The sequence below is a fragment of the Pinus tabuliformis genome, chromosome 2_1 (genome assembly GCF_031772625.1).
Source record: "Pinus tabuliformis cultivar Carrire ecotype Pingquan chromosome 2_1, CPIR1, whole genome shotgun sequence".
NCBI classification, from domain to species: Eukaryota; Viridiplantae; Streptophyta; class Pinopsida; order Pinales; family Pinaceae; genus Pinus; species Pinus tabuliformis.
In genome coordinates, this window is record NC_142299.1 from 667,319,604 (window position 1) to 667,391,692 (window position 72,089).

The following is a 72,089-nucleotide window of genomic DNA, read 5'->3' on the forward strand; positions in this document are numbered from 1 at the left end:
ACACAAAACTATGTGGAAATATTTCCTCCAAATTGTTTGTTGGAATCTCTATTCAAAATCTTTACGAGTATAGTGGATTTGCTCACAAATTGTTTGACATAAATCCCCAGCCAGACTGGATCCGTATATATAGTCTGAAGATTGTGAGTTTCTTATATGAGATAGATCTTTTGTCTCTAGTTGTGGCTACATCATGTTGTAAATATTCAGACTATTGGAATTATTTTGATAAAGAACTAGCCAAAAGTTCAATAAGAGGATTCAATCTTGGTCTTGGTCATGTTTGCAAATTGTTTGATGAAAGCCTCCTGCAAACGAACCTGTTTAGGGGTGTTGTGGTTTAGGATATTAAAGTTAACTCCATTTTAGTTACGTCTTTATCAAGTGATTATTTTTTTTTTAAAGTGAATGAGGAGGATCTAGTGGTTTTAGTAGCTACCTGCATCCATCAAATTACAAGTATTCATGTGGGAGCGTTCAAGCTCCTTTATGAAGGGAGGTTATTGAAGATGGAAAATGATATCAAAACTTTAGGAATTAAAAAGGATGATTATATATCATTTGTTTCAATTCTGTGAGGATTTGGTAGGGGTGGTGGGACTTCTTCTTCCTTAAGGCCCATGTCCTTCAAACAAGTCCTAAACCTAGGTCTCAATCCTCATATTCCAAAGGAGCTCTCAAGTCATACTTTCATGTTGGAACATTCATGAGATATCCCAACCAACATTAGAGGTAAAAAAGAACATTAATAACAAAAGAATAGTATATTTTGAAATTTGGGTGATTATATGTCACTTTAATGGCTTATGTCCTTTGGCATATACCCTCTAGGAATGGGTCTACTAGAACTAGTCCCATAGCCTAGATTTTCTCATTTGCTTGAAGGGTTACTTCATCATTTTCTTTAAATATTTGGAAGGCTAGAAGAAGGTTTTCAATCAAGGGCCCTATTTTTTGGGTTGGGTTGGTCATTCAATTCATCCATGGTTCCCAAAATTTAATCCTCTCACCATGACATCCCTACCTATTCAAATTTGGGTTAGGCTCCCAAAATTGCCTCTTCATTATCTTGCATAATAAATCTTAGAGGATATTGGTGACTCTATAGGAAGCTTTATCAAAATAGATAGTGAAAATTTGTGAAAACTTTTTGTAAGTTACGTCAACTTATGCATGGTTTAGTGGACCTCAGCAAGGCTTACTAGAAAAAATTGTCCTTATGCAGGAGGGAAAGGAGTATACCTATCCATTGGAGTATGAAACACTACCTTCGGGTTTATAACTTAATAAAAACCTAGAAACCTCAAAAATGTGTGTCCCTCCTCAAAAGGGGATTTCTACAATCAGGAAGCGAAGAGATGCTACCATGGTTGGAGTTATCCAAAGGCAGCAGTAGAGTCCAATAATCTTATTGGGAAAAGGTAGAGAAATTCTCCAAATTAGAAGTCATCTCCCAACTCCTCAACCTCTCAGGATTTCAGGCAGCCTCCAACTGTATCGACACAACCCCCAATAGTGGAAAATATTTTGGTAAAGGACAATGAAAGATATTTAGCCATATCTACACCATTAATTAATGGGTATAAGTTCCACCATGAGTTTGATCGCTCTAATACTGAGAAATACCTGCTAAATCTGATCAGTTCAGTTGATTTAGTTCTTTATCAAAAAAATGAAGTAACATTATCCTTAGTTGTGTCAGATGGCTCAGGTGAGTTTGTTATGAAACCAACTCACAAAAAGATGGAAAAGATAGATCAAAGCCTTAGAATTCAGCCTCTTCGAGGGGGCAACCTCTTTACGTTACACAAATGAATGATTCTTTTATGATTCACATGACAAAACCTCCTTTCTATATATAGGAGTCTAAGGAGTCACAATATAACCCAGCCGACCTAACAATAATAATATAAAGGCACAAAAATAACAATAGAGGGATTCTATGGGGCACAATAATAACAATATGGGGATAATAGGGGCACAAAAATATTAATAAGGGATACAACTACAATAGTAATGGGGTAATCACTAGTATTATAGGGACCTAACACGCCCCTCTCCTTCAAAAAAGTGTTGTCCTCAATCCTTGAGTAGTTCTGGATGCTTCTGTATAAAATTCTCATCCTCCCATGTGGGATCTTTAGTGGATAATTTCTTCCACTTGAAGAGATACTCCGAAATTGATCGATTTCGTAGCTATCGAGTTCTTGTTTCTGTGACTACTTCCACTTCCAATATAATTTTTCCTTCCTCATCAAGTTCTGGCAATATTGTTTGAACTAGGAGCTTGTCACCTATAACCTTCTTTAAACATGAAACATGGAAAACTGGGTGCACTTGAGAAGCTGGAGGAAGCTCCAATTTGTATGCCATAGTACCAATCTTTTGCAACACCTTGTATGGACCATAATACTTTGGTGATAATTTATTATCCTTCTTAGCTTTCTTGAGGGACATTTGTTTATATGGTTGTAGCCGTAGGAATACCCAATCACCTACATCAAAACTTCTTTCGTTGCGATGTTGATATGCCTTTTGTTTCATTCTATTTTGCGCCAACACGAGGTTATCCTTTAAGAGTTGGAGGACTTGTTGTTGATGCTCGATGTGATGTTCCACTGCTTGAACCTTAGAAGTTTCTCTTAAATATGATGTGATGGATGGTGGTTGATATCCATAAAGTGCCATAAATGGGGTCATTTTTGTTGCTATATGGAAGGAACTGTTATACCACCATTCAACCAAAGGCAACCATTTGACCCATTATGTCTGTTTATCAGATACAAAGCAACGAAGATATCCTTTCAAACATTTGTTTACTATCTCAGTTTGCCCATCAGATTGAGGATGATAAGATGAGCTATGAGCTAACTGAGTACCAAGACAAGAAAATAATTCTGTCCAAAAAATTTCCAGTGAAATGGGATCTCTGTCACTTACAATAATCTTGGGTTTCCATGTAGCTTTTGAATTATTTCCATAAATGCAGTAGAAACTGTACTGGCTTTAAATGGATGTGATAATGCACAAAAGTGTGCATACTTGGTAAGTCTGTCAACTACCACCATGATGACACTCTTTCCCTCAGACTTGGGTAAACCTGTGATAAAATCCATTGAAACCTCCTCCCAACGTTGGCTTGGAATGGATAAAGGTTGTAATAGACTCAGGGTCTTAATTGTTTCAACTTTATTTTGTTGGCAAACCAAACATTCCGCCACAAACTTTTGAATATCCGATTTAAGGCCATCCCAAAAAAAATCCTTCTTAACCCTGTCGTAAGTTTTTAAAAATCCTGAGTGCCCTCCTAAGGGAGAAGTGTGAAATTCCATAAGAATCTTTTTTTGAGTTGGGAATTCTTACAGAGGTATAAGTGATCTTTATACCATAATGAATCATTTTGCCAACTAAATGTATCAGAAGTACTGGAATCTTGTTGTAACTTTCGAATAAGTGCCCACACTTCTTCATCATTCTTCCATTCCTCCCTTGCTTCATTTATCCAATCTGGTTGGATAATAGAAATGGCACACAACAATGCTTCCACATCCTCATCCTTTCTTAAGAGTGCATCTGCCACCACATTTTCCTTCCCTTTTTTGTATATGATTTCAAAGTCATAACCAAACATCTTTGTGACCCACTTTTGTTGCTCTTTAGAGGATAATCTTTGTTCTAAAAAGTAATTAAGGCTATCATGATACAGTTTTACCTTGAAGTGTCTTCCCATTAGGTAGGGTCACCATTTCTTAAGTGCATGTAGTATTGCCAACATTTCCTTCTCATAAATAGCTTTGTGTAAAAACTTTCGCTTGATTGGACGACTTTCAAAAGCAATGGGTCTTTCATCTTGCATTAAAACAGCACCAATTCCATTTCTTGAAGTATCACATTCCACAATAAAGGTTTTTGTGAAGTCTGTTGTAGCTAAGACTGGTGCTTGGCACATTGCCTCTTTAAGATGTTCGAAGGCCTTTGTTGCTTCTGGAGTCCATGAAAATGCATCGTTCTTCAATAATGTTGTTAGAGGTGCTGCTATTCTCCCATAATTCTTAACAAACTTGCGAATAATACCCTGTCAACCTGAGAAATCATCGCAGATGCTTTATGGATGTGGGGATTTTCCATTCCTTAATGGCTTTAATTTTGCTAGGGTCTACCTTAACTCCTTCATGAGATACAATATGACCCAGATATTCCACCTCTTGTACTCCAAAGAAACATTTGAATCTTTTTGCATATAATTGTTTCTCCTCCAATAGTTGTAGCACCTTATCAACATGTTCAACATGACCCTTCCAAGACTTGCTGTAGATTAGTATATCATCAAAAAATACTGACACAAATTTTCTAAGGAAGGGTTTGAAAATGGAATTCATCAAGCCTTGAAATGTAGAAGGTGCATTGGTAAGGCCAAAAGGCATGACCAAAAATTCATAATGACCCTCATGAGTTCTAAATGTTGTTTTCAGAATGTCTTCAGTCTTCATTCTGATTTGATGATATCCTGAACGAAGATCCAAGTTGGTGAAGTAAATTGATCCATGCAATTCATCTAGTAATTCATCAATGACAGGAATGGGAAACTTATCTTTAATAGTGAGCTTGTTGAGCTCCCTATAATTTGGACACATGCGCCATGATCCATCCTTCTTGTGCACTAATACTAATGGAGTAGAGAAATAACTTTGACTAGGTTGAATTATACCAACCTCTAGCATTTCTGCAACCATACGTTCAATTTCACTCTTTTGGGCATAGGGATATCTGTATGGTCTGATGTTTGGAGGAACACTTCTTGGAATCAGATGAATAGCATGATCATGATCACGAATAGGTGGGAGACCTTTGGGAGTCTCAAATACCTTGGAATGATTGTCCAAGACTTTTTGGAGATCTGGAGAAATAGATGATTTCGATGTGGAAACATCTAGCGAACATAATTGTGCAATTACACCTCTTTGTTCTTTTTTTAGAAGCTTTTTCATACTGTTAGAGCTAATTATCTTTCCCGGTTTCCTTGCAATACCCCTTAATTCAACTTCCTTTCCTTCTGCAAAAAATTTAATGAAAAGTTCTTGAAAATTAAAAGCTATAATACCCAAGGATTGTAGCCATTGGACTCCCAGTACAACATCAGCAACTCCCATTGGAATGAAAAAAATTGAGCTAGTCAATACATATTCTCCCATGGATAGCTTGATATTATGGCACTTTCCAGAGCAATTTATTGTTCCTCCATTTGCAACCATCACTTGACACTCTAGTGTTGGATATAGGAAGCAATTCAATTCTTTTGCTACCTTACAATGAATAAAATTATGGGTACTTCTTGAATCAATCAACACTATTACCTTTTTCTTCTTGATTTGTCCTTTTATCTTCATGGTTTGAGGAGTGGTAATTCCAGCCAATGCATTACAAGATATGGTCAGATTCATTTCTTCTTTATCTAGGCTTTGTTTCTGGAGTATATCTTCTTCTTTGGACCTTTCTTGCTCCTTTTCTTCTTCCTCTTCACAATCTATGTAGAATAATTTCTTCTCAGCACACTTATGACCTTTAGTGTATTTGCTATCACAACAGTAAAAAGCCATTTTGCTCTTTTTTCTTCCAATTGTTGTGGTGTCAACCTTATAGGTTGTCGAAGACTAGGGGCAACAACAATTCCATCTTTATAGTTGTGAGTGGTATGCTTCCTGGTTGTTATACTCCTATAGTTATAGGTGTCATATTTCATGATTGACTGGTTGAGCTCTGTAATATTTCCATAATTTCCTTACTGTAAAGGTTTCCATATTATCAAAAAATAAAAGTTAAAATTAAAAAATCTAAAGAGGGTATACCCTAAAAGAAAAATAAAAGGGTGGAAAAAATAAATGGTCAAAAGAAAAAAAATGTAAAGAAATGAACCCCAAATAAAAAAGACCAAGAAAGTGTGCAAGTCCAAAATGCCACTACTATTTCATTTTTTGTAAATAAAGCATTATGTACAGCTTGATGAACTTTTTGCCACAATTGATGAATGGCCAAACAACTTAATCTTGGCCAGTTCATGTTTGAATTTCATGTTTTAGAGATAGAGAATAAAAATTTGTCCAAACTATTTGATCTTGGCAGATAAGTAGATAGGTAGAGAAGCAAAGGAGCTCAACTGTTTAATCTGAGGCCTTGGAAGAAATAAGTGCAGACTTAGATAGGCTTATCATGAAAAAGAAAAGAAAAGTGGAAAAGGGTTTGCTAGTCTAAAGTGCACCCAAAGAAAGAGAAGAAAAAATGTTAGGCAAAGTAGGCTGGGTAAGTAGATTGAAGTTGCAGAATGAGACTTGTGATTGATTTTGTCTCTGAAAAATTTGTTAACTTACATCTCTATCACAAGTGCCATGGCAAATATTTTTTGGAGTAGCTCAAGCGAAGCAAATTTTATAACTAACTCCCCTTCATATTGTTTCCCCAATCATTTACTAATTTCCCCCAATGATATTAAGATCTGCTTAATATCACTAAGCCATCTCACTCCATTCCATATCGATTGCTAAATAAAAACCCCATTTTTACTTAGGAAATTTGTACAAATATCACAAAAACCTCTTTTTCCCTTTGAGCCTAAGTTTCCTAACATTAAACTTGGTGCTTTCATTCATTTTTCATATTAACAGTTAACATTATTTTAGATATCATTTTTTGGGATTCAACTGCGTTAAGTAAGTCATTCAAACGTATGACCATTTCCATGAGAGGTAGTCGTAACTGACTAATTTCTCATGATTTTTGAATAGTTCACTTAGCACTCATTGCATCGGGTGATGCTCACAGGGGTGAAGAAGTGGGATTGAAACTAGTGAAATGTGGAGAACGAATCACATAGCATCAATCATCACTTCCGGGGCTTGCACCTCCTGGGAAGTCCTGGTTACCGGGTGCAAGCCCCGGAAGTGATGATTGATGCTATGTGATTCGTTCTCCACATTTCACTAGTTTCAATCCCACTTCTTCACCCCTGTGAGCATCACCCGATGCAATGAGTGCTAAGTGAACTATTCAAAAATCATGAGAAATTAGTCAGTTACGACTACCTCTCATGGAAATGGTCATACGTTTGAATGACTTACTTAACGCAGTTGAATCCCAAAAAATGATATCTAATATAATGCACTGCGTAATCCCCCATACTTAAAAAGTTAACATTATTATATAAATCCCTTTTTATTTCCCAAATCCCGTAATATGTATCTATGTACAAAATCCCCAATTTTTAATATCCCTACCCCGGTTAGTTATAACTGTATATCACTGTTTTAATAGGAATTAAAGGTTTATCCGAAACCTTTTAATAACCTGTCCCCGCATGATTAATGAATTAATCAACCATCTGGGTTGATTAATAACATTCCCCTGACTAATAAAAACAGCCCCGAAAACCATTTAAGACACGATTTAATTGTCGGCCCCACGCATTCAAACCTCCACCGCTTTCCATGAGCGCCCACCGTCTGATTCGGATCTCCACATCCAACGGTCCATAATCATATCACTACCCCCTCTGCTATCGATCTTTAACCCGCGGGGAAACGCTGGTTTTTCTCCCATATAGGATCCATGTGTCGCACGCTCGCGGTGTTCGCTGCCCCTCGACCCGAAACCGCCCAAGCCCAAAAGCGGTGCAGGCAAAATAGCTTACCGCCCTCCCGCTGACCCTTCGCTAACGTCATCCTACCGCATCACCCCTCGCTAACGTCACCCACCATGTCACCATCCATACTGCCATGTCACCTACCACGTCATCTGTCTCGTACTCCCCCTAATGTCATGTTGACGTCATCCGTCCTTGAAACCAAAATTTCCTGCCAAAAATTCTTTTTGTCAAATAAAGGAAAAAAAGGTCATTTTGTTATGTTTTTCCATTCAGCGCCCCCACGCGCTCCAGGCATAAAAGGGACCAAGGTCGCATTTTCAGGTTTTTGACCGCCTCCGACCAGTAAGGCTCCAGTGACGAGCTCGGCCTCAACAAACCCGCCATTTTATAGTTTTCTTACTCTTTGATACAATTGAAAGCAAATAGAGGAAAGGCGGTGCAGACACGTTAGCAGTTCCGTTTTTTACCAGAAAGGCAGTGAGTGGGAGCCAGATCAGCGATAAAGAGTATCAGAGGAGCATTAAAAGGATCTAAACAAGTCAAAGAGTATCAGATCAAGCTTTAAAGAGTATCAGTGCAGAATTAAAGGCAAATCAAGTCAGAATTAATGAATATCAGAGCCGACAAAGAAAAGCATATCAGAAGTTAAGAGCAGTTAAGACAAATAGTCGGCACAGAGCTACCAAAGGACACTTGCAAGCCGAACCCTAAAGAGCCAGCCTCTAGCACAGCATAAGTTAGTTGTTTCTACTTTGCTTGTAAATTACTTTAGGTTAAACTTAGATATTATCTCAGAGCTTTTATGAGATACCTATTGTACATATTTTGTTATATAAATACCCCCTTCATCAGAGTTTTGAAGAGGTTGGGTCTATGTAGATTTCTTAGACTTTGTTGTAATACTGAACTTTGGAATAAAAAGTTGTTGGAAACATCTGTTGTCTAGCCTACTGGATGAAGAATTGATGCAGAGGACTTGTCACAGAATTATTGAATCAAACTATGGATCAATAAGTACCCTTATATCTTGTGTTTTTACAGTTTTCATGTTTACTATATCATATGTGTTTCATGATCTGAATAATGAAGAGAAAGATTAATTCAGAATTTGCTTAACTGCACTCTATTTTCAGTCTTTATTATTCTCTATGTTTTCTTCAGAATTAGTACAAACAGTGAATTCTTGATTGCTCCTGTTTCCCCTAGTTCTTTCATGTTGATTATTTGCTAAGGAATCCTTAACTGCTCCTTAACAGTAATCATCCATTTTCCCTCTGTCAATATGTTGAAGGATTCTTAACTGCCCTTCATCCATTTGAGTCCATTCCATCTGATTCTAGCCTTTAAATTGTTCCATGTTTGACCACCTTGCTCTGTGATGCCATCCTCTGTTAGAAACCGAATCCAGGAAGCCTGTTTCTTTTGACTCCATCATGCCCAATGGACTGAACTCTTCAGTTTTACCTCACTGTTCTATTGAATCTCACCACCCAAACTCAAAACAAAACCCTTGTACTTCATAACTAGCCTAACACCTTTAAAAAACAAAGCTAAATCATAAAAAGAGAGCCCTCTCTGGATGCAAATTAGCTAGGATATGTATCTAAAATATTGGTCTATGGTTACCTCGGCCGTATTCCCTTTCTTACAACTTTTGGGAACAACCTGAGTGATAACACTGGTTGCCATAATTTTGCTTTCCATTTTTCTTGCTAACTTGAATGCCTTCTCTAATGAATCAGGTTCCCAAAGGCGAACATCATGTTGGATATTATCCTTTAAAGTCCCTATGAACACATCAATCCTATGCTCCTCTGGAATATTTTTTACCCTTATGTTCAATTTTTGGAACTCCTCAATGTGCTCCATTATTGAACCCTTTTGTTTAAGACTTATCAATTGGCTAAAAAAAGTGTTTCTTTTTGTATCCTCACAATGTGCTGTCAATTCTTCCATAAAAATTGCCCAAGTGATAATTTTTTTATGAGAGCAAAGCCATTGATACCATACAAACTAATTTGGTTCCAAATATAAAGTTGCAATATGTACCTTTTGTGTGTTTTGCACATTATTGAGATCGAAAAATTGCTCCATCTGTAATATCCATGTTGTGGGATCCTTGCCATCAAAATTCCTCATATCAATTTTTGGAATATGGTGGGTCTTCGATCCCACATTAGAGTCTACGAAATCGTGATTAACATTTCTTTTGTTCACATCATGAGTTTGTTTTACTACCCTTTCACTATTAGTAAGTATTTCTTGTAGAAAATTTGTCAAATATGTCTTCAAATCTATCTTCAAATCGTCAATCTTAGCTTCCACGCCCTTTATCTTAGATTCCACGCCATTTATCTTAGCTTTTGTTAGCTTTTGTGAAAGTGAAATTTGTTGCACTTGGTCTTGCAATTTTGATATATCATGTAGCATTTCTTCCTCTTCTCTTCTTCATGAGTCATGCTAGAGCTTTCAGGTTGCTTACTAGGTGTTTGCATTTTCTTTCCTCAGCGCATTAGTTACCAATAATAATGCTCTACTATGCCCTTTGAATTCCTTCAAAATAATTTTTCAAACCAAGCTTAAGAAAAAAAATTAAAAAATATACACACCTTTTTTCACTTTGTAGGAGCTCGATATTGTCTCTGATGTATCTCTGTAATTTTGAATCATCCAGTTCTAAAATTTCGATCTATAGTAGCCCTATGTGTCCTCTTTCCAATGCCACCAGTCTGATCCCAATTGGATTCTCCAAGGAAGAGTTATGTCAAATCTCCCACAGTGACCTGATTATAGACTAGTTCAGTAGAGCGAACTTGTACGACATGCCATGTGTTCCTGTTTCGACCTTTGGCTCTGAAAAATATACAAAAGAAACTACAATCCATCCTCTTTCTACACCTTCTTACGAAATTTCAATCCGATACTCAGAGAGAAAGTTATGATGATTTTCCTCAGGTCACCTATTTGGAATGTAATTCAGGAGTCTGCAGAAAGACCAACTTCCTCAGATCATATCTCTGCAAATATAGTGTGAAAATATCTTAAATTTGAACCCGAGGTTCAGCACGATTTCATCTCAAATGGGTTTTTTTTCACTTCTGAAACGTCGCAGAAAAAAATGTAGCAAAAATGCCACAATGACCTATTTGGAGAAGCGAAACCCTAGAATCCAAAGCTCTGATACCAAATGTTATGAAACCAACTCACAAAAAGATGGAAAAGATAGATCAACGCCTTAGAATTCAGCCTCTTCGAGGGGGCAACCTCCTTTACATTACACAAATGAATGATTCTTTTATGATTCAAATGACAAAACCTCCTTTCTATATATAGGAGTCTAAGGAGTCACAATATAACCCAGCTGACCTAACAATAATAATATAAAGGCACAAAAATAAAAATAGAGGGATTCTATGGGGCACAGTAATAACAATATGGGGATAATAGGGGCACAACAATATTAATAAGGGATACAACTACAATAGTAATGGGGTAATAACTAGTATTATAGGGACCTAACAGAGTGAATTGATGTTAATAGGAGAAAGTGTAAAAATGGAAAATACATGAATCATCATGTTTTTTAGTTCGAGGCCTATAGAAGATGCACTATGGATGCTATGTTTTCCTGATGCAATATGCTTTTCTAGAATTAATAGAGTTCAATTTACCAACAACAACAAAAACCAGCTATAGTAAAAACCAAAAATGAATATGCATATTTGGGTATTTTTAATCAAAAACATTATAAAACATTAATAATCCTACTTTTACTCTTCTCTCTATAATCATTGTTGATGTTACAACCTAGTGTAAAGAAAACATAGAAAAAATATTTCATTCTCACTCTGATTGATAAATAAAATATTTTGATGTTCATTCAATACAACATAGAAATAAATAATAATTAAAAGAAATAAATAAATAAATAAACCTTATATTTTCACTTTTGAATGTGATGAAGAAATAGAACTCTTATACCTTTTACAAAAATTTCGATATAGGACTTGAGTAGACTTTTTTATTATTCATACTAACTAATATATATATATACAGAGAGAGAGAGAGAGAGAGAGAGAGCAAAATATTTTAACACCCAAATAAATGAAGTAATTGAAAGTAAAAGAATTCAATTACTTCTTAAAAAGAATAATAAGAAGGGGAATTGAATATGCAATGTTAAATAATATTTATGTGTGTATTTTTTAAGTTAACTTTTTCATTACCTCAAAATTTCCTATTACATCATTCCAAACATCTCAAATGAGCACAGTTAATGCTATTATAGGTCTCAACCTTCCATGAGGGAAACCATGTGTTGACTGATAATTTGATAATGTAAGTCACCATAAAAATTCTACTCTAATGATCAACTAGACCTATATCAAAGTAAAGAATCTAGTGCAATGATCAACTAGAGCTTAGAGAGACTATGTAACATGAAGAAACAAAAAATCAATGCAATTCGTGGTAAGTGTTCAAGAATTTGATGAGGTCACTCGAGCAAGATCTTATGCACTCATATCGAGAGGAGCACAAACTTTGAGTTGGCATTGAATATGGATTTCCACACGAGTCATTTGAACATCTAAGTTAGCCAAACAAGAGTGTTGATGAATTTGCACCCTCTCTATCTCATTCAAGGAAGAAACGATATCATTATGATCTTTGTGTTTCTTTTTCAGGACTCTTCCCAAAAGAGCTTTCAAGTGCTAATGGACGGTCATAGAATTTGGATATTGATTCAATGTTTCCCTAGTATGACTAGGGTTAGGAAGCTAATTAGCTACTTCCTCCATGATCTCAGAGTCATAGTATTCCTAACTGTCATTAGTGGTGTGGGTTTTGAGCTAGCAATTTTCTTCACAAATGTTTGAAGAGGTGGTAAAGTGAAAAATGGTTGTGGCTTCCTCAACCTAGGTTTAGGCATGTAGCTAGCCTTGCTAGCTTGTACCCCTAGCACCCCCATAGGTGCACATGTTTTGATGTGGAATTATACCCCAATAGGAAAATAATGGAGCTAGAATCTTGACCCACACTAGACTTGGGTGAATAAGAAAGATTTTAAATAGATCAAAATTGAAAACAAGCCCAAAGGAACAAAGGATTTGAGGTGACCCAAGCCTAGAGGAAAAAATAGTCCCATACCCTTGATACACATATAACCACGTCTAGAGAGAGCCCCCCTCATGCAAGAAGACACCAGAGAACTAGTCCCAATGCACCCCATAAAGAATTAGATGGAAATATTCATACCTAAACCACAAAATTCAAAATCTAACAACAAATAGTAGGAAAGGAAGGATTAGACTAAAATGTGTTACTAATATCCCTTTTTACTGTAGTTAGCACAATCATAGACATTAAATATATGGTGGCATTGCCAACAGTAATTATCCTTAACTCCAATACAACTTGCAATGTTTCTTAGCATGAAAGCTTAGCATAACCTAGTTTTGATGATGGTTGTGCATCCACCTTCTCACTTAAGCTACTATTCCTTTGGGACTTTGGGAAGAAATTAATTGCATTAATGCCTATGTCCCTGATACTCCAAAAGTACAGGTAGGTGACTCAAACTCAAGAAAAATCCCAAGGTCATACCATCATCCATATTTCCTCTAAGCACTAGTCCAATACTAACGAGTTTTCAAAGCAATAATCCTCCAAGTAGCAAGAAGGGCAGCCAAGCCCATCATAAATTCCAAATATTAGTTTCTCGGTGCATGGGACAAACTGATGGAGGGAGACTATTGATCGTATGGAATAAGGAGTTAAGTTTACATGCTCTGCATGGGGGAAAGCCACACCACCACCTTTATTAAATGTTGTAGGAGGAAGTAGGGTGGTGGGTACCCCCTTCCCCCTCCCCCAACCTTTATTACCACATGGTTCATCACCCAATCGAGAGAATATTTATGTATACTAAAAAAGATATTAACTACAAAACAAGATTTTTAGTTGATTTTGTGTAACATTTAATAGGGATTTGTTGAAATTGTAAATCTACATTAAACAAATGAAGTGCCCAAAGGGATTTTCAATGAGTTGAATAGATTTCTGCATTCAAAAATGCAATTTAAACAATGAAAAATTGCACATGGTGTTTGTGGGTGTAGAGAGAAAAAGAGAAAAAACCAATATAGATCCATCATAATCATGAAAATATCTAGTATAAAAAATGATCATATTTTTGAGGTATAAACTTGTTTTCAAATTTTGCATTCTAAAAAAAATTATATCTCATACACACTAAATCCATTATTAAAATGATTATATCTCATACACACTAAATCCATTATTAAAATGAATTTATACTAGATTAATATTAACAAATGTAATGATATTAATCCTGACTTGAATTCTACATAGGGAAGAAGAGAAATTATCTTCACGAAAGGGTCCCTGTGATAGGGACTTCGAATACTTTTTTTCCTTTTAGGTTAGTGGAACAGGTTTGACTCCAGTTGGGTTTTGATTTTTTTTTTCCTGTCCAGATATGTTCCTTTTTAGGCCAGATGGGACAAATTAGATTCCATTTGGATCGATTCTCTCGGCAAAAATTTAGGTGTTTGGCTCCAGTTAGTTCGCTTTTTTTCGGTCAAACTAGGTATTATTCGAGTTAGCTGGACCAAACTAGATTCCATTTGCATCGTATTTTTCGGCTCAAACTAATGTCTTTTCAATATTGATAACGTCCAAGAACTACAGAACTCATAGAGACGTTTTCAGTATTAATATGCAGTCGTTATCATTATTGACAATGTAAACCAACCACGACTTATGACTCCATTTGGATTCCTTTTCATGTTAGGTTTTTGGTGCTGTTATAAACCTAATTTGTTTTATCCGTTGCAAATGCTTCTGTCTTCCTTTCGTTTGGTCTTCTACTACTTCTCTCTGCCTTTCGTTTGGTCTTCTACTACTCTCTACCTTTCGTTCCTTGATTTTGTATTCTCTTCATTTCATACATTTTTTATATCATTTTCAATGCACGATCCGGTCGTTTTCAGTCCTCGGGAGTTCCGTGTCATTTACAATTCGTAAGTGAAATTTACAGACTATGCCAAATACTTCACAATCGTGAGATGAGATTGGCTGTATTAAAGTCAATTACCTTAAGAGGATGATGCAGCAAGGTGCTGACCCATTATACACGGCCTGGACGCAAAGTGGCGTGCGTCTGGTCGTCCGCTACTTATCTCCCCGCAGGATGGAGTAGAAGCTGTCGCTGACGTATCCTTGAAGCGATCGACAGTGGAAATGGAAATGAGGCTATTGAATTTGGACCGCGAAAATTTCGACAAATCAACCAAAGACATTCCTAAAACTTGCAGCTGCTACATTTCCGTGTTTTCCAAATTTTGTAAAGTCCAGTGACCTATTATCTTTCAAAGAATTTCAGGCTCTGTTCGTGTTCAATGCACATCGTTAATAAGATAGTTACACAACCTATATAGTTACGCAATCTTTATTGTTAATTGCATATATTTTTTAAAAGGCTTTGTCTAATTTATAAATAAAATCGTTTTTTTAAGCAATTTATTAAAATTGGGCAATATAATTTCAAGAATTTTTTTTGTTGGCTTTGCTTAATTTATAAATGAATTTTTTTTAAATAATTTATTAAAATTGGGCAATATAATTTCAAGATCTTATGTTGAAATAATTTTTTTCAAAGCAATCCATTAAAATCTGGCAATATAATTTCAAGATCTTTTGTTATTCAAAATACATTTTTAAATGCATAAATAGATTCAGTTTTGTTACTCAAAATAAATTTTTAAATACATAAATTGATTCAGCACCTTGAAAAACTATTTAGACACACTGTGATGCCCCTCTTGAGGTGTTAATATTGCTAAATTAGTAAGTTTAGCTGTGAGAAAAACTCTGTTGATGAAATATAAAAACTCTGTTGATTAGTATTGTTAACTATTATGTTAATTAATTGTGTTATCATTATTCAATTTGGGTACATGATTAATTGTGGCCAATCACTGTGGAGGTGGTTAAATAAAAACCCTAACTACCTTCAGGAGGCAGTTGAGACCCCAGAAGGAAAAGGGGGAAAATGCCAAGTCTGGTTAGGATCAGATGGCAGAAAGGTTGGAAAGAAAAGAAAATGCTATGTCCGGTAGTGACCGGATGGCATGTTTGTGAGGAAGAGAATTTCTGTACTCGCTACGTCTGGTTAGGATCAGATAGCGAGATCTGGCATAGCCAGTGAAATTGCAGACGAGAGGATCTGCAGATGTGCTTGGGGGTGGAAGATCGAGGAGGATCTTCCTACGGTCGGGTGGTTGACAAACATTACGCACAGGTTTGCTGTTAAACAGGTATGGCTTACTGAGCATACTAACTATGAATTTGCCTTATGGTTCTGTGATGTGCACATAGAATAGTGAAGAGTAATCTATTCGTTTTCTTAGCAGAGAAAAAAAAACTATTCTTTATGTATTCGGCAGAGACCGAATCTATATCTACATTTAGAAATGCAAGTATTGAGCGCATAAGGAACTGAAAACTCTGTAATACAGGCAGCAAAATAAATATCAAACAGAAGGGAAACGGTTAACCCTACTCTGTACTCTCATGCAGATAACATTTAGAGAAAATCGAACCATAAGTAGAATAGATGGCTTTCTATACTGCATCATAATAGCATTAAACAATGGAAAGTCAAACCATTAATCGAAATAAATAACAGGCCGAACATTCGTCGGCGAACTATAATACAAGCTCTGGTATGACAATAATATCCCTGCTATTATATAAGGAAAACAGTTGATTAAAAAATATACAAGCGGAATATAGATATGTTTACAGACTGAGATATTTCTGTACTGTGAAATAAATGAAAAGAAACCTCAACATTTTTGCATGCACACGGTATTTGCTAGAGTTCTGGCTCTAAAGGGGCGCCGCCGCTGGGCGTAAGCGTATGCTTAGCCGGCAGGGGCTCCATTGCCAAATAAAAACCAAGATAAGGCCACCATAGAACAATCATTATACCTGTAAAGAAATCGAAAGGAGACTCATATGTAATTTGAGTTCATATTAAAGCTGTGCTGTAGGCGAGATTACCTTGAAAACATTTTTAATGCAGAACCCGAGCCATACCCAGATACCATTAACACAAAATAAGTTCGAACCAAACTGTAAAGGGATAATATTATAAATACTGTAACAACATTGTTCAGAAACATTGTCTGTGAATCGTGCATAACCAAGAAATCAAAAATACATTTATACAACTTAAGCCAGCGAACAGCGCTTGGCGGGGTTCCAACTGAGCTTGGAAACAAAACAAGAACTGACTACAAATAACCACACGAATTTAGAAACGACACATATAACATCGCAGCAAGGAAACCCTGGATGTAAGGCGGAGGGACCGATTGCTAGAGCAAAAACCCTCGGCATCCCTGTTCAGGTGAACAGTGGCTCAGACGATTACCCTGTAAAGGAAAAATAATAAAAACACAGGTCATATGGTAACCACCCAGCTCTTACCTGTAGTGGGACGGCGGAGGAAGGAACCAGACTTCCACAATGCCGGTTGGTCGCTGAAACCTCCTCCTGGGCACGATAACATAATGGGTTTAGAACCTTGCTCGATAATGCTGAGAGCCAAACACCAACAACTTAACTGAGACAGTATTTAAAATCTGGAGGCACGGGGTTGCCATTGGTAAACGAAAGCGATAAGGATAGTAATAAATGAAAAACGCTTATACCTGAGACTGGAGGAATGGCAGCGGCATACCATTGTGCGCTGAGCACTGAGAATGAATCCCCGGGAATGCTCGAGAACCTCAGCACTCCGGGCGGCACACAGTAGCTCAACATGAAACAATAACAAGCCAGTATGAAAATGCTCTTAAATATTTCAACGCAAACCCTGCCTCGTGGCTTAACCTCATCCCTTGATCGAACAGAACCTTTATCCATCGTTCGATCAGTGAAGAGGAACCGGGAAAAGATCTGAGCGCGAAATGGCAAAGCTCGAGGAATCCGTCCTCACGGCACATGGAACTTTGAGCATGCCACAGCACATGGCACCTCGAAGGATGACCGCTTATCAAGCCAGGTGGACGACCCACAGCGAGAGAGCGCCGGGATCGGGCAGAGCAACACCACATCAGCGCCTCGGAGATGCAACTCAGTACGCTGCTTAGTAAATGCCATAAAGGATGTGTTTATGAAGGCGAACAGCACACTGTACCCGGGACAGCACACTGTACCCGGGACATGTCTTGGGATTGTATCCATACCACCGCATATAAATGTTAATGTGAATAAACATTACTAAAACCCGAATATGGAAATAATTAATCCGTGCATGAATATGAACCAAAATATAACATTTGCAATATATTAAGTGGAGATTTAGTCGGTAATGCTCATGAATAGCGAACCATTATATATATATCAGAAGTACGAGGAGGCTCCATGCAATTTATATGTATTTGCATATTGTAAGATGGTAAGAAGAATAAAAAAAATTTTACTTCTGTAATGGAGTGTGACACACGTAGATTAAACAATTTAAGATCATGTTTTTAAAAATCTCTATAGAATTTTGATAAAATTAATTTGAAAAAATAATGTAAAAAATATCATTTCATCTATAAATTAAAATATACTTTTTTAAATATTTTAAAATCCAAAAAAAATAAAATCAAAATCAAAATATACTTTTTTAAATATTTTAAAATCCAAAAAAAATAAAATCAAAATCAATTATTTGAGAATTTTCAGTCCTCTATTCTACCAACTGAGTTATCCCGTTATCCCGGCTCTTCCATGTGATCATCCTTGTACAGAGGAGGAAAATCAATTATTTATCCTAATTTATCTCCCGTTCATTCGATTTTAGGTTTAAGATACTTCCAAAGATATCTACCACCGTCGATATTTTTTGTATATGAGTCGTCAATTTTTTGGCCACCGTCGATTTTTTTGTATATGAGTAGTCAATTTTTTGGTATATGATGTGAAGGCTACAATTTTAAATTCTGGTACGAAAACTTAACTTTAAGAATTGTTTATAGAAATTATAAGCCATACCAAGTTTATTTGACAATGATAAAACACCAAAATTCGGGTGTTCGTCAACATCATGGGACCACAAATGTTTAGAGTGTTGGGATGAGGGTTGAAGAGCTTATCTGTCATACACAAGTTCGATGTTGTAACATCCCTAACTCATACACATATGTCAAAGAAAAAAAATTATAAATTAACAATGGAACATCTGGCGCCCTATTGGGCAATCTCTTATTTACCTTAAATCTGGTTTATATACATATGATCTATACATTTGGTGGATGCATTATGCATCGGATATTATAGCATATGTACTGATATTTGACTATAATACAATTCTTAATCTTAATGTTTTTTTTCTTACTGGAAAAAAATATACATATCTATGTTATTTAGGCAGTCATCAAGCGACATTGTTGATTTTATATATATATATATATTTATTGCTAGTTATTTATGTAAATTAACTTTTTATTTCTCCCATACTTTATGCGCTTTGGTTGGTTGTTAATAAAATGGCCACATTTGTAATTCTATTTTTGACTATAATACAAATCTCAATGTTTTTTTCTTATTGGAAAAAATATATACATATCTACGTTACTTCGGCAGTCATCAAGCGACATTGTTGATTATATACATATATTTATTGCTGGGCATTTATACAAATTAACATTTTATTTCTCCTCATGCTTTATGCTCTTTGGTTGTTAATGGAATGGCCACATTTGTAATTCCATGGCAATGGGACATGAATGTTTGGTTTTTTTTAATAAAGTTTGATGGTTCCAACATAATACATCATTTTTTTAAGCCAGGTTATGATATTATTTATGTATACGCCTCCTAGCCTGGGTTCATAACATTGTGCAATCGTTGGTGCTTAATGAACTTTTGAGAAGTGTTAGCTGTCACGCATGGGGACTCACCACCTCTGTAGTCGTGTCAAGTTTTGGGCTCTATTGAGGTGTCAATATATCCACAGTTTGTACCCTTTAGGGTTGCAATCTAGGGCAGAGAGGCATGGTAGTGAGTTATGGGGTAACTAACGCTCTCCCGCCGCACCATGCAGTTCTCATTCGCACCTTCACTCTTCCGAGAAGAGCTCTACAACTACTTGCCCTGCTGAGCGTGGATTATATATGTTTCTCGATCAATACCCTTCACTCAGCTAGCCAGATTCACAGGAATGAGAAATCCACCTTGCGAGAAGGTATGGTTTGTTCAGCTATGGAAACCCTCATTTAATTATCAGTTTAATGGAAAGTTTTCAGTTCGAAGAGCAATTTCATTTATGCGACTTTTCCTGGATGTTGTGTTTATCTTGTCTTATTTTCTTGTTTATTGTTTCGAGGAAGGTCGATTTCCAGTGTTACTCAATGGTTTGCCAAAGACCGTTTTTCGTATCGCCCCACAATTTCCTTTCTCAGTAGCAGATGCCGAAATAGGTAAAAAATGTAATTAAATTGTAATTATTTAGGCATGTCTGAGTTGGTTAAATTTAGGGTTTGTTAAATTTAAAAGTGTCAGTTAACTGAGTTGAGTCAATACTGAAAGGGATACACGTAAACCAACCCATTGTACAAAGCCAGCCAAGCAAGCAATCAATCAAGCCAGCCATCAATCAAGCAACCAGCCGAAAGCAGATTGCAGATTGAGTTCGAGTTAAGTAATATTTGGGAAAAGTCAAATTTACAGCAAGCAATCAAGCCAGACATCAATCAAGCACCCAGCCGAAATCAGATTGAGTTCGAGTTAAAGTAATATTTGGGAAAAGTCAAATTTAGAGTTAGAGTGTGTAGGTTGAGTTATTTTTAGCAAATCATTAATTAAAAAAGGTTTAAATACCCTCGCCCCTCTCATAGGTTTAAATACCCTCACCCATTTCATTGTCTCACCCAGTTCATTGTAATAAATAAATTTAAATTTCTATTATTCAATCGAAGAATAGTGCATTAATTATTTTGTTTCTCCTCTCTGCCTTTCCACAACAAATGGTATCATCCTTCAATTTCCTTGTCAGTCACAGATAGGGAAATAGGTAAATCTTTACCAGGACGTGCATGTATACGAAGATTTGGATCTTCTTAGCTTACGGTGAAATAGGTAAAGCTTTACCAAGCCGTGCGTGTATACGAAGGGTTGGATCTTTCTTAGCTTACGGTTTTAAGTTCTCCAGTTTGATTTTCCTTGCTTACTGTGCAGGATTTATACAAGCTTCCTCCCGGTTTCACCTCCAGCTAATAGGTACAAGTTGCAAGCTTTTACATTGGACATTTTTCTTGTCTTAAACCTTACAGTCTGTCATTACCCTAATTGTTTGCCTGGTCATTTTTTTCCATAGATGGGTTTTTCTGTCTACTAGAACAGCTAATTGTTGGACTAAAGCTTCAAGTTTCTGGATCCCTTAATCTCAGGTTCTCTAGTAACGCTTTTCTTTGTCTACAAGGTCGATTCTTTAGGATGCCACATTGTTTATAGGCTTACGCCTAAACTGGGGTTCTAAGAATTTAATAGAAATTGTGACAGCGGTTGTGTATTTTGAAAGCTTAGTCACGGCCTATCAGCCTTGTGAATTCCAAATGTTTATTTAAAACTTCCACTCAGAACCATTCAAGGATCTTTGTTCGTATATGGAAGCCCTTATATTTATTTATTTGTGGGTTTGATACGCTAGATGGACTCAAAAAATTTAAATCATTTGAATCACTTTAAAACTTCTGATATATAATAACTTCTTGTCTTTATATGATGTTTTTTAATTCAACCTGCTAATGTTTAAAATTAGTTTGATTGTATTGACCTTGGCACTTAATTTTATATGCTCTTATCGTAAAGTAATATACTTCGAATAGATCCATATTCTTATTAAATCATGTTTCACTAAAAAAATAAAATAACATCTACCTTATAAATTTATAACAATTTTATAACAATTTATTTATAGTAAACTAACAACTCAGCTACTTGTATTCATGTGGCTATTTCTTTTTTATAAAATACAATAACTTTATATATATATATATATATATATATATATATATTATTTAACAATCTTCATTTATTGTGAGGAGAGGTGCTCTACATCGTAGTGGATTTATTGTGAGGAGAGGTGCTCTACATCGTAGTGTAATTGTAATGTAAGTAGCTTAGTGTAGGTTTAATATAAGTATTTGAACAATTTTAAATGTAAATTTAATTAAACAAAAAAAAGTTAAAAGTGATATCTAGATGAGTGCAAACATTTAAATGTTAACGTAATTAATAATAAAAAGATAAAGTAATAACAATAATAAAATTCAATTTATTATATTTTGATTTAGTTATTAACTTGTGAATAGGTTTTGTTAAAATACCATGGGCCAATACTATAGCTTATCAATACTACATGCTCAAAAACCATAACTTATTCCACAACCAAAAGATTTTATAACAATATGACAAGATTTTTAACCATGGATATTCACCCCACTATACCATGGATATTCACCCCACTATACCATGGATATTATTAACTTGTAAAAAGTAGGCTTTGTTACAATACAATAGTCCAATACAATAGGTTATCAATACCACATGCCAAAAAAAATAACCTATTTCACAATGAAAATATTCTACATCAATATGAAAATATTCTTAACCATGGATATTCACCCTCACTTTATTATAGATAGTATTAACTCATAAATAGGCTTTGTTACAATACCATGGGCCAATAACATGGCCTATCAATACCACATGCCAAAAAAACATAACTTATTTCACAATCAAAATATTTTATAACAATATGACAAGATTCTATGGATATTCACCCTCTCTTTTTCATTGATATTATGAACTTGTGAATAGGCTTTGTTACAATACCATGGGGCTTATCAATACCACATGCCAAACAGTCATAGCTTATTTCACAATAAAAATATTTTAATTCAATTTAATTTTATAACATTTTTTGAATTGAAGTTAAAAGGAAAAAGGTTATAATTACTTTTGAGATATATCTAAACCCTCTAAGGACTACTAAAACTTAAATTAAGGTTCTAATAAGATTAAAAATGAGAATACTTTTATATTTGAGCTTGTGAAATGTATAGAATATAAATAATATTATTAAAAACCAACATAGAACCATTTTAAGCCAAGGGACTAACAATAATAGAAGAAAGGTATTGCATGATTTTTTAAAAGTATTTTATTATTGTATTTTCTTTGAAATGATTGATCCAAAATATAGGCTTAATATTTTACAATCAATTGAGTTTTATTAATTTATATGCTTTCTTAAACACAATACAATGGGATCAAACTTAAGAGAGGGAAGGGAGAGGGAGAGATATAGTGACAAAGCTGGAGGGCGGGGAGAGAGAGAGAGTGTTTGTGTGATGGGGGGAGAGGGAGAGAGGAAGGTGGGAGAGAAAGGAAGGAAGAGAAAGAGGAAAGAAAAAATACATGGAGAGATAGAGGTGGAGGGAGAGGGAGTAACAAGGGAGACGTGGAGAGAGAGTGATGGAGAGAGGAGAGGAGGGGAGAGTGATAGGGAGAGAAGGGTAAGAGAGAGAGAGAGAGGGAGACACTGAGATGGAAGGGGGAGAGATAAGGGGAGACGAAGGGAGATAGTGACAGAGTTGGAGGGGGAGAGAGAGAGAGAGAGATGGGGGAAAGAGATAGAGGAATGTGGGAGAGAGGGAAAGAGAGGAAGGAAGAGAGAGATGACTCAAGAAAGAGAAGGAGAGAGATATGGAATTGGAGTGAGAGAGAGAGAGAAGGAAGAAAAAATATATAGAGGGAGAAATACGGAGAGAGATGGAGAGAGATGGAGTGACAAGGAAGCACTGGAGAGAGAGTGAGGGAGAGAGGTGAGCGGGGGCCAAGATAGAGAGAGAGGGAGAGAGAGAGGGTATGTTTGGGGGGTGACATAGAGAGAGGGGAATAAGAAAGAGACACATATACAAATATAGATATTATATAATATTATATAACTAGCCTAGATCCATCTTAACGCCAGATTTGGATGTACCATAATTCATATTATTTAGTTTTAATTTTAGATGTGCCAATACATATTTCATTATTAAACATATAAACCAAATCACTAGATTTGACATAATGTTAATATAAGAGAGTATAGATGTTATTTCTACACACTAAATTGATTTATTCAATAACTAAATTATACATATAAATATAGAAATGTTTAATTCACAATATACATAGTATGTTGTAATATTATCAATTTATTAAGAGTATATCTCAAACACACATAAACATCAGAACTAAATTTGTGAGAGAGAATCTCTCACTTTTAACTAGATCTAATAGCCTCCAAAAACACACAATATATATATATATATATATATAGGGCTTGGATTATGTATTGATAGGGCTTGGATTATGTTGACCATAACAAACTTTAACATTCTTGTATGACTCACTTTTGCATGGAAGACACTCATTGGCAAGGTCTATATTTGGTTCATGGTTACTCATTAGCAAGGCCTATATTTGGTTCATGGTTACTCATTAGCAAGGTTTATATTTGGTTCATGGTTACAATTGCATATAGCATCATCAAATTATAAAAATATATAAAACAAGTATGGATTTATAATTTTAAAATGTAATATAAAGCCATACTTTGAATAAGTACGATGAAAGTATATAAAATAAGTATGGATTTATAATTTTAAAATGTAATATAAAGCCATACTTTGAATAAGTACGATGAAGAGCATTCATGGGATGTAATTTTGGTGGTTGGGGAAAAAAATTCTATTATTTTCATGTAAGTTTAATTTGTACATAAAACATGTTAAACTAATAATAAATATATCTTTGTAATGACTTAAATAGTAAGTTCAATTTTTACCTAAAATATATTAACTCATAATAAATATATGATTATAATGAATTAGAGTTTAATTATGTATTAATTCTTAAAAAATAAAAACATATATTTTTTATATAAAATATACAAATATTTCTTTAAAAAAATTATATACTTGCACTCTCATGCTAACTAAACTAAAATGAAAAAAATAAAGTCATTAACTAAACTAAAATGAAAAAAATAAAGTCATGAACATGAACATAAACTCCTCTTGTATGTCATGGCTTCATTTTTTTATTTTAGTTTAGTCAGCATGAGAGTGTAAGTATATATTAAAAAAAAAAAATTATTATATTTTTTCAAAAAAAAATTATTTTTATATTTTATATAAAAAATATATGTTTTTTATTTTTTTTCAAATTAATATATAATTAAATTATAATTCATTATAACCATATATTTAATATAAGTTAATATATTTTATGTAACAATTAAACTTACTCTCTAAATCATTATAAAAATATATTTATTATTAATTTAACATATTTTATATACAAATTAAATTTTGATAGAAACCTTTTTCCCAATCACCAAAATTACATCCCATAAATACTCTTCATTATACTTAATGAAAATATAACTTTATATTACAATTTAAAATTATAAATTCATACTTGCTTTATATACTTTTACAGTTTGCTAATGAGTAACCATGAACCATGAACCAAATATAGACCTTGCCAATGAGTGTCTTCGATGCAAAAGTGAGTCATACAAGAATGTTAAAGTTTGTTAGGGTCAACCTAATCCAATCCTTATGAAAATTTTAAAAAAATGTGTTTTTGGAGGCTATTAGATTTAGTTAAAAGTGAGAGATTCTTTCTAACTAATTTAATTTTTATGTTGAGGTGTAGTTGAGATATACTTTTAATAAATGGATAAAACTATAACATATTATATATATTGTGAATTAAATATTTTTATATTTATGTGTAGAATTTAGTTATTGAATAAATCAATTTAGTGTGTAAAAATAGCATCTATACTCTCTTATATTAAAATTATGTCAAATCTCGTGAATTTTTTTATATGTTTTATAATCAAAGATGTATTGGCAAATCTAAAATTAAAACTAAATAATATGAATTATGGTACCTCCAAAATAAATTTTTAGCTTACCTAACAAATAGGTGATTCGAAAATAAATAAAATATATAAATATACATACTTATTAACTAAAATATATAAATATACATACTTATTATTGTGCACATAAATCCAATTGGACATTCAATATCATTTCAGCATGAAGGTTTGAGTATGCTTACGTATCATATTTGAGTTGAGTCACTAAAGGGGAACCTATTTAGGTTTGAGTATGCTTACGTATCATATTTGAGTTGAGTCACTAAAGGGGAACCTATTGAATTAATTGTTGGTGCTCCGTGAAGGGGAGGTTGTTCACCTATAAGTAGATAGATTGAATTAATTGTTGGTGCTCCGTGAAGGGGAGGTTGTTCACCTATAAGTAGATAATAACATTTGTAGGAGAGGTTAATGTGTCATTTCAACCTATATGAATGTACCATATGTTGGTTGTGGAATCAGAATGATGTTATAAGATTTAAGGCATGTATAGAATTTATTCATTGAAACCATGAAGATATCTTCTATATTTTTCTGTGTAGCTAAATTTAGAAATAAAACTTAATATTTTTTTTTTTAATTTGAATTTTTTGAAATTCATACACCTCTTGTGAATTTGATGTGTCGTGAAAAACAAATTTGTATAAAATTCTCATGGTAATAAAAAAAATATAAAACTGTTATTTCTTTTTTAACGTATTCTCTTTACACAAATAAAAGATAATATTATTTAATAGGTTAATTTTACATCTAATTAAGTGTTTGCTAAAAAAAAGTTGTTTGTTCTCAATAATGCTAATATTTAGATACTAGAAAAAAAAAGGTTTTTTCTTCTTAACCACCTGAAAGAAATTTCTAAATATTAGTATAATATTTGTTTGTTTTTCATAACTGATTTACTTTTAATATGTTTATAATCTTTTAATAATATGTTTATAATTTTTTAATAAAAATTATATTAACAATCTATATTTGCAATAGAGTTTATAGGAGCATGTATGTCTCACAACAAATCTTATTTTATTTATATTTTATGATGTTTTAATATACAAATTAATATTTTAATTATTTTTTAAATTATTAATTAATAATTAAATTATTTTTTAACATTTATTGAAGTAAAAAAATTAATATTTTATTTACTTTTTATATATATTTTTCCATAATTTTTTTGTTTGGTTTACTTAAATTATAAAACCAAATATACTAATTTGAAAAGTAAACCTTTATAAATATTCTAAAAAAAATTGTATAATTTGAAAAACAATAGTTTATATATTTTTTCCATTTTTAACTATACCATTTTTAATGTATTTTATTTTTAATCTTTTTATTATTTAAAAAAAAATATTTATAAGTTAAAATAATAATAATAATAATATAAGATTTAAAAAAGAAAATAATATAAGATATTGGATAAAAGATTTAATGGTAAATCTATAAGTACCAAGTCTACCACATTCCTTCTTTTATGGAAGAGATAAAGGAATTTCACTTATTTGAAATTAATGCTCCATAAAATTCAATAAAATAATAAAGAGTTCTTCTCATTTAAACCTTAAATTTAAGGTTTTAAGATACTTTAATAAAAGAATTTCATAACCCTTTCATTAAGATCCTATTTTGCTCAAAACAATGATTACAATCTTAAACTCTTGATTATGATTTTAAGCCCTTATTTGAGACTTAGAACCTTTTTTTGGATTATTCCTCAATCAACACAAACCATTTATGTGTGCTCTACCTACCAAAAAAAAATGAGACACTTCTTCATAAAACACCTTAAACCATTTATGTGTGCTCTACCTACCAAAAAAAAATGAGACACTTCTTCATAAAACACCTTATTTTATGCATCAAAATGAGGCAAGTCTTAATAGATGAGCGTCTTATAGAGACTGTGCATATCTTGCACTAGTTATCTCTTGGAATTGTTAATGGGTTGTTTTCATATTCAAGAGGAATTTGTTAAAAATTTGAATGAGTCATGTACTTAAAGGTCATCTTAGTAGATAATAAATAAAATGGTAAGTACCTATGTATTTTAGTTGATGGTTGTTCTTTTATATGGACTTCTACCAAAAAAAAAAAACCAACCAAAAGATGAATTAATTTTCGTGATGAGTAGTATTTTCATTGTCTAGTGAAACATGTGTGGAAAAGACATTGAAGACCATGAAGACTTGGGTTCTTATTAAGTGGGATCATTGGAATTATTACCTCTTACTTGTCTTATTATCCATATCATTATAGTTAGATAAATTTTAGAGCTCACCACTCATTTTGGATTCACCACACCATTCATATGCTAGAGCACACTTCTTTCTCACTTGAATCTTCTCATCATAGGCTTTGTACTTTTGAGTCTTTGACATATTCATTTTTAACTTTGGCATACTGGTTTTGGATATCCATGCTTTATGTGTCATCAATTAGAGTCGCGAATTCTAACAAAATGACTTCATATTGAGGTCGCGAATCTCAATATGTACACAAACTTCCAAGAATTATTCACCTTTTCCCATACCAAATAACAATATAAGCACAAGTGATGACCATACTTTTATACATTAAGGAAAAATGCTTAAACCAGTAATGCAATATCGATGTTTATGAATCCATGAGTAAAATTTTTAAACTTTGTCCTCAACTACAGACACCGCAATACCAAACAGCCCGCTAGCTCAAATTCATGAGCTCCATGAACACGTAGCTAGGTCAGGCCGCACGTCACTCGAAGTAACAAAAATAGATGTACAAGTCATCACACAAAATTCATGTGCACACATCACAGTGACATCACAGATCTTCACTACTCTCCAAGCCCAACGACTTGATCCTACATCTTTTCCACACTCTCTCTAGCCTCCTAGCAGCAATAAACGATGGGAAAACAAACAAAATAATCATCAAACTCTCTATTTCCCTCAACCTAGAAGGGGCCAAGGCCTAGGCCCTCACAGGCTCTAATACCAAGCTAAACTTTGATAATGCACACACCCTATTACATTGATAAAATAATATTACATAGATACATGAAGTGTTGTCTCAAGATAGGGAAATTCTCTTGGACACACAATCAATTGGTTGAGAGAATATCCCAACCACACACCAATCTAGGAAACAACTAGATCTAAACAAGTCGTGGAGAATAGGAACAAACTACTTTATATAGAAAGAATCACGCCTAAAACAAGTAAAAATATATACATGTAATTTATGTTGTGTTAATGGATTGTCATTATAATGTAAGATGTATATCTACATGAATAATTTTCTTCTAAAATGATAAATAAATCTAACTAAATATAAAAATAATTCTAAAATTATTTTAATTTCTATATTAATTTGTTTATGATATTCTTTAACTTAAAATATGTTAAAACAATATCTCTATATAATATCAAAATTATATGTTATATATAATATTAAATTATTAAAAAAAATAATAACATTTATTTTCTTATTTTAAATTTTATAATAGTAATTTCAACATTCACATTTATTAAATTATTATTATTATTATTAAATAAACATTTCATATACACATTTTACCATACACATTTTACACATCCACGAAATTGTAAAAAAGTGCTTTACCTCTTGAAACTTAATATCTTTCCTTATAATCTTCAAAATAACGTATGTCTTAGGGTTGTAAACATATGAAGATTATAACCTATGTTCCAAATGTTAAATCCACCTTAAGAACCAAAATGCCATGCTCAATGAAATTACCCTATTTAATGATTCCATTTTGATTCCTTCCTATATTTTAGGATTTAGACACCTTTACTACATGAAAATGGTGGCGCTCACGAACATGATAATAGTGGTATTTACAAACGTGATAAGCCATTTTTTTCCAGGGAAACCAAGGTTTTACCAGGAATGAGGATGAACCAATAAACTAAAGCCCCTCTTCCAAGAGCATCCTAGGGTCATCTATATTGTGCAATTATGGATATATGTATATAAAAACACATACATGTTCTTCGAATCCATATTTATTAAAAGCAATTCTAGAACACATAACAAAGAGGCACACTGATTACGAACCTGCATTTTCAAGGCCGTCTTCCAAGACCATTGTAGAGTCATCCATATTGTTCAATTATGGATATATGTATATAAAAACACATCTCTATTTTTCATAAAATTACAGATATTTAAAAATCGATTTTAAATACGAGCAAGATTTTTGCAAATTTATTTCAAATACCAAAATTCTAAAAACTAAAATTAGTAATAAGATTTTCTTTCTTATTACTTGTATCCTCTTACTACACTAAAACACAAAACATAATATTACAAAAATCATTAACGCACAAAACATTCTATCACAAAAATTATTAACAGTTTCTAGAATTGGTAATAACATTTTCTTTCTTATTACTTGTATCCTTAGTAATAAGATTTTTTTCTTATTACTTATATCCTCCTACTACATTAAAACACAAACATAATATCACAAAAATCATTAACACACAAAACATAATATCACAAAAATCATTAACCTGCTTTTAGGTTTTTTTAATTGTGATTATAGGTTTTGGAACATAGTATCACAGAAATCATTAACCTGCTTTTAGGTTTTTTTAATTGTGATCTTAGGTTTTGGAATCTTTTAAAATTGAATGGATATGAGCTGACTTTTCTCATATCTATAAAATATTCTAAAATCTAAAATCTGCGATCAGATTAAGATTAGGTCACGGTAACCTTGATTACGTCATGCTCAGCTCGAAACAGCGACAGCAGGTCATGCTAAGCTCCAAACACCGCTGCCATTAAAAAATACTCGAGAGACGAGGCACATGGACTAAGAACTCCGAATCCTACGAACGCACCACCAAATCTCTACCAAATACCATCCTAGAATTATCCATATTTCTCAAATGCACATTTAAAAGCCACTGAACAGCACACAAGAAGGCGGCATAGGTAAACTTGGATATCGGCACTTAGATCCAAACTCTGACCCACATATGCAGCACCAAGTGCACAATATATTTAGCCTCGAAACTTTGCCCCACATCTGCAGCACCAAGTGCACAATATATCTTTACTACTCCCATATTCATGTAGCAAGAAGGCATACCATAACTGCTTACCAGGGAAGAGCAGCAATGATAGCAAACAGTCATCCTATACCTGCTTACTAGGGAAAACCAACGGTGATAGAGAGAAATCCAACCTTAATCTGCATCTGCCGCTCTAAATCATCAGATATCGAGTCCTCACTCACTGGCAAAGTGATGAGCCTCTCTGCCACTGATATCAGAAAGAACGGAATTTCGTCTGCCAGCCTATAATCTAGTGCAAGGCTTACTGGGATTTTCAACAGGCTATAGAACATGGGTTTATTGTATATAAAAAACAAATGGTTGGAAATTGTAATGGCTCTAGCCTAATAGTTGGTTAAATTTAGAGAGTGAACTCAAGTCAAGTTATTGTTGAATTTAGTGTGTGGTTGTATGTTAAGTTGTTTTAGGTAATCTGTTAATTGGAAAAATTAAATACCTTTCATTGAATTTATTATACTAATCAAATTTTATATGATCAATAGAAAAGCTAAATCTCCTGTGATTTATGTATGTCAAACTGTGTTTCTCCTCTTTACATTTCCAACAAAATCTTGGGATCCATCCGTTTTATGCCATCCACTCTCTGTTAGCGTTAACTGATCGGTATGCCTCATACTTTTGACCAGTTCGTAAGCCGAAAGGACTGACGCGATAGCAGACGATGTTTTAGTTATTCTAGTGAATCAAGTAAAATGACAAAAGCACAAGATCCATTATAAGATTTGCAATTTTCATTATCTGTGGATTCAGATATACAAAACCTCTTAAATTGTATTTCTGAATGGATAAACTTGCATCTCCTATATAATGAGTTTGTGATTTAGGGATTCCAATCACATATATGTTGTAAAATATATTCAAACAACAATTTCTAAAAAATTTAAATTGCACTTCTCAATTGATGAAATGTATCTTCCATCTAATAACATTGCAAATTCTGGTTTCTAATACGATATATACTCGAAGAATCATAAAAGAGAGAAATAAAACCTTCTAGTTAACTCTTAGTCCACGGCGAACAAACCAAACACTCACAGTAAAAACAAGAATTCCAAAGAAAAAATATTGCCTGCCCTTGGAGGAGCAACTATATATATAATATTGCCTGCTCTTCGAGTGTATATATGTCCTTTACTTTTGGCATAAATGAGCGACTAGTACAGTTTTTACGAGATACAATGACAGGATGTTGAGTGGTATACATGGTAATATTTTTTTATTAATTCACTTCATAAATGTTAATAGATGCAAGATGAGAATTTAATTCTTGCACAAAGTTGATTTGGCTAAATTTTTAAAATAAAAAATCACAAATACTTATTTATAAAATCGAAATATAAACATTTTGCGAACGTAACTACTTATAATAATTCCAAACCTCCACACAAACATTTATAATAATCCCAACCTCCACACAAACATAAACAATGCATTATGAAAAATAAAATATTAGATGCTAATTTTTTATGATCTGAACTCATAAATTGGATCTTCTAATCTAATTTTCAACTAGATCTTCGACCCTCGAAATTAATTTTGTATCCGGGTAAAACCCAATTTACCTGTTTAGAGCATTGGTTTAATTTCTTCCTAAGAAAATGAGAAGATCTGAAAATTTCTGATAATAGCAAACAATTGGGTCATTAGATAATCTATAGACAATTCACATCGATAATGCTAGTCAAATGAATAAAACAACCGGCAGCAGCAGCCGGTCTTGGCTTTAATATTTAACCACACCAGTGGCTCAAAAAGTCATATTTTATGTGAACATTATAACAAAATAGAACTTCTGTTCTGCGTTTTCATGGTTTGCAAGATCACCAGAACTGAAGTAGCTACATTAACGACAAAATCAACTATTGAGAATTCCCTTGTGCTGATTGTTATCCTTCGTTTAAGGAATTCTATCAAAATTAATTTGATTTGTCTCTAGCTATGGCTTATACATCCGATTCAACATAAATACCGTCCAACTGGTACCTGAAAAGTGTATAAGGATTTTGTCAGACTTGAAGACATCAAAATTTGGAACTTTTACGAACAGAAAATTTTGGTGGAATGTGTAGCCTCCGCTGTGCATCACCGCGCCCCAAGCAAGCAACAGCACACGGGTAAGTAGAGGTTTGAACTGTGACCTGCAAAGCTGCACTAACTCCTTAGCAGTGGGTTCGGTGACCAACAAGCTGCACCCATGGGGCTATAACCGATTTCTTCAGTTAAATATCTGGGCAGTGCCAATTATGTGCATGACGAACTACTGAACTATAGTCTAAATTATCAGAGAATTCGTATTGGGATTGAGCAGAAGCCGGCCAGTTGCCAGATGTCTGATCAATATTTCTTCCGCGCAAGCTATATAACTCTTCATTCCCTGTTGTGGTAATTGATGGAGCTCGCTGCTGGTGATCAAGCATGTGTTGTTGCTGCTGCTGCTGTACATAATTATTGAACATAGGTGGCCTGACACTTGTGTAAGGTGATGAAACTAAAGTAGGTTTCCTTGTAACCTGCACTTGTCGATTATAATCCAATCCAGGATGGTTTTGGATGGACGTGACAGAAGGCAGATGATGGTTATAAGGTTCTGGTTGCTGCTGAGATCTGAAATTAGAAAAATACTGCTGCAGTAAACTAGGGTGAGAATTGGCCTGTTCGGTATGGAACCCTGGATTATGCATTAGTTGGGCATGGTCAAATGGATTTGAGAATTGCGATAAACATGTGAATCCTGGATTGTGCTGTAGTGGGGCATGGTTATGCGCATCTGACAAATGTGATAGGCATGCTGAGTCAGTTCGGATAAACTGCTGAGACGGATTCTGCTGTTCAAAAAAGGCGGCGCCACTCGTTCTTTCCACGCGGCCGCTCCGGCGGGTTTCAGTCGGTGCCGACAAATTATTAAAGTAAGTTGGCAGAAATATGCTGGAAGTTACGGGTGGAACTTGAACACTTAAGTCGGTAAGTGCTTCGTTTTTCGCTATGTTCACACATAGATGAACCTCATCCTGGAGATTGATTCTTTCCGGGAAATTCAACTTGGCCCTTGACCCTCGAAACTTTAAAGCAGCGTCGTCATATGCCCTGGCTGCATCTTCTGCAGTCTCAAATGTGCCCAGCCATACTCGAGCTGCCTTCTTAGGATCACGAATCTCTGCGGCCCATTTTCCCCACGGTCTTTGCCTTACCCCTCTATAACGTTTCTTTTTTGGTGGATTCTGTGGCTGTGGCAGTTCATCATCTCTCTTCCAGCTAATGCCCTCTTGTGAAGGAAAACGTTGCTGGTGCTGGTGTTGGTGTGGCATGGCTATGCTTGGTACTTCTACATAACATCAACAATGCGGTGAGACCCATTAACATATATTTATTCTAGAATCTATCTCTACATATCAAAGAGCACAATAATCATCCTAGAAAGTCGTAAGTTATGCAAATTCCCACATTTCTGTTTCCCCATTATTTTGCAAAATTGTACTTTAGAGAATTCAGCGCATGCTTGAAGAATTCGCAAGGATATAGATTTTGGATCCTTTTCGAACACAGGGGTGTCTTGAAGAAATAATCTCTGTGAACGATATCAATGAACTTAGTGTTATCAGGATTGTGGATGAAAGAACTTGTGTTTGTCATGAGTGCTCTATAGATAAGTACAGTCTCCTGAAAAGGGTTCCATCATCCATGAGGAGGTTGTAGAAGAGAGAAAACCTGACAAGGAATCCAGCATGAAAAAGGTAACAGATTTACGAATCGGTAGAAGGTCAAGTACATTGAAATTCGGAATCCTGTTATACCCATCTATCATCTTCACATTTTTTTCCCTAACGTTATTGTCATTCTTTCTGTCTAAAGCATATGCCTTTATTGAAACCGGAACCGAAAGCATATGCCTTTATTGAAACCGGAACCGAATATTGATTTATTTAAATCTGCTGTATTATTGCCCCTCTCCCATTTCTTAGATGTTTAGACTGGAAACATCTATTTTAACCTCTGGATGTATGAACCCTCTAAATGTATAGAGAAAGAAGGCATCAAAATGGTAAGGTATAAAATTTATTTCATTTTAATGGATTCAGGTTACACATTTACGCAGTCATCTCTTTCACCATAGGCTTACATTTGCTCCTACACCTCTTCTACCCTGGGGTAGCACACAATATGTTTGTACTTATTAACAATAATATATGGACAGCCAAATAGCTTTGTTTTGATCCTCTCAAAAGATGTAACCTATGCCCATTTAAATATAGCATTGATGTTTGCATAGAAACCTAGCGTTGCTTTGAGAGATAATATATGCTCATTTAAATAGGATTAATAAGATAGACACTTGCTACCTTAAAAAATGTAATTTTTTTTGTTTTGTTACTATGGTCATAGAACACGTGACTCTTCTGGTGGAATCAGTCCAAATGGATGTTCAAAAGCATAAATTTACATTGTGTCCAATAATTTCCCCCCTCTTCCAGAAATGTATTAACAGAAGACAGATCTCTTTACATGCTTAGTTTTTGGTACTTTTACAAATCTACTTTGTTTCTTTAATTGGATATTCATTTTTCTCACTTCATTATATAAACCTAATTTGTTTAATCGGTGGTAAATTTTTCGGTCATTCTTTAGAACACATAACAGACATATTCCATGGATTTCACATTTTTCCACAATATTTTCCCTTAGAATCACATTTCATTTACGATTTGTATCAAACTTACCTATGAACAAAACTGACAAAGAATATGCCAAAATCTGCACAATCGCAGACACAAGATTGAGGGTATTGTTCATTCACCTTCAGAGGATGAAACAGAAAAAGTCTGGCAAGCAATATCGTCCACCTTGAAGCAATGCGTTGCCAGTGTGGTCATCTGCAGTTCATCTCTGCGTCTCTTCTGCCCGGCTACTATTTGATCTGTTTTGTTCTCCATGGGATCAATGATAAGTTCACCGACTACGCGGAGAGAATAGAAATCATCGCCAACGGATCCTTGGAACTATCAACTCTGGCAAACAGGCTATTGAACTCGGGCCGCTCATTTTCCTCATTCGCTGTAACCTCGATCCGGGGTCAGATAAAGGAAACTCTTCTACAGAAGGTCGAGATTCATTTTCATTTCTCTCTGGGACTGTGCAGAGTCGATTACTAGAGACCCTCTAGCTTCTACCTGATACCAAATCTGCCAAGCCCCTGATTAATCTCAACCTCAGACTTACAGCGATCAAAGACTTTAGCAGGCAGCTCCAAGTCTTGCAAATGTTGGTCCAAGTCCTACATAGTGACCTCTTTCCCTTTCAGATGAAAGGTATATCAAAGTATACACCAGTTCCGAACTCGGACCCTAAATTCCGCGGTATCTAGGGTTTTCTATCATGTAATACCTGACATCTCCGGAATCTACGGTAGAGAAATATCCTACAATATTTATTTTCCAATTTCTACTCTCTACATTATACTACTGAACGGATACCCAATAAAATCCTCATCCCGGCGCGCCATTGAATCTGATCGACTGCAGCCTTGATGTCCACACAGAAACAAACACGTAGAAACCACAATTTCAACATCCATCCTCGCTGAGATAAGAAACGATGGGGACGCCAGCGCTCAAATCGACGCCACTTGAAAGTTTGGGTTTTCAATAATACACCAGTCTCGTAGATACCTCTTTTCCTCTCGCTGAGCTTACCTTTTCCGTATCATGGAATTGATTCCACTGCCAAACGGTTGTTTATATTTCAAAGCGTTGCGTGCCATTGCTTTTTTTTTCTTCCGTAGCATGGAATTGATTCCGTTGTCGAAGGGTTGTTCATATTCATATTATGAAAAGCTTGTGGTGGCCCTAGTACCATAGCACCGTTTTGTTTTTCTTCTTTTATATGATTTCAAATCCTTTTTGAATTATTGTATAATTGAAATTTATTGCCATGTTCTATTAACACATATTTAACGACTCGAGATATTTACATTTTCTACATATTTAACAAATCTAAACATTTTCCACACGTTAAAAAGATTTTGTCGAGGAGAATAGGCGTAACGAGGATAATGGTTTAATACATGGTTTTTAATTGACCTCATATGCATGGTGATTTATTAATGTGCATTGTGTTTTTATGAGTGTGCAGTAAAATTATTATTCATCGATTAATGTTATTGAAAATAGTTATTTTGTAATATTTTCCATTTTGATTTTGTGATATATTTGGTATAATTTAAATTATAATGGAATATTTAAGAATAATTTTTTTTTTTTTTATAAAATAAATATTTTTCTTTTCTTCAAATTGGAAGTGTATGCATATCATTTTAGAAGTTTTCTTTATGATTTGTTATTAAAAAACAAATTAGATATAAAACTTCAATTGTTTAAGTCTCAAAAATAAAATTTCTGAAAATCCATGATAAGAAAATGACTCAGTTTAATTGTTGGGTCTTAAGAGCCATTTATGAACAACAAAATTATAGAACTTGGAACATAAATTTAGAAAAACTAAAATTTTATAAGAAAAGCAACTAAAGTTCACATAATCTATGGCTTTAACTAGGATGGTTGTTGCTTCCTAGGGAGTAGCTAGGATCAAGGGAGATGCCCAATTGCTTCTCTATATGCTCGAGCCTTAAGTCCATCACTATCATGTACCTCTATATCTGATTCACACTTAGGAATATGTCTGACATGATCTCATTTCTATCAGCAACAACTTTTCCAAGAAAACATTTTACGTGCTAATAAATGTCCATGGTGTTAATGTATTGATTGTAGCAATCTCTATTGTGGCCTCCATCTAAAACCTAGTATGCTACCTCTACTAAAACTCAATTTTTGTGGCAATGTGTCTTTCATCAACTAATCCCTATTTTATCTTAGTGATTTTTTCTTGAACTCACTACGGGGTGAGATCCCGGTATCTAGTTGTTGAGCTCTAGACCCACACCTGTGCTCTGTATAACCTTGTTCCTAGTAATATGCAACACCTCATTTTACCCTTTCTCACTAATGGGGTATGTTGTCTGATAGCTATGAGTGCAAGTTAGAGGTACTGATCAAGTGCCACCAAGAGTAGCAAATGACTAGTGGCATTTTCTTAGAGAATTTGATAGTTCTACCACTGGAAGGGACTTTTGATGTTGATGAGCTTATGAAGACTCTACTCGACATGTTAAGTCCTACCTCCCTAAGATCCAATAGTGCCAAGACCATGGAATCATTCCAGTATATTGCAATTCCATTAAGGGGAGCGTGGGAGAAGAAATTATTTAGCAAGACCAAACTTCATAACCTCCTAAAGGATATTGAGTCCTCCACTAAAATATTTCGTAGTTGCTAACAAATAAACTAGGCTTAGCTACATGTTGAGGCATCATGAAACTATTGGCTTTTGGAGGTGGCTTAATAGGGAGGGTGGAGATACATTTTAAACATGGATATTTAAGATCGTATGGAAATTTCCACTTCAACATGACCCAATTCTCACAGAGTTTTTATAAAGATTTCCTTTCAAACAACTCTAGATTTGTAAAACCACCAAGGAGGTCAAGGGAAACAGTTGGGCTAAGGCAGCTGTGCCACCAAATCACTAAGAATAGACTTCAAAATTACCAAGCATCCTCACAAAATTTTTGACAAAGAGAATAAGTAAGTGGTCTCTACTCCTCTAGTAGCCTAGAACAAAGAGATTCCAAATGTTGGGATAATGAAATGTGACCATCCCCAAGGAGATATCCTTAAACTAAGTTGAATCCCAAACAAAATAATGATCTTTTGATCCCATGATCGTAGTGCTAATCCAAATTCCCACCCCTTGCTTCCCATTAAAGATTACACTCATGTTAAATCTCGAGGTGACAGGGTTACCATGTGGTCTTGTATGCTTCACATTCAATCCTTCCAATTTGTTTGTACCATTTTCCATCCCTTCCAATTTGTTTCTACCCTTTTCCATCCTTGTTAATGTACGCTACTCACAAGAATTAACTATCAATCACACTAAGTATAGAAACAAATTGTGGATTCCCAAATTTTACATAAATATATATAATAACTTAATAAGGTTTGTTTTCATGTCCCTGCTGCATATAAATTCATGAAATAATAATAACATGCTTCTCCTCCTCTTATATCCTTATTAACCCATCAAAAAATTAGATATTTAAAATATTAATATTAGGAAAAACATATATTAAAAAAAAAAAAAACATTAAAATAATCTAATAAAAAAAAATTAAAATATATCTATATTTACAAACGTTTACAAAATTAGCCCATTGAATAAATCAAATAAAATGTATCAAAATCATTTCCAAACGTTTACAAAATTATATTATCAAATCCCATATTATAGGATAGTTTAGACTGGAAAAGCATTATAGGATAATTTAGAATGGGAAAGCATTACAAACAAAAGAAGAAGAAAAAAATACTATACATGAATTCACGTAAATTCATGTATGATATATAATGTTAAAAATGATATTTTCTGGAAAAGTATATTAATACCAGAAGAGTTATCATGAATGTTGGATTTATGTAATAGATATGAATATTAAACTTTCACATTAAATTATTTTATATGGTTTAATTTTATTGTGATTAATGTAAATATTAAATTTTATAATAATTAAGAAAATTTAAATATAAGTATAATTATTTTTATAAATTTATTAATAATTAATTTATAAAAAAGTAAGATTTTTGTATTCAGGTTTTTGTGATCCATAATGAATTAAGCAAAGTTTTTATAGAAATTACATAATAGAAATTTTTGGCTGACCAGTTTCGAATCAACAAGTGTGGTTCATTATTAGGACTAGATGAAGAGGCAGACCATGGCAAAGGTGCCGACTCTTTTCGAATCAACAAGTGTGGTTCATCATCAGGATGAGATGAAGACGCAGACCATGGCAAGGGGTCGACCTGTTTCGAATCAACAAATGTGGTTCATCATGAGGACTAATGAAGAGGCAAACCACCATGACAAAGCTTTAAATAGAAAGCAATGTAGAGACATAATTTCAAGTAACCGCTATATTTGAACAATAATATTTAAATTATGATATTAATTTATTAATATATTAAAAACAAATATTATTAAGTAATGACTTTTCGAAAAATTATATTTAAATAATGATATTAGTTTATTAATTTATTAAAAATATCAATAGATAACATCAAATTAAATGGCTAGTTTTTGAAAATAATATTTAAATTAATTTATTAAAATCAAATATTTAAATGAAATATTAAGATATTTATAAAACAAAAAATACAATATAAATACATTTTTACACAATTGGGAAAGTAATATATATATACAAAGAAAAAAATCAATTTCCCTTATTATTATAAAATAAAAAAATTAAAAATACATTCTCTAAAATTAAGGCTAAAAAATAAAATTATATAAATATAATTTGTTATATTATTTAACAAAATGTTATCAAATATTAACATAATCCAAGAATATCATTTATGCAACAAAGCTATTCTTGGTTGTGATTTTCTCTATCTTGCTTTTTGGATTCCTTTTTCTCTATCGTGATGAATGGGTCCTTCTGGAATTTTTAATCTGTGGCGAGGGTTAACGTAGGAGATTCCTTATCCTCTTCTTTATTCATCATAGCTATGAAAGGTCTGGACCGATTGTTTTTGAATTCCTTTTCTAGGGGAACCTTTAGAGGTTACAGTGACTTGGTGTTGAGATTCCTGTAACACATCATCAGTTCGTCCATGATGTATGTCTCCTTAGTTTACCAACCCTTGAGGATGCCTTAGGTATAATAGTTTATTGTTATAAAATCTTAAATCGCTTACATATTTCACCCATCTAAATATTTACATTTTCCACATATTTAATAAATCTAAACATTTTCCACACAAAAAATTCGTTGAGAATCGGCATAATGAGGTTAAGGGTTTAATATAGGTTTGTTTAATTGACTTTATATGCATTGTGTTTTATGAGTGTGCATAATATTAGAAAACAAAATAAAAAATAAAAATTACACACAATACAAATTAATTTTATATTTTTATTGATCACAAATGTTACATATATATAAGATACAAAATATTGATTTAGATAAATCTATATTTTAAGAAAGTGGATCTATGACTAGGATATGACACAACAACAACTCATATACATGGGAAACAATCACATCTAGAATAATACCTAGGAATACTCACTAACAACGTGTAATACACATGGAACACATGACATGGAATCATTGCTTCCAACCCATTAAATTATTATTCATTAGTTATTTTGTAGTATTTTTCTTGTGATTTATTTTGTATAATTTAAAATTATAATTAAATATTTAAAATTTGTATTTTTTATAAAGTAAATATTTTGTATCTTTTTTAAATTAGAGGTATGTTTTGGTTTGTTATGAAAACTAGACTAGATATAGAACTTCAATTGTTTCAATATCTTAAAAGTAAAAATTCTAAAAAAAATTATGATAACAAAAAGATTTAGTTTAATTGTTGGGCCTCTATGGCCATTCATGAACAAAAAACTATTGAACTTAACATAAAATTAGGAAAACTAAAATTCTATTAGAGAAGAAACCAAACCTCTCAGAATATGTAGCTTGAACCATAATGAGCTTCTTGTTGCTTCTTAAGGACCAGCGAGGATCAACAAGGATTCCCATTTGCTTCTCTATATTCTCAGGTCTTAATTCCATTGCTATCACGTGCTCTACATCTGATTTAGGTTCCAGACGATGTCCTACTTACTCTCATTTCTATCAACAAGAACTCTGCCAAGAAGAAATTTAAAGTGCCAATAAATGCCCATGATGTAAATGTATTGGTTGTAGTGTCCTCTAGTGTGCCCTCCATCTAAAACCTATTAGGCTACCTCTATTAGAACCTCTATGTCTGTGAGAATGTTCCTTTCATCAACTCATTCCTATTATGTCTAAGTGATTTGTTCTTGAATAGACTAAGGGGTGAGATATCGGTATCTATTTGTCAATCTCTTGACCTACATCAACGCTAGGGAGTGACCCCATTCTTAATAATATGCAACACATCATTGTACCCTTGCTCATTTGTTAAACATATATGGTATGTGGACAACAAATAAGATACAACTTTCATTGCATTTATTATTCACAATAATGTACATTTATGCATTTCCTTGTGACCCTTGGTCTTCACATACCAAGTGGTCTCTTGGACTCTGGTGACTGTTCACATTCCAACACCAACCCTTACCAGATTGTGTGTCCAACATTCCCCCCTTAATCCAAAAGGGTATATATGAGCGAAAGAAGAGATCTCTAATACAAAAATATGGCAATGCATAACAACAATAGGTTGACTAAGCTCTTTGGAATGAAGGTATAAGGTGGGAGAAATCGAGGTCTCAACTGGTGGTGTTTTAAGAATGACCAAAAACACCGGAATGCTTAGTTTAGTTCCTGGGACTCTTCCAAATCTTATAAGAAGATGTAGTCTTCTACAAGAGGAAGTGCTCCTTAATTCTTTGAAGAGGGAGACCTTCAACCTAGAAAAGAGAGGTCTACAACCTACGGTGGTTTAAGGAATGCCACCAACCAAAGAACTCTTAGGGATATTCCTAGAACCCTTCCAAATTTGGTAAGAAGCTCACGTCTTCTGCTAGAGGAAGTGCTCCTTAATTCTTTGGAGAGGGAGACCTTCAACTCGAAAAAAGGGAGGTCTACAACCTGTGGTGGTTTAAGGAAGGCCACTAACCAAAAGCATGCTTAAGCACTTTTGTGTCTCTGCCTACAACTCTGAATCTAGGTTTGGCTATCTTTGGTTGTAGGCTTAGGAAGCAATTTTAAGTTTCAGCTCAGGATCTCTTGATGTATATTTGAAACTTATAGATTACCATCAAATCCCCCCTATCAGATAAAAGGTGAGAAGATGGAGAAAACTCAACTGCAAGAATTTTTAGTACTAATGAACAAATTTTGTGATATGAGTGATATATCTTCTTGGATGTTGAAGCCCATTGCCAAGAAGCTATCCATCCAAGATGAATCTATGTTCTTTCCAGAGGCTTGTTTTTGAAGAATCTATTTAAGTGATGAGTATGTTGACCACAATGGTTGCATGGGTGAAGATCAAAACAATGATCATTCACATGGCCAACTTGATCACAATGTGGGCATTTCACAATCTATTTTAAATGTGGAGGAGTAGAATTTGGAATAGGTGAATGTGTAATGTCGTAAAGAAACCCAACACTGCAAAATTTGATGAGCTTTTAATAATACATAGTATGAAAGGACACCTCCTTATCATATCCAATACCTATTTTTCACTTGTTGTTGACAATCTCTTCTCAAGGTCTGATGATCGACTTCGGAAGTGCTGAATTTTTGCTTCTTCCTAGACATTTTCGCTTGAAATGGGTATTCCATTCAAATCTACTCTTGCACTGGGCTCATTGATTTGAACAATTTCTAGTTGTTTATTACAGTCAACTTTGGACTAAAAAATGGGATTATTCTAAACAAAAACAAGTTCAGAATCATGAATATGTTGTTGTAGCTCCTCTTGCTATAACAGAGATTCAAGCTAGAAAAAAACAATTTCACATGTGCATTTTGCAAACAGGTTATAATGTCAAAGAGTGTGTCCTTTCTGATTTTTAGCATCCCATCAACAGTATACTAAATTAAGATATTCAACAACTCTAATGCATCATCAAGTCTAGTCATATATAGAGAGAGAGAGTTTGTTCTTTCCCTTAGTTCATAAGTTGTTGCATACAAATAATAGACTCTTGTGATGACAGGATGCATGTAAATTTGATATTACTCTAGGTTGGTAGGAGATAAGGTTCTTCCAAATTAGATTGATCTCTTTTCCAAAATTAACCAAAGGTTGGGTCTACATATATGCAAACCACAAAACATTTTCAATGTATGACCTTATTTAATCAATATTTGAAAAACTTTAACTAAGGTGTGAGTTCGAGCAATATTCCATCAACAAATATACTCAAATATACCTTTATTTGTCATCATGAGAGAAAAAATGCAACCATACCAAAAAGAAAACAATTTGTTCCAGATCTCCAAGCAACCCAATCTCAAAGGAAAGAGACTTACACAATAATTCCAAAACATTGCAATTGGCTTACAAGTTCAGTAGAAATTCACGTTGCTCAAATGGTAATTATTTCCTTCATTTTAAAAGTATATTTCCTTAGAGGTCGCTCCAACAAATATAATGATTTATTTTTAGTATAAGTGCCAACAGTCGAATGCCAAGTTTTAATAGATATTTTCTAAATGGTTTTCAAGGAACCGATAGATAAAAAAAATGTGAATTACCTTTCTCTTATCACAAAATCAGACCCCTGATAGGCTGCTGATCAGGAAAACTTTGAGTAACTATTTCAAACCAACTTTTGGCTGAGGCTTAGCCTCCTCAACCTGAGAGGGCTCTCTCACTCGGTTAAAGATTTTGATAAATATTAGATGGCTAACTCTATGAAACAAGAGAAAAACATGAATGGTTGAACATGATCAGTAAACATCCATTGGGCTATGGAGTCAAAGTGTGTTTCAGTACAACAACAAGATCAATTTCACATGGAATTCAGGGCATAGAGGGTCTTAACATAAAAGCAAAATAGAGATATAATATAGAGAACACAGCCTACAAACACATGAAGGAAGTTAGAGCATCATCAAATGAATTCTAAGTAACATGTGTCTATACCACTGCAAGTAAGTATATGAAGGAAGCCATGAGGAAAATCAAACATTGAAACCCTTTCTGAATCCTGAGTAGTGAAAGCAATCCTTGTATTAACCTGAAAACATACAGTCACATACAATAGCACAATCTGCTTGTTTCTTTGAAAATTGCCAACCCCAAGTGCATTACATCTCTTGTCATATATAGAGTTCATTACAAGCTTGGATTCCTTCCTCCAGCATGAGGGGAATTCGAATTTTCCATCAGTGACACCTATTCTAACCATAAAACAGACCTTTAAATGCATTTGACAGCTAACTAGCAGTCCTAGAGACCTAATACAACTAGAAGTGTAACTCCTTATTATAACTAAACCACCTCAACTAAACATTAAATGCATTCTTTGACAACTGCAACCTCATGAAGTCGAATTTGATGAAGCCTCCCACGTTGTCACTTGACTGTTGATGATAAACCCTAGAAATTAGGGAACATGTTTCCTTGTTTTTAGGTTTAGGATCCTTGAAAATTGGCACGTGGGACAGAGCCTTTATCTCCTCATCCATGACACATTTTTCGAAACTGAAAGAGTTTTTGTAGTCCATGATGTCTAGAACAAAAACCTCTCTTGGTTTTTTAAAACACTTCCCCAGCTGTCCAAAATTTGTCCTTGAAAAACACGTGTAAAATAGGAAAAATTCGTTTTCTGAAATTAGGGTCTGAATGAAAGCTTATTATGTCCCAACTGAAAACACTTATGAAGAAAGTGAGATAGGTTATTGTATCTGGAGAGTTGATGAAAAGAAATCTCCCTCAGAATTCCAAAATAAGTTTTCCTCTAACCAAAAACGGATCTTGAAAAAGATTGCTAAAACCAGAAGACAAAACTGCACCTACAGCAGTTTCGTAGCGCAAGTTTAACCATAAATTTCTCCCACCTCAGAACGAATTTGAAGAAACTGAAAGAGGTTTTTGTAGTTCAATATGTTAGTAAGAAAAGCCTCTTTCAGTTTTCAAAATTGAGTTTTCAGCTGCTCAGGAAACCTTCTGGAAGTTGACTAGTAAAAACAGTTTTTCTGCTGAAACAGGCTGCTTTAGGGGTTTCGTAGCACGCTACAAAAACTCCTAGTTTAGAATCCCCAATTTCGTAGTGCAGCCAGTGAAAATTCTAGGTTTTACGCTATGAAAACACCTAGAGTGAGTTTTGCACTTGACACAAGTTTGACACATGGAATTTTAGGTGATGTGGGACCAGTGATGGGCAAGAACGGAGTGTTGACCCTATTTGACCATACCAACAAGACTCTTTTCTAAATCTTAGACACTAAAGTGACCATGGAAAGACTAGACCAAGACTAACACCAATTCTTTGGAATCTTAGTGATGTCAAAACACATGGTGAGGCTTTTAGGACATGGAATGAGGATGTGAAACTTTTTTTTTTTTTGGGAAAAGAGAATGACACTTATTGAGATGAGATGACTCAAAACCTATAAGACTATGACTAGAAACAAGGCAAACTTTCCAAAGCTTAGAAACAAAAATTTTAGGGTGATAACACTTTCTTTGAAGTCTCACATACATTCTTCCTTAGAGATATACTGCTAGAGACTAGGGGTTAAATTTGACACCCGTATGCCCGTTTTTTGAGTTTTTACATGTTAAATTTCCAAATCTACACGTCATCGCTAACTAGCCAATAATATTTGAAAAAGTCATATTGACAGGTATATTGAAAATTAAAAAGTTTTATAATATATATATATATATATATACAAAATGGACAGATTGCAATGTAATGTGAAAAAAACAATGTAGGAGGAAGATGCCACACCTAGAGTGGGTAGTAGGATTATTACATCACTCTCCAACATAAAACGACTATTAGATCGATGCACACTAGAAACCCACACTGACGTTTCTGTGGATAACCCAACATACTAATTGCTTTATTAGAGGAATTGACCCTCTCTCACCAAGTAAATAGGCTCGGCATCATTTCGCAAACATTCTTGTATCCTTCATATACTATTTTTTTTAAGTTTTGGAGGCACTTCAATGAGGATCTGACGCTGAGATCTCATATGATGGAGAAGGAAGTAAACACTTATTTGGTTTTTTACATTGGCACAGCAGTAGAATCATTGAAGACTTCTTCTTCAGAGAACGTCCATAACTCCTATGGAATGAAAAAGGGAAGAAGGCTTACCATGGAACAAATGAGGGCATTGGAGAAGAGTTTCTAGTTGGGAAAGATACTGGAAGCTGGGAGGAAAGAGGAGCTAGCAGCGGCTCTGGGACTACACCCAAGGCAAATTTCCATCTGGTTCCAGAATAGAAGAGCCAAATGGAAAAGCGCATAGCTAGAGAAAGACTTTTGTGTTCTCAAACAAAACTATGGATTCCTCAAGGCTCATTATCATATTCTGCTGGAAGAGAACAAAAGACTCCAATCTGAGGTCAGAAAATTAATTCAAATTCAGCTTTCATTTTCTTCTTCTTGTGATCTTTCTTTTGAAATAGAATTTGTTATCAGAAATGGCATATAATACTTACATGACCCTTTTTCCTCCATTGGCACCCTGATTGATTAGATCTAGAGATCGAGCAACATTTTAAAGAATGTTGAGAATAAAAAAGACAAGGAAATCATTGGAGATAAACAAATTGATTTTTCTAAAAATGGTGTTTTTTCATCGTTTTAAACATTTTTTAAAATAAATCTATAAAACACTATATTTTTATATATTATATATCTTAAATTTACTCTTAATTAAAATTAATACAAAACAAAGAATAATTAGACTACGTTATATATATATATATATATATATATATATATATATATATATATATATATATATATATATATATATATATATATATATATATATATATATAGATAGATATAGGAATTATATTACACTAGAGGGTTCTATAAAGGATTTGGGTTGGGCAATAATTAAGCATAGAACCAATGCGAATAGTCACTAGTTGCTTATTTTAGTGAATACTTATATCGTATAACTAATTTTTTTTTGTCTAATTTTAGTTGCAACAATATTTACATTCACTATTTTCAAGTGAGAGTAATTATGAATATATTCTTTTTCACTTTATAATATATATTTTTGTTATTTTTAAGAAATAAAAAAAATTACAGAAGATACATATTTTCCATCTATTTTCTCACTATTTCCATTTAAGAAAAAAAAAAAAAAAATTGAATATTTCAACAACCTGGAAAAATCACAAAAAAGTTTCATCAACACGTCTCAAATGAAAGTGTAGCAATGACACTTAAGTTGATTGGTACAACAAAGCATGGAAATTTTGTAACAATTATAAATACAATTTGCAAAAATTAGATGAAACTTGTATAAATAAATATTAAAAGTCATATGATGGGCAATTTAAAAGTAAAACCGTCATAAAAAAATTCTCTGATGGGTAAAGGCACCCGTCAAATTTAACCCCTGCTAGAGATAGCGATTTCGAGGTCGATGCAAAGGATGACGAGGGGTGCTCGAGTGTGAAGGAACACATGGAAAGGAGTGAATGTTGGACCATGATTTGACTCATCAAACCCTACTAAAGGTAACTCAGGACACAATGTTCCTCGTATCATGCATTGGACTTCGATGAAGTAGCTTGAGTGGCCTCAAACGTGAGGAAATAAGTAGAAAATGCTAGTGTTATCCTTGTTTGTGGGCTTTCTCGTTGTCACAAGACAACTTCAAAATTCGTCTCTCATAACCAGCATACAAACAATACTTTAATCAACACATTGTTTTGATATTCAATATAGTCCACGACATTCAGCATTTTGTATGTCGACACAAACAACCTAACTCAGAGCAGAGATTTAACCTAAAGGAGTTGTCTTCAGTGAAATTTTTTGGAGTTTCTTGTGCTGGAATTCAGCGTTTAAATTTATGGTGAAATCTTGATTTGTGTTATTTAAACTAGTTTTTTAAGTGTATATATGGATTCAGCACCCTGAAAACCCCTAGGGCACTTCTATTTTCCTCTAGACATAAAGCTCTTGTATATTGAAGCTCCAATAGAAGCCTTTGCACTCTATCATGATTTTAATTGCTCTCTATATCTCATGCCCACAAATTCTATTGTTTTGTGTAGATTTTGTATTCTCAAAGATATGCTTATGTCAAGAGTTATGCTTTAAGGGTTACAGAAATGCTTTGGAGAACGTATCTAACAGGCTGAACAAATATGAGTTACTACACATTAACACAGAGAAACAATCGTGCAATGAACTTAGCATGAATCTTGTTGAGAGATCAATATGACAGTAGCAGAAAAGCTTCTTTCAGTAATGGAAATATTCCAGGGAAGTGGATGGAAGGGAGAAGAAGGTATGGATGCTACTATAGGACCTGAAAATGACAGGTTTGACCAGCTGGAAAATGGTAGACCAACAGAGATATAAAATTAGGTTAGGCTAGTTCATAGTTTTGATATCATGTTAAACACATATGTATTTAACATATGGAATGTCGACAGCAAATAAAATAGAATGTTAGTTGCATTTATGAATCACAATAATGTACATTTATACATTTCCTTGTGACCCTCGATTTTCACATACCAAGTGGTTTCTTGGACTCCAGTTACTGTTCACATTCCACACCAACCCTTAACGGATTAAGTGAGCATATTATATGGTAGCTAAAAGCGTAAGTTGGAGGTACTGATCAAGTGCCAACTAAAGTAGCAAGTGACTAATGGAATTTTCTTAGTGAATTTGACACTTTTAGTAGTGGTAGGAACTTTAGATGTTGATGAGCTTATGAAGACTCTACTTAATGTGTTAATTCTTACCTACCTAAGATACCAAAGTACCCAGGCCAAGGAATTTTTCCAGTAGATTTCAACTCCATCGAGGGGAGCATGGGATATAAAATTATTTAGCAACTAGGTTAGGTTGCATGTCAAGGCCTCCTAGAACCACTCTCTTTCAGAGAAAAATTTAGGGGCTAATATTATCAAGTGAGTTAATTTTCCATACTTTTTCCCAAAAACAATTCATTAATTTCTATTTTTTCTAAAAATTATTCGCCCAAATTTTATCGTATAAATTTAATTTACCTTAAAAATTGCCAAAATTTTATATAGAGACTATATAAAATTCTTAGAAATTTGAATACTTTTACAAAAACATTGCCAAACATTTCACAATTTTCATATTATGTACTAGTGATATTCCCCAATGTTTATAAACTTTAAAATCAATTTCCAGCCTTAAAATTTTCATTGTTATCTTTTGGAAGTGGCTTACTAGAAAGGGTGGAGATACAATTTAAACATAGATCTTTAATCTTTTATGGAAATTTCCACTTCTGCATGACCTAACTCTCATGGATTGGTTCTAGATATTTACTTCCAAACAACTCTAAATTTGAAAAATCACTAAAAAATATTACCCTCTTTAGAGTAATAATTGGGCCCCCAAATGTTTAAAAATAAACTTCAAAAATACCAATCGCCTTCATAGAATGTGTGATAAAGAGAATAATTAACTAGTCTCTACTCTTCTATTCTAGTAGCCTAGAACAAAGAGATTCCAAAGGTTAGGATAATGAAATTTGGCCATCCCTAAAGAGATATCCTTAAACTGAATTGAGTGCGAGTTGAAATAATGATTTTCTAATACCATTATTAAACTATGAATCATAATTGCCACCTTGTGTTTCCCATTAAAGGCTACACTCATGTCAATATCGAGGTGGCAGGTTTACCATGCAACTTAGTACACCTCGCATTCAATCCTTCCAATTAATTTGTACCATTTTCCTTCCACATTAGTGTCCACTACTCACAATATTTAATTTTCAATTGTGTCAATATAGGAACAAATCACTGATCCCTGAATTTTGCTTGGATATATATGATAACTTAATGATGTGCATTGGATGAGATATTTAAAATATTAAAATTAATTAATTAATTAACTTTATATATATAAAATTAAAAATTATAATTAAATTAGGAAAAATAAAAAAATATATTTATATAAAATTTTATCAAAATTATTTACAAACATTTACAAAATTATATTTAAAATTATAAATTATATTTAGAAGTATATCTCGTATTATAGGCTAATTAGAATTGTACAACATTACAAACTGAAAGAAAAAGGAAAAGAAATCTATTATGCATGAATTCACATATATTCAAATATATAATGATAAAAATGATATTTTTGAAAGAATATATTAATACGAGAAGAGTTATCCTAAATCAAAAATAATAAAGCATATAAACATATCAAAAATAATAAAGCATATAAACGGGGCTTTTGCTTCTTTTAAGATTAAGACATATGCATAATTTTCCATTTCGCATGGAATTTAAAGGATAAAATAGCCCTTCTTTGTATTGTTGCTAGAGAAATGACACATAAAATAGACATGAATGTTAAACTTTGACGTTAAAAGTTTTCAATGTAAATGACTTTTTTATGCTAGTTTTTTGTATTTATGTAATAGTCTTTTTTAATACATTTCTTTGGATTTATTTATATTCAATGTACATATCATTTTAAGTTAAATTGTTTCTTTTTATTACATTTTATGAGTATAATTGGCAAATTCTTCTATTTTATTTCATCGTATATAAATGTATATATTAAATTCGACAACGATATATATATTGGCTCAAGAGTATCTAATCCATGTCATAAATAAGTATAATAATTTATATAATTTTATTAATAATTAATTTATGAAGAAAAATTAAAATATTTGTAAAATAAAAAATATATTTTAAATATAATTTTTTAGATAATTAAAAAAAATGATAGAAATATATGAATTTTAAGTATGTTTCACAATAAATATATTTTAAATTCAAAAGAAATTAAAAAAAACTTTATTAATTAATTTTTATTATTATTTTAAAAATAAATAAATAAAATAAAATAAAATAAATAAAAAAAAACCTTATTTTTGTAAATATAAAAATAAAATTATTACTGAAAATTAAATAATAAATATATAAATAGCTCATGGATACATCATTGAGATCTGAAGAATATCTATTGATGCATCCCCTGATGATGGACTCACTTGGTAGTCCGAAACGTTGGGTTCACAAAACTCTATAACAGGTCATTCTTCCTCTATTAAAAATATATAAATAATTTTTTTTATAAACACTTAAATAGTATTTGAAAAATAACTCATCAAATATCAACCCAACCCAAGAATATCATTCATACAACAAAGCTATGATTATATTTACTTAACCTATAAATTGAAGCTATGATTATAAATACATAAAACATAAATAGAATTTTGTTGTAAACAATGAAAAAATTATCTCCATTATGTTTTTAGTAAAATTCGACCAAATTTTATCTAATATCGAGGTACTCTAATAGTGTCATTCACTTATAAAAGTGTAAATTTTTTCATATATATATATATATATATTATGTGAGAATAGGAACATCGAGGATGAAAACCATATATGTGAGAATAGGAACATCGAGGATGAAAACCACTTCCTCTTAAAGTGTCCCGCGTATAACCATATTAGATCTCAGTTTCACAATCTTTGTTACAATACTGACCTTCCTAGTCTTTTACAATGTCAAAATTATAGTGAGCTGGGGAGGCTTCTCTCCAAGTTTTTTGAGCATAGGAATAAAATCTTAAATCAAAATAAATAATTTGTTTCTTTAGGTCCGATAGACCATTGTTTGGTCTCAGCGGACGTTAACCATCGTCATTATCATATATAATTTTTAAACTTTTATATCACCATCAAAACAAACAACTCATTGTGTTATTCCAAAATCAATCCTTAATTAAAAAGCTTATTTTTAATAACACAAATTTATATAGCATAAACATTGTGCAGCAACAAGAGTAGCTTGTATTAAGTGTTTAAAAAAAAATCCTCTCAAGGTCGAGAGGCTCTTTTTAAATATCATAAATTTTTCCATATGATAAAATCATAAAATTATATTTTTAAAATTTAAAAATTAAAAATAAAATATATATTAAATAATCTAAAATATCACATTATTTATATTATTATGTAAATTTTTTACAAATAATATATGATACACCTACCTTCCTTGAAGGTTTAAGATTTCGACATTATTAATAACAATCTATTGTATACTTATCTTTCTTTCGCTAAAGTCACAGTTTTCATGGCATTGATTCGCTTTACCTAGGGTTGCTTACATTGGAAAATACCTCGGTTTCCTTTTATAATATTTTCCCATTTATTGATCTTATTAATTCCTATATAAAGAAAGAATCTTCATGATTGTTGTAATCATCTTTTCTGTGAAGGAATGTTTGTGTTATATTAAAAAACTATTCTTCCAAGTATTTTAAAGGATCGATTTTTATTCTATATCTATTATACGTAAATTTATTATTAAGTAAAGTTGGGCTCCAGGACGTCGTTATTCTTCCAGGTCTTCTAGAAGATATTTTTTTATTCTCATTGTTTTGTGGTAAATCCATTATTAAAGACATGAGGTTATTATATTCTCAACTTTATGATAGTAAAATAATAACAATTCCTTTAAACTTCGGAACTTTCTTGCATGGATATTAAATTTATCAAAATTTGTAAATTCACATTTCTAATAATTATTTCCTCTTTAATATATTTCACTGGTCTAACTTTTCCTTCTTATAAATTTTGATATGATATTTTTAATTATAAATATTTTTATTTTTTAAATTGAATGTTTAGTGTTTACATGTTATTAGATAGATGGTGATTAGTGTTTTACATATTTTTAGATAAATAGTGATTAGTGCTCCGTTAAAACACTTTTTAATATGAAGTTATTGGTTCAGTTATATTAGAAATGATAAAGATGTAGTCTCACCAAACTTGCAAAAAAAAATTAAAATATTTAGCAATAAAACTAGCGATAAGAGTATCAATGAGTTTAAAGTGTTATATAAGAGTTTGATATATAGATATATATATGTGTGTGAGAGAGAGAGAGAGAGTTTAAAGTGTTATATAAAAGTTTGATTTTGTTTTCTTATTGATTAAATTTTTATGATGAAAGTTATGATTAGATATTTACATTATAGTAATTATTTCAAATAAAATAAAAATATGGTTCATGAATGATACTCATTACTTTATTAAAACGTTGACTTAATATTATAGTTAGGAGGATGAAAAAAATATATACTATAAAATTGATGAAGATCACTTGGATTTTTCTGAAGGTGGAAAATTCATGAGGTAGTGGGGTAGGGAATGAGAGTCTATATTCAATCAAGACTAGGAACCTAAAAGCTAATCCTCAAAGGTATAGCTATCTACATCATTGCATAAGTGAGCTCGCTATTTATTAGACTCATCCTTATTCATCTTAAATTTTACCTTAGTTTTATGACTTTGGTAGAGAGTTGCATTATTATTTGCAATTTTAATCAATGGTATTGATTGTCTCTTCTTTAATTTTAAAGAGGGTTAGATATGGTTTTCCTTTCTCTCCCATTTTCCTTCTCATTATTTTAAAAGGCCTTAATAGTTTTGTTAAGTAGGTCGTCGGGATTGGAAACATTAAAAGTATAAATGTTCACACTTCTTACAATGTTACCCATTCACTCTTCATTGGCGATATTTCAATCTTATAAAAAAAAAAAATGTTTGGTTGAAAACCTTAGACACACCATGACATGTATGAAACTAGGCATTTAAATGTAAACAATATCCTAGCCACCTCTGCCCCACACACGCACCCCAAGTATTTTCCTTTTAGGTACTTGCAATAGATGATGGAATGAATAATTAGGATTTCATTTGAGAGGAAATTGGTTCCAAAAATGTTATTGGTAGTGGCTAATAGCCAAGGTAGAGAGGAAACTCAACACATTGTGCAACTAATGGCTATTCATAGGTGCTCAATCGGTTAATGTCAAATCTATTATAGAAGTCATCCTCATTTATTCAATGTCCCTAGCATGGATCTAAAAATAAGTCATAGAAAAAATTAGATAGTTAAGTTCTATATTCATTTGTACTAGATATGTAGGGAAAAAATGGGTGGGATTACCTTCCTAGAGGAAACTTGTTACACCAAAATCTAAAGGTGGATGGGTCCTAGAGAACATATTCATTTTTTCAAAAGTTGTCTCAACTAAGAATCATGATTAGAGATTAATAAAATGGTATGGACTTTCACCACAAAAAGTAAAATATAAATATATTACTCTTGAATCCATATGGATTAGAATTCTATATTGACATATTCAAAACACATCAAGAATATGGGAAGAAGTGTCCCCCACCCCACAATAGATTTTTTTTTTGGTATGCAGAATTGGAAAATGTAACAATTTCCAATTTGGATTCGATCCTTAGATTGGAAAAAATGATGTAGATATCATCCCACCCCAACTAATATTGTACTTGAAAAGTTGAAGCTACCATATTCTAAGACAAGTAGCTTGAGAATAATAACTATGGATATGATGCATCAATGGATTTATTTGAAAGAGATTGGATGCTGAGAGGAGAATGTATAAATATGGAATGCCATACCAAAAAGATAAGAATTTATTTCATATATTCGAATAATAAAGAAGATCATATAATTTTTTCCTTGAATCCAATAGGTAATTATGACACCATACTAGGATACAAATCTCGTTCTATGGGAGGTAATGAAAACCCACAATCATGGTACTTAAGGATACTTAATAATTTCAAATTCCCTTCCAAAAAAACATCTTCATGTGATTATTATTAAACAATAAATTGCTAAAATGGGACATTTTTCAAAAATGAAGCTATGAGGAATGAATACAGCATTTTCTTTACAAAGTTCACTCTAAGAGAAATTATCAACTTATTATGATCTATGCTTATATTATATCAGTTAGGAAAGAAACAAATTACATTATTAACTTGAACAATTCTTTGAATGAAAAACTCCATTGAATAAGCCCTCAAGAACCAATGTATGAACAAAGATACAAAAAAATATATATATATATATATCTCTTTGACCATAGTGTAGGGAATTTCACTAGTTCAAAATTCTAATCTCTTTGAAGATAACAATACCATGCCTTTGAAATGTGATATCCAAAGATAAAACATGCTATCGTATTTTTTTCAATATAAAAAAGATGCATCTCAAAAAACTCTATTAAAGAAAAAATTAATAAATAATTTCCATCAAATTATTCTTATAAATAATCCCAATGATCCCCCTGATAATAAGGTAATGGGACTTTTATATCTCTCCCCTACACACCATCTATTTTAAGTCTATTCTAGATAATGATATAATTAAATCTTGTGAAATTATGACATTAAAATTCATTTTAATATTAGCTTATGAAAATGAGGCTTCTCACGTCCAAAATCGAAACTCTCTCCTTATAATTCAATGGATGGAAAATTCAATTGGGATCACTTCACATTACATCATTTTTTCATGATATCCTACATCTAAAATTAACCTTCCCTCACATTTCTTTTATGCATGTTTATATGGATAGGGATTATGAGATAAATAAGCTAGCTAAAGGAGTTACATTACAAATTAAGATTTCATTAGCACTTTTTTCTTTAATATCTTCATGCACCTTTAGTCCTAATTTTCCTTATAATACTATATTTTTGGGAACAATGTTTCACTACGGATGATTGAATATATGTCGTTAAAAAGACTAACTGGGACTGTACTTTTTTTAAATTTTGATTAAAAAATATACTTAATGTTTGATGGGTAGAAATTTTAGTCTTGTATTTATTTGTGAGAGAAAAAATTAGTTGCTTTTAAATGGTAGTTATTTGATTAAGCCACATGCTTGTAAAGAAAGATATAAATGTTTTTCAACCTATAATATTATAATATACCACTTAAAATTATAAAATTACAAAATTTTATATATACATATATAATTGAAATATTATAATAAAAATTTTATATATACATATATATAATTGAAATATTATAATAAAAATTCGTTTAGGCCATGTAAATTTTGAAAAATAAAATGTATATGTTTTAATTTTAAGATCATAATCCATGTTCGTCATATTCAAACATGTGTTTAGGTTAATTTAACATTTGAATATACTTTTGAAAGAGGAATTCTATGATATTCACAAAGAGAGGATAGAAATAATTTGCCCATGTTCTTTTTTTATATACCATAATTTTATTTTATTTAACATTTTTTTAATTATAAAGTTTTTCATATATATATAAATTAAAAAAATGTTATATGAAATAATAATATTGATTATTATACAATTTAAATATAATTAATAAATTAAAAATAAATATTATAAGAAAAATTTAAATATTATACTAAAATTATATTTTATTATAATAAATAAAAAAATTCTCAATTTTATTATGTTTTGTAAAAAGACTTTAGCTTATTAAAATTTAATATATAAACATAATTTATTTTAATTTTATATATATATATATATATATATATAACCTTCTTATTATAATAATAATTAATTTATAATATTATTTACCAATATAGTTTAAATTAATTTGATGTATGAATATAATATTGGTGCACAATAACCGATTCAAAACCAAAGAGGAAAACCTCACCATATTGAAAGAGTGTCAACAAATTTAATGGCAGTTCTAATTATAATCATGATATGTCGTTGACGATCATAAAAAGTTTTATATATAATATAAATATTAAAATATTAAAAAGACAACAAATATCATAATAAGGATAGGTGATAATAGTAATAACTTATAATATTAAAATAAAGAAAGCGATATACTCAAAGTGAATTATTGCCTTATCTTATATTATTAAATTTAGAAAATAAATATTATTTTATATAAAATATATAATTAAATATTAGAATCTAAATTTATATTTTTTATTCTATTTTATATGATATGTAATGGTAATTTTTTTATCTTATTTAGAATTCCTTTATTATTATAAAAATCCATTTCTTTCCTTTAGTAATTATAAGGAAAATATTTCTTTAGTTTGCAAAAAAAAATCCCTCGCCTAGAATGATTGTGGGATATAGCATGTTATCACTTATTTACTATTGAATCCTAGTATAATATTTTTCCCTAAATATTACAATATTTACATCATCATATCATGTCCTATACACTCTATCACACATAATCAAATGTCATACAACACATTTTGACTATGTGGAGTAAGAAATCTCACAGGTATGATTGCTTTCCTACAACTACCAATAACCATTGTCATCACTTATTTAGACATAGGCTCTATATTTCCCATTAAATAGATGAAAAGTGTGCCCCCTCATTGTCATTCCTAGCACAAGTATGACAATATTATATGATCAATAAAAGAATGGATTTCAATGCTAACAAATTTACAACCAAACTTTAGAGGAAACGCTACTAATGCTACTCAAAAAAATTAAGTAAATGAGATTACAATCACCTAATCAATGGGGCAGTGTGGAGATATGATCTTTCTAAAAACCAATCTCTTTTGAAAATATTCAACAAAGGGAGTGGTATAAAAACTAAATGGAACCCACGAAAGGAGGATTTTTCAATTTATAACTTTAGAAAGCTTAAATTTGTATCATGCCTAGTACTATTTTCCAATGATCAAGGATAGCAGGAAATTGTTGGAATCACATTCTCCATTTCTCTTCTTCTTTGATATCATAAACCTTTGAACTACCCTTCTATTGATGAATGATTGTATGTAAGATGAAAATAAATATTAGGAAAACATACTTATTGATTCAATGTTATATACACAAATGATTTTGATGTAAACATAACTGCAATCGAAGAATAACATACACATCACTAAATTCAACATAAGTGGAAATAATCCATGACACATATCTTTCTAGAACTAAATGCCAACTAGATATAGACAAAGAACATTCAACCAAATCATAGGCTCATTTCTACATGTAATTTTTCTATAACAATGCCAGGATTGAGCTAAGAATATGAGTCCACAACAATGAATTGGCCTATGCCTGACTTTACTCCCCTCACATAGCATAGTCTTCCCAAATTTCACAAGTTATATCCCTTACAATAATTACATTCCACTAACTCTATTTTCCCTTCATCCTGAAAAACCGAAAGAATGTGATCCTCTTCTCTACCACGCGATCCCTTAGGTTACTCCACTTCCATCTAGGTCTCCGAGATAGGTTAGAAATTATATCTCTTTGCTTGGGACTCTACGAATTCTTAGTTATGATGGAGTTTAATCACTAGCCATAATTCCTCATACTCATGTCATAAGTATCACATAATGATCCAAAAAATCCCACTGCTACTATTATAGGTCAAAGTGTGGCTTGGGGTCTCCCCACAACCTCAGGGAATAATGAATAATGAAATCCCCCACGTCAACCAAAAGTTAAGCATTAGATTATCATGTCCCCATCTCAGCATTTTCAAGAGAAAATACTTAAGAAAATATGATATAAAAGATTCCTATTAAAAATAAAATATTACTGGATATTTTAGCCCCATTAATCCCTGAGACACATTTCATTCTTCTCACTATATACTTTAGCCCCATTAATCCCTGAGACACATTTCATTCTTCTCACTATATACTTTAGCCCCATTAATCCCTGAGACACCTTTCATTCTTTTCTCATGGAATGATAGTCCCCTATGTTTTTTCAATCTTCATAAATAGTTGGTGATGTATTTTAATTATTAAAATTCATTGTGTGATGTTTACATATTACATCAATTGATCATCATCCATTCATTGTAATAACAAATATGCATCACTAATTTGGGAATTGAAAACTAAAGTGTTATAGATGTTACAATTCCCATCCATTGATTTGATGATGCTATTCTTATTATTACATAAGAAAATAGAAACATACACTATCATATCCATTATCCCATCAACTTTCATCCCCAATACCAATGTCTTCAATACAATTACCCTCCCCAATTCCTACTAATGCTTTGCTTCATTTTGAAGGATTGTCAACGATAAGGAAAAAGAAAGGAGAGTAGAAAGTTCTAGATGACATAGATATTAGTGGGGAATCTTCCCCAATGAATTCTATAGATGTTGTTGGTAAGTTCTTGAATAAAAATACAAAGAATATTTCTATATTAATATTGTATACTGCATAGAATATCAATGATATTAGTTTGGATAGAAATTAATCTTTGTTAGTCTATATTTTTATAATTAAAATAAAGAGAAACATCATAGAAGATAGAGTATCGAAAATCAAATTTAAGACTTTTAAGAATCATAAATATATAAATATATAATCTTATTGTTAGTATTCAAGAAAATAGACAAATATATATATAAACCCTTCCCAATATAAAAAATATTTTAAAAAACAAAATTATGTGCTTAAGAGTAACATACTATCCACGGTAGAACAAAACCACATACTTAAAAAATATTTAATAACATATTTAAAAAATTAATTATATTTACAAACATGCATATAAAATAATCATTAAATTTATTGTGTTATAATTATCTTAAATTAAAATATCAAAACAAATTAATATTTGTTTATAGTAATATGTCTTTTGTATCTATGGATTTCTATTGCCAATTCTTTAAAAGACAGGAAAAAACGAGGTAAGAATTCTCTTGAGAATATGTTAGGGCCATTTCAATGATGATAGAATGCAATGTGACTTTAACATCACTATGGAAATTTAGGATAAGTAATCAAAGTTTGTAAAACCATATCGTAAACATAAACATAAATGTTTACCTATAAATCAAGTTGAAATGGATGGAAAATTTACAAGTTAATGGATCACATAAATTATGGAGATGATAAAAAATACAAAAGGTTCATAGCAGAACATAAATAATGGGAATCATGGAAATTATTTCCTACTTTCATGTTATTTTCGTTTTTCCTTCCATAGTCCTAGAATTTTCTTCAATAAAGCCTTGAGTTGTTGTTGAATATTTTTGGTTTGGAATTTCTATTAGAAATATTCATTCTCATATGTTTTTGTGGCTTTCCTACTTTGATATATCAAGACTAACTGGAAGAAAGAAAAACAGAAAAAAGAAGAGAGAAATTTCAATACATGTTTTTGAACGACTTTTGAATCGACAGAAGATATAGTGTATTTCTTAAACAATGAGGAAAATGGGAACGCTATCCACTTAGATAGGGAGAAAATGACATAGATATTAAAAAAAAAAAAAAAAAAAAAATAAAGGGTAATAAATAAAATAGTATGGTTAATGTATAAATTAATAGTATAATATAATATTAAAATGAAGAGGTTGATATAATCAAAATGAATTGTTATTTGTTTTATAATTAGTTGATATAAAAATATTATTATATGAAAAATATATGTATAAAAATATTATTTTAAGTAAAACATATGTTTAAGTATTATAGTATAAGTTATGATTATTAATTTTTATTTTATTTTATAAGGTGAGAGAAATATGTTAGAGGTTAGAATTTACTAAGTTTTTAGAGGAATTAGATTTTGTAAGATGTAAAATTTTATTTTATTGCAAAAAATAAGGAAAGGTTTGCAACTCGAGATTCTATCTTTTCTATTGGATAGCTAGAGAGTTAATATCTATTTATGTTGACTATTTAATATTTTTAACTCTATTAAAACCCTTATCATACAATAAGAAAATATATATTAACATGGCATTTTTATTTTATATGTTTTATAATATTTTTTAATTTAATTTTTTATAGTTATATGCATAGCATAGATTATATCCCTGTATTAAATCTTAATCATGTAAATATTAAGTTTTTATATGTTTATTAATTAAATTTAAATATAAAGTTTTGAAATATGAGTTTATAAATATAAATTATCATTACTCAAATTTCTTATGATATAATATGCATATTGTGATTTTTTTATAAGAAATTGTTTGCAATATAACAAATTGAACTAAGAAGATTTATTATTTTTGCTATTAATTTAATTATTTTTTACTTTTCCTTTATTTTTTAATTAATACATCATTATGTTTTATTTGATTATTTACTTATCTAATGTTTCATTACATCATCTTTCCAATAATAAAACTCACATAATTTAAAATATAATAATAATAAAATAATTTAATAATTGATCTAAAAACCTCCTTTGTACAACTAAGATTTAACAATTAATATTACGTATTTTATTTGCAATTTGATTATTCAAATAGATTCCCATAAACATTTATATGGAATTAAATTTACGTATAACTACCACCTCCACCTCCACCTCCAACCCCACTAGAATAATTGTCTATTAATTTTCTGTATCATTCTATATTAATATACAATGAAAAGAAAATGTACACCCTCTTAAATATACTTTTTCATTATCTAACCAAGATCAAGTCGAGGAAAGAAGCATTGAAAGATGAAAAATTGTGTATATGTTTTGAATATAAATTAAAAATATATGATTTTCTAAGTGTTGGTTGTAAATTGAAAACAATCCCAATAAAGGAACATAAAATTGTTTAAATGTTTTTTTCCATCAAAATGCATACAAATCTCAATTTCAAACAAGAAGTTTAATAGATATTTTCAATAATTGCACAAAATCAAATAGAAGAAAGATAAATGCTTTTTTTCCATCAAAATGCATACAAATCTCAATTTCAAACAAGAAGTTTAATAGATATTTTCAATATTTGCACAAAATCAAATAGAAGAAAGATCAAAGAAATCATGAGTAAATATTTAATTCACTTTTAATATAATAACTTGGTAAACCATGGGTTATGTGGGAAATCTTAGTGAGAAATTTAAATGTTAAGGTATTTTAATTTTATTTGAATTTGATTATGACAAGTCATGGAACTACGAGAAAAGAATCTAAAAGAAAATATTCAATTTCCAAACAACTGAGATAGTTACCTCCTCCTTCTCTAGAGATCAAAACATCTCAGTAGGGATAAGAAGTCGAGGAAGGAGAGAGGCATCTGAAAAGATAAATAAGAAATTGAGAACCTTGAGCAGGATGTTGTTAAGGTGAAGGAGGACCCTACTCAAGGGTGTTCTTGAGCTGGACTAAGAGCCACTGGAAACCCTAAATTTTGTGAGTTCTTGTGAGTTCTTGGTAGTCTTGAGGACTAAGAATAGATAAATGTATATTAACTACTCTAGAATTTGAAGAGCCTCGAGGGGGAGAGTTGGACGTGGGTACCCTTGAAGACTAAGAATAGACAAATGTCTATTAACTACTCTAGAATTTGAAGACTAAGAATAGATAAATGTCTATTAACTACTCTAGAATAAAGACTAAGAATAGATAAATGTCTATTAACTACTCTAGAATTTTAAGACTAAGAATAGATAAATGTCTATTAACTACTCTAGAATAAAGACTAAGAATAGATAAATGTCTATTAACTACTCTAGAATTTTAAGACTAAGAATAGATAAATGTCTATTAACTACTCTAAAATTTGAAGAGCTTCAGGGGGAGAGTTGGACATAATTTCCAATCGCACTAGTTGAGTGGAGGAGTCTTCTTCCTAGTTTAATTCTATAGATTATTGAACCTATACAGATAATTATCCTTAACTTCCAGGAATTTATAGTAACTCTTTCATTGTTGTGAAATGAATACTTTATTGGAAATCTATGGACAATGATTTTTTTTTGTTATAAATGTTGATTATACTATATAATTGCAGTAGAAAACAATGGTTCAACTTCACCTGTGATTCCAGAATAAGGGATACCTATTGCTTTACTCTTATTTTTTAAGAGTAAAAGTTATTGTTGATAACTATGATATTGTATATAAGAAAAAGGGAATTGTCTCTTCTTGTATAGTGAAGGTTTTAATGTCCTCTATACAGTAAATAGGTTGTATGAAGATTGAACCTGAAGAAATAATTATACTTTTGTAATTAATGGTATGATGAAAGGTTGGACAAGTAGAAACAAACCATGATAGAGTTTCTATGATATTGATAATAATAATGATACAAAGAATGTTGAGACTAACCAATTCAACTTCTCGAAACCCCTAAGCAAAATAGTCTAGCACCCTATAACTAACTATTATCATGTAAGTTCCCAAAGAATAGTTATAGGTGCCAAAGGAATTCAAGTCCCACCTTTCCTCAATAGCAATGGATAGTAAATATTGAAAGAAAATTTACAAGAATACCAAAACTATATAAATCATGATTTGTATATGAATAACTGAATAGAGAAACGAAATACCAATGTTACATACTAATCAAGAAGTGACCTTGTGATAACAAAATTTACCGAAATTAACAACACCACGAGTAAATCCACAGTTATTATTTAAGAGCGTTGTCGAGAGTATAGACATAAGAAATACCCAAAATAACATTAAAATTATCAAGCTGGCTAGTATACATTTAAATGATATTGCACATCAATCAAGAATAAAAGATTATCTACGCAACACTTTAATTAAGGAACAGAGAAAGAGAGAAATACCATTTTTTATTATAAATTCCTAATGTTCAAATAGTTACATGTAATACATGTTAATATTCCTTGAACATATACAATTCGGCATCGATATGCTTCAATTATAGTTGGTAATACAAGCAGCAGAGGAGTACAATATTAAGTGTTAACTATCATTCCAAACCCTGGGTAGGGTTGAGATAACAAACAAGAAAGGATATAAAATATGAAACCCTAGCTCAAACCCTATCCAGCATTGGTCGAATAAATCTGGAACAAAAAGGACAGAGTGTAATAAGAAAAACCTGGAATAGTTGATAAAATTTTCCACAGTTCGTAGCGCCAGAGAGCAAGGCGAGAGTCTCACTTATCAAAGACGTGGGAATAGAAAAAAAAAATTGACATTAGTGCTTATAAATTGACCTCACATGAAGAAGTTTCGAAAATATAAGAATAATGGGTTAAGAAGTGGGGTTACCCAGTAGAAGTTCCTCGCCCTCTGACAAGGTTATGCACCTGGAGAAAAACCTCTATTAGAGATAAATTCATAGTTAATATGGCAGTCTAAGAAAATGGTTGTCGATAGTGTATAGAAAACGTACCTAAGTTCCATCTAGTCATTGTAGGAAATAAGTTGTCCAGGCGGAAAACAACCCCAGTTGCCTCTACCTAACTAGAGATGAAATCCCTGAAACAATATTGTAAATAAAGACAGTTAAGTAATAAGTTATAAATATTGTTAGACGAGGAAGGACTCAAGGTGAACATAGATCACAAGGAGAAAATTTTATTACCCCTAATGCATACCTACTTATGCGAGTTTTTAGAGAGACGATTAGTCTTATTAATCACTAAACCTTACCCTCTAGAGTTGCAGAGTTCTTTTCTTCTCCAAAGAAACTGAGAAAATAGACTGATCGCGGTGGCGGGAGAGGAGGATGGTTACCCTATAACCACCATCATCTCTAGAGTCGTCAATCCAACCCTAACTAACGAGGGCCCTTGATCCAGAATCTCGCCAACTTTGAGGCTGAGTGGGACAATTATAAATTCCAAAGGGTTCGAGAAAGTTCCACCCATAATTTTATTTTAATTATGTGACAAACACTTCTTATGAGATGCCTATGTGTGTGTTAATAATAATTCATATACAGAGGTTCCAAAAAGAGGGATGCACTAGGTTGATAACTTATGTGCTAGCCCCAAGATAACTATGACCTCGCACATTGTTTGTATTAATATGTTTAATCAAATAAATTTACATGGTGACTTAAATGAAAAGATAAAGTATATCCTCTTTATCCCAGAATTTGGAAAAAAATATATATATAGATATAAAAGTTATAATCAGATTAATGTTAATGTTAATTATGATAAGGGAGGATGTTACAAGTGGTATCAGAGATGAAGGGTTCAACACTGTAACATATGAGCCCAATTACAACTAAAATAACATACTAAATCAGATGAGGAGGTAAATAAAATTTTGTATAGAACCAAAGCAATAAGAAGTGAAGGCACTCTGCCACGAGTAATTGGAATAAACTCTACTATACTAATTAAATTATTACTCGAGTACCCTTACCTTCTAGTAATGATATGTTGGGTGCCTAGGAGAGAAAATAGTTTTTTGGAAGTAATGATGAGAAGGTATACGTGTATACAAACATAAATGAAATAAGGTAAAATACATTGTTAAAAATTATAAAACATTAAGTATATATGTTTAAAAGAGAAGGAAGGGTGTTGTATCTGACACTGTGAAAATAAAGGATTATTTACTCGATGATTCTCTATTAATTGTTGTGAATCCTTTTGTAAATTTTCATTAAAAAAAATTATGTTAAACCCCTAGTTTAGATTATTGACGAAAGAGACAGATATGACCAAAGGAAAATAACTACATTGGGAAACAATTACTTGATTAGTATAAGCTACCTTATTGCATATATATATATATATATATATATATATATATATATATTGGATGTTAACCAAGAATCTTGCTGGAAGAGTGAATGGAGGAAGTGACTAAAGGTGGAAATATACCTTTGAATCCTAATAAAAGAGTGATCTTACCTGTGCATGGGAAGCAAGCTGAAAAGAGAAAAAATATAGAAAAAAAAATAAGTGAATTTGTAATGTTTAAAAAAAATATACGTTGAATAAAGTGTATATAGAAATAAAGGAAACATGAACCCCATAATATATAAATAAAAAACATAAGGTATATTGCTATACCTGAGGAAAGAGACTAGGCATATTTAATGATAACTTTGTCAAAATTAAATGGAGAAAGTAGAGCATTTGTGATTATAAAATAGGCATAGGGGTTATCTTTGGAAATTGATTAGAAGGCTTGGAATGATTTTCATGAAATTAAGCATCAGTAAGTGACATTGTATAAATTGATAATGATGACAACAAAAGATACAAAACTTATATGTTAATAGTATAACACATATATAAATAAGTTCAATGTAGTAAAATTTGATTGGCATAAGTAAGCTTGAATCTTATGATTGATAAAATTGTTAAAGAAAACTATTGAACTTATATACTAGGGGTCTCTGGCACACACCTCCGAGCCTACTATGAGGTATGTACATTAGTTTCTTGGCGAAACTTCCATGGATTCTTGTTCTTGAAAATATTGCATGAGTTCTTGGAAACCGGGGATAAGTTAACAAGGGTAATCTTTGAAAATATTTGTATATTATCTTGGAAATTAAAGATAAATTAATTAGGATAACATTTGATTAGTTTGTATGGGATTTTAATAAAAGAAATTAATTAGATTAATTCTTAAAAAGAATCCATGAATTTGTGTACATAGAAAAACATTTTACCCATGTTGTTGCCCTGAAAGGACTACAAGAAATTTGTATTTTTATACATCAAAGGACAACTATTATGTTAGTATTCTTTGTAAAAAAAATTGTATTACATGCAAGATTAAGTTAGCTTCTTTTGGAAAGAAATATGTGTTTTGCATGCAATAAGTAATAATTATTATGTTACTTTTCTTTTGAAAAAAAATGAATATTTATTCCATGCACAAAGAATAGTCATTGCATTATAGAAGTATATATTTTCATGAGGAGTGTCTTTAAATTAATACCCTTTGATCATTTTTAAAAATTTCAAGGATTCTGATGTGTGTTGAGATATTATAGCATTTTATAGTTGTAAGATTTTCAAGAAGAAATCCTTTTAACCTCTTAGAGTAAAAGAAGTCATAAAAAAAATCACTTTTTTGATAATTAAAAGTTTAGTATGGGCGACAAAAGAAAGGGAATTTCTCTCAAAAAAAAAGTTATATAAGAATGAGTCAAGAGCTTACGCGCGAAACATGATCCATAAGTCCTATTTTATTTAAACAATCAAAACTAATATAAATAAATTACAAAAAGCGGGTATCAATCCATTGAGGGTTGTAGTGGAATCGTTGGGTAAAATTTCTTATAATTGAGACTTTTAAGTTAAAAGTAATGTGATAATAATGTCTAGGTTATTCCCCGACACCAGATAAATTTAGTGTTATGAAACCAGCTCAAGAAAAGATAGAAAAGATAGATCAACGCCTTAGAATTCAGCCTCTTCGAGGGGGCAACCTCCTTTACATTACATAAATGAACAATTCTTGGATGATACATATGAAAAAACCTCCTTTCTATATATAGGAGTCTAAGGAGTCACAATATAATCCAGTCGACCTAACAATAATAATATAAAGCCACAAAAATAACAATAGAGGGATTCTATGGGGCACAGAAATAACAATATGGGGGTAATAGGGGCACAGCAATATAAATAAGGGGTATAACTACAATATGTTGAGATTGCAACAAGATGATGGAGCTTAGTGAAAAGAGTCGCCTTCACTAAGTGGGCCCGCAGGCTATTTTTGGCGCAAGTCTATTTTTAGACATATGGATCATGTCTATGGATTGCAGGTTGCTGTTTATGGATGATTGATCAAGTTGGGAAAAAAATAGATGGACTTCTATTTTTGATGAAAATGTGAGTGATCACAGTGTGAGTGATCACAGTGTGAGTGATCAAAATCAAAAATAGAAAAGTCAAATATTATTATCTCACAATAATATTTGGACTATAAACTTAATCTTATTCTCTTGGAGCACTTCAGTTTGAGCTACAGAGGTGGCACATGCAGCTGTCAAAAGGAAATACGCTTTTCTTATGAGTCAGTTGAGTTTTTGCATGCATGACTTCAGTTAGAACTCAATCAGTTGAGTTTGGTGGAGTTGATTGTGGAGTTGATGGAGTTGTGTTCAGTTTAGCTTTGTTAAACTAGTTGTATTTAGTCTAACTGGCAAATAGACTAGAGATGAGTTGGGTGAATTAGTTATTAATTAATTCACAAGTTATTAACTCATAATACAACTAATGAATACATCAGTTAACTCAGTTGCATGTCAGTGCATGTTCAGTTCAACAGGGACAGGTGGTAGAGAATCAGATTGCTATCAGTTGTGACTATAGTTGTGCACTAGATCTTGCACAATCAAGGGATTGAGTATGCCAATGAGTTTGCCCACGTATTTGCCCACATTATAGCTTGTGCTCACGTCCAACAAAGTGTGAGTGACTATTTTGCAGGTGAAAAACGAGTTTGGTAAGCCATTCTCATCAGTTCTTGAGCAGGTATTGAGCAGTGGAGGCAGGCAAGCAGTGGAAGAGATTTGGAGATCAGATCTGAGTTGTATTGTGTGTAACAGAGGTGGAGATACTTGTGAGAAGTATTATGCTGTGTAATGTTACATGACTCAATCATTAATATACAGATAGTTGGGGTTTTTAGCGAGATGCTTTCCCCGGGATACATACTGTGTTAATGTGTGAATGCTCTTGATGTTTTATTGTTATTGATGCTACTATATTGTTGATCAATGTAGAGGAGCTTATGTATTGTGTATCGTTTCCACAATAGTACATGATCACGATAATCTCCATTGAATATGTGTTAAATTATTCAAAATTTTTACATGGTATCAGAGCTGTTGATCATCAGATCTACTATTCAGGAAGTGTCTACATTCTATTTCTTCAGGCAAAGTCTGTAATCGGGCCAGGTAGCCTCTGGATTCATCCTTCCTTTGGAAGGTGAGATATCCGGTGAATGCCCATACAGTCAATCTCTGTACAAGAAATATTGTGTTCTCACGAATTCCAGATCGGAGGCGGTTGAGTTGGTTGCTGGTGGAAATCGAATTTGCAGCAGTGTTTTTGAAATGTCTTTCAACGGATTGCAAATGTTATTCCAAAGCAAGAGCGACCTGGCGCTCAAGGATAAACTCAGTAACAATAAGTATGAGAATGGATCTTCATCAAAGGTATTTGATGAAGAGAATTGCGCTTTGGCTGCCAAAGCAAAGAAGGGGAAGAACAAGAAAGCTTCTCATTCCAGTGCGAAAGGCAAGAAGCAGGACATGTCCAAGGTGAAGTGTTTTCACTGTCACTAGCACGGACACTATGCCACTAATTGTCCGCAGAAGAAGAAGAACAAGCAGGATGTTGGATCTTCAGCAGGAGAGGCTCTAGCCTCACAGTTTGAGCTTGATTTTTCATTGATCGCATGCTTGGTTTCAAGTGTGATGGGATCAGTGTGGTTCTTGGACAGTGGTGCGTCTTTTCACATGACGGGAGATAGAGATTTGTTCTCTGATCTGGAGGACAAGGATCTTGGAGTGCACATCGAGATGGGCGATGATGGTAGATACAGTGCGACCGGTATCGGTACCATTTCCTTTGAGAGGGAGTCTGGTAAACCCTTTGTATTGAAGGAAGTCATGCATGTTCCAGGATTGAAGAAGAATCTCATCTCAGTGGCAATGTTAGAAGACAAGGGGTATGATGTTGTTTTCAGCGAGGGAAAGGCCTTCCTGCGCAGCAAGACAACTGGTGAGACCTGGAAGATAGGGGTTTGAGTGAGGAACCTTTATCAGTTGCATGTAGATGGATGCGCAGCAATGGCAGGCAAGGCAGAAGGATTGGTGAGTCGGGATGATGGCGAGTTGTGGCACAGGAGATTGGGTCACCTTCACCATGGAGCCTTGAAGATACTACAGCAGATCACTACAGGGCTTCCTAAAGGCACACTTGCGCAGTCAGATCAGTGCAAGGGGTGTACTTTGGGGAAGTTTGTGAAAGCCACCTTTCACGAGAAGGATAGTCACGCCACGATGATCCTTGAGAGAATTCACACAGACGTGTGTGGACCTTTGTCAGTTGCTTCGACAGCAAAACACAGGTATTATGTGATTTTTGTTGATGATTTCTCTCGTAAGTGCTGGATCTTCTTCATGCAGAAGAAGAGCGAGACATATTCAAAGTTCTATGAATTCAAAGCACTGGTCGAGAAGGAGTCGGGGAAGAAGGTGAAGGCTCTTAGGAGCGATAATGGTGGTGAATACATCTCGGACGAGTTCAAGGATTTATGCAAGACAGAAGGGATTCGTAGAGAGCTCATAGCTCCCCATAACCCACAGCAGAATGGGGTAGCTGAGCGAAAGAACAGAACGATTGTGGGTGCTGCACGGGCAATGTTGCATGATCAGGTCCTACCCCTTCACTTGTGGGCGGAAGCATGCAATACAGCAGTTTATGTGCAGAACCGTTGTCCTCATAGGATACTTGGCATGAGTACACCCGAGGAGGCTTATTCTGGTAAGAAGCCTGATCTTTCTCATTTGAGGATTTTTGGTGCTAACGTTTACATGCATGTGACGAAGGATGCCAGGAAGAAGTTGGAGCCGACCGCAGAGGTTGGGATATTTGTGGGGTACACTGATACGCCCCACAACTATCGTGTGTATTTGCCAGACAGTGGTAAAACTGTTGTGCGGCGGGATATAAAATTTCAGGAGGAGAAAGCCATGAAGTGTTCGCTTGAGAGGGAGCTACACTTGCATGCAGATGAGGAGCTATTAGTTCCTAAGGATGAGCTTCAGGACGTGGATCAGCCACAGGACGAGGTTCATGGAGTGGAAGAGACCACTCATGCAGCGCCAACCATCATAGGGCGAAAGCGCTTGACAGAAGCTGAGCGACTGGCTCAAGATGCAGAGAAAGTTGTAGGACCACCTACAGCCCAACGCAGGCAGAGACAGTCACCTGATCGATACACTGGATACATGGCTCTTATGAGCAAGTGTGTTGTGACTGAGCCATCCTCTTTCGAGGAAGCTGTGGAGGATCCCGCATGGGTAGATGCCATGGTGGAAGAGTATGATTCTATTGTCAGAAACAGTGCATGGGAGATTGTTCCTAGACCGGAAGGGAAATCAGTGGTGGGTTCGAGATGGATCTACAAAGTTAAGCAGGCAGCTGACGGGAGTGTGGAGAAGTACAAGGCAAGATTTGTTGCCCGAGGCTTTTCACAGATTGAGGGGATCGATTATGAGGAGACCTTTGCACCTGTCGCAAGGTATTCATCCATACAGATGATTCTTGCTCTCTCAGCACAGATGGGATGGCACATTCATCAGATGGATGTGAAGACTGCGTTCCTCAACGGAGTCATTGAGGAGGAGGTGTACATTGAGCAACCCGAAGGCTTTGAAGTCTTCAGCAGCGAGTCGCATGTGTGCAGGCTCAAGAGAGCGTTGTATGGGTTGAAGCAAGCACCACGTGCTTGGTACACACGGATAGACAGCTATTTCACAGGACTTGGATTCTCCAAGAGCGAGGCAGATCCTAACCTATACCAGATTGTGATGGAGGGTAAGTTGCTTATCATTGTACTATATGTTGATGATTTGATTCTAATGGGTGATGAGCTGTTGATACTGTCATGCAAGAAAGATCTTGCTACAGAGTTTGAGATGAAGGATTTGGGCCTCCTTCACTATTTCCTGGGATTGGAAATATGGCAGCGCAGTGGTGGACTATTTGTTTCTCAGGGCAAGTATGCTCAGGAGATACTGGAGAAGTTCAACATGCATGGCCGCAAGCCTGTTGATACTCCTCTTCCTTGAGGTTGGAGGAAGGAGGATGCCACTTCGGGAGAAGAAGTGGATGCCACTGTTTATCGACAGTTGGTGGGGTCACTGATGTATTTGGTCAATACACGACCTGATATATGCTATGCAGTTAACCAGCTTTCACAAGCTATGGTTAAGCCTACCAAGCTCTTCTGGAAGGCGGGCAAGCATGTATTGCGCTACTTGAGAGGCACATCGGGATATGGTTTGTGGTACAGA

The 72,089-nt window shown here is 32.8% G+C and overlaps 2 protein-coding genes and 1 pseudogene across 7 annotated transcripts; 1 reads left to right on the forward strand and 2 right to left on the reverse strand.

The window, feature by feature from the left end:
- Nucleotides 1-16,782: 16,782 nt before the first annotated feature.
- On the reverse strand, nucleotides 16,783-17,774 carry LOC149202363 (uncharacterized). 2 transcript variants are annotated; one of them, XM_089399956.1, is made up of 3 exons: nucleotides 17,377-17,774; nucleotides 17,153-17,218; nucleotides 16,783-17,064 (listed from the first exon to the last, which is right to left on the reverse strand). In XM_089399956.1, exons 1-3 carry the CDS (start codon nucleotides 17,588-17,590, stop codon nucleotides 16,895-16,897), a joined length of 450 nt encoding a protein of 149 aa, XP_089256082.1. In that variant the 5' UTR covers nucleotides 17,591-17,774; the 3' UTR covers nucleotides 16,783-16,894. The 2 variants fall into 2 exon arrangements, with proteins under 2 accessions (XP_089256082.1, XP_089256083.1); XM_089399957.1 differs by having other exon boundaries at nucleotides 16,906-17,064; nucleotides 17,153-17,262; nucleotides 17,377-17,772.
- Nucleotides 17,775-19,396: 1,622 nt separating this feature from the next.
- On the forward strand, nucleotides 19,397-21,344 carry LOC149202364 (uncharacterized). 4 transcript variants are annotated; one of them, XR_016253520.1, is made up of 5 exons: nucleotides 19,398-19,901; nucleotides 20,047-20,136; nucleotides 20,246-20,794; nucleotides 20,894-20,935; nucleotides 21,033-21,344. XR_016253520.1 is itself a non-coding variant. In XM_089399959.1 (4 exons), the coding sequence occupies exons 1-4, from the start codon at nucleotides 19,712-19,714 to the stop codon at nucleotides 21,167-21,169; spliced, it is 459 nt and encodes a 152-aa protein (XP_089256085.1). In that variant the 5' UTR covers nucleotides 19,400-19,711; the 3' UTR covers nucleotides 21,170-21,344. The 4 variants fall into 4 exon arrangements, 2 of the variants coding, with proteins under 2 accessions (XP_089256086.1, XP_089256085.1); XR_016253519.1 differs by having other exon boundaries at nucleotides 20,894-21,344; XM_089399959.1 differs by lacking the exon at nucleotides 20,246-20,794 and having other exon boundaries at nucleotides 19,400-19,901.
- An 11,090-nt stretch (nucleotides 21,345-32,434) lies between these two features.
- Nucleotides 32,435-36,503, reverse strand: LOC149202365 (uncharacterized; annotated as a pseudogene). Its single transcript, XR_016253686.1, has 4 exons — nucleotides 36,436-36,503; nucleotides 35,914-35,936; nucleotides 35,541-35,797; nucleotides 32,435-34,070 (listed from the first exon to the last, which is right to left on the reverse strand). The product of XR_016253686.1 is annotated as an uncharacterized LOC149202365 (transcript).
- Nucleotides 36,504-72,089: the final 35,586 nt, after the last annotated feature.

What these genes read in the sequence shown, in the direction of transcription:
- LOC149202364 (XM_089399959.1), top strand. Translation starts at nt 19,712, where the DNA reads ATGGTAGTGAGTTATGGGGTAACTAACGCTCTCCCGCCGCACCATGCA. An exon ending in GAAATCCACCTTGCGAGAAG is followed by an intron (nt 19,902 to 20,046) that starts GTATGGTTTGTT and finishes GTTTCGAGGAAG; the next exon opens with GTCGATTTCCAGTGTTACTC. An exon ending in AGTAGCAGATGCCGAAATAG is followed by an intron (nt 20,137 to 20,893) that starts GTAAAAAATGTA and finishes CTTACTGTGCAG; the next exon opens with GATTTATACAAGCTTCCTCC.
- LOC149202363 (XM_089399956.1), bottom strand. Translation starts at nt 17,590, where the DNA reads ATGGATAAAGGTTCTGTTCGATCAAGGGATGAGGTTAAGCCACGAGGC. An exon ending in TGCCATTCCTCCAGTCTCAG is followed by an intron (nt 17,219 to 17,376) that starts GTATAAGCGTTT and finishes TATCGTGCCCAG; the next exon opens with GAGGAGGTTTCAGCGACCAA. An exon ending in CCTCCGCCGTCCCACTACAG is followed by an intron (nt 17,065 to 17,152) that starts GTAAGAGCTGGG and finishes TCACCTGAACAG; the next exon opens with GGATGCCGAGGGTTTTTGCT.